The sequence below is a fragment of the Nannospalax galili genome, unplaced genomic scaffold (assembly GCF_000622305.1).
Source record: "Nannospalax galili isolate Female #2095 unplaced genomic scaffold, S.galili_v1.0 scaffold346, whole genome shotgun sequence".
NCBI lineage: Eukaryota > Metazoa > Chordata > Mammalia > Rodentia > Spalacidae > Nannospalax > Nannospalax galili.
Window position 1 is genome coordinate 4,570,114 of NW_008357637.1, and position 72,089 is coordinate 4,642,202.

General features: G+C 44.1%; 1 protein-coding gene across 1 annotated transcript; it reads right to left on the minus strand.

Moving 5' to 3' along the window:
- Window positions 1-26,324: 26,324 nt before the first annotated feature.
- Window positions 26,325-42,008, minus strand: Chrna1 (cholinergic receptor nicotinic alpha 1 subunit). Its single transcript, XM_008855297.2, has 9 exons — window positions 41,887-42,008; window positions 35,740-35,885; window positions 35,589-35,633; window positions 34,412-34,521; window positions 32,587-32,782; window positions 31,935-32,172; window positions 28,579-28,802; window positions 27,012-27,251; window positions 26,325-26,686 (listed from the first exon to the last, which is right to left on the minus strand). Exons 1-9 carry the CDS (start codon window positions 41,924-41,926, stop codon window positions 26,555-26,557), a joined length of 1,371 nt encoding a protein of 456 aa, XP_008853519.1. The 5' UTR covers window positions 41,927-42,008; the 3' UTR covers window positions 26,325-26,554.
- Window positions 42,009-72,089: the final 30,081 nt, after the last annotated feature.

Below are 72,089 nucleotides of genomic sequence, written 5' to 3' on the forward strand. Positions count from 1 at the left end.
TGTACATGGGGCCAAACACATATGGACTGGCAACTCTGAAATCATGAGTCAAAATCTTTCTTTCCTTAGGTTGTTTATGAGGGATATCATCCCTCAGCACTGAAAACTCTGACTGACATGCTAGCTGTATGTGTCTCCATCATCTGTCACATTATATGGCAACTCATTTCCCTCAGAGTCCGGGAGCAAGAAGAGTGAGAACCCAAGATGAAAGCCACAGTCTTTCTGCAACCTAATCTTTAGAATGCCATTATTGTGTGCCGTATTCTACTTCTTAAAACTCACTAAGCTAGGCATGGTGGCACATTTTTATAACTGCAGTTTCTTATGAGGCTGAGGCAGGAAGAGCATGAGTTTAAAGTCAGCCTGGACAGCATAGTGAGAATTTCTGTTTCAAATTAAAACGAAGAGCTCACTAAATGCAGATCACACTTAAGATGAGGGTGTATCACAGGGCTGTAAATACCAGTAGGTACCTGCCATTGGGATCATCTTTGAAGCTTTCCACCAGCTCCTCATGAAGATGTTGTAAGTTAAATCTTGTAAAATAATATGCATGGTGTCTTACTTTAGTAAGCATTCAAAAATTATTATTAGTTACTGTTGCCGCTAATTAGCAACACTACTGCCATCGTCATCATCTAGTTGTTGCACCCATTTTCTTCCTTGATGCAGTATCATATTAAGAATAAAATTATTTTTGTTCTTAATGCTTGCGAAAGTTCTGTGTCCTGTGCTTGGATGCTTTTCATTAAGAGTTGTCATTGTTAGGAATTCTTAAATAAAACTGATTTAAAATTTAAAAAGTAGACTGTGGAAAATATTTTAAAAAAAAAAAAGAATGACATTTACTATAAAACCGTTTGGAATGTGTAGCAGGCAATTTCTGCCAAGAAGCAGGCATGTGTGCACGCTGGGCCCAGGGTTTTTTGACAGTTTCATACATGTGCATAAGTATTGTGATCATATTTACCCCCATCACCCTCTCTTACCCCATTTCACTCCCATTGAACCCCTTCTTCCCAACAAGTCTTCTACTTTCATGTCCCCCCTGCCCCTATCCTCCCTCCCTCTTTCCTCCTTTCCTTCCTTCCTCTCATTTTTTTGTGACCTACTGAGTTAAATTAAGGCTGCTTGCATCCTACTGAGTTAAATTAAGGCTGCTTGCATGAGCATGGGTAAGGGTTATGTATGGGAGCAGCACGAACAGCTAGCCCCCACTGAAGAAAATGACTTTCCTCAACTCAGGGTTTATGAACAGTTGTTTCCAGGTTTTAAACTTGTAGAAGTACAGGACACTGCAAAGGTCAAAGAAGGTTGGATTTATTTAAATTATTTAATTTTTATGGCAATTGACGTTTTTTAAATGTGAGGATTGTTGTTAAAATACAAGCTTTCTGTGCTGGGCACTGTGACACACACCTTTAATCTCAGCTCTCAGGGGTAGAGGCAGGCAGATCTCTGTGAGATTGAGGACAGCTTGGTTTACATAGTGAGTTCCAGGTCATCTGGGGCTACTGGGAGACTCTGTGTCAAAAAACAAACCAACAACAACGAAAAAAAAAAAAAAAAAAAACACCAAACAAGTGTTCTGGAGAGTGCCTTTTAAAAGATGATAAGGGAGGGCACTTGTTAAAGTATCCTGAGAGCATTTTGAAGAGTTAGGGGTGATGGGAATTCAGGAGAATGTGAGGATAAAGAGACATCAAAGTAAGACTGTCAACTACTGCTTACTTAGATGAACCCAGAAAGGCCCATGACATAAATATTAACAGACCCCTTACTAGGGGCATATAAAAGATAACAAAATTTTAACCCATAAGTGAAGAAACATCAAGCAATGCTATTTTAAAATTTGGAGTTTCTAATGTGAGTGGGCACAGGCCTAGCACATACAGGAAACAAACATGCTTTCATCAGCCGTCTACAGTCCAGGGCAGGAGGCCCCTTGTCCTACTTTTCCTTGTGTTCATTTTCTTTCCCCATTTTCAGGGCTTATTACCTGCTCCATCAGCACAGGGAAAGTTCTAGAAGGAGATTGTTCTGTGTTCTTTCATGATACCTTAGTCACATGTGGCCTATGGAGAAACAGGAGAAGCACAGGATAGCAGATTTTACACTCACAGTTCCCAGAGAGGAGAGGAAACACCTGTCATGCGGGGCCACCTGGAAAAGTAGGGCACGGTCAGGATGCACAAGGCACGGGTCAGAGCTTCTGCAGGAAACGCAAGGCAGGGCAGGGAAAGCAGTTCAGAATTGGCTAGTCTGTGTTATTTTGGAGGACTTAAGCCATAGGAATGTTCCCTAGTTGCCTGAAATCTGGTTCTGGGAGTGCAAAGGTGGTGGATGTTTGCCTCTGGGGTATATACCAGAAAGCTCTAGGCCAGTCGGGATGTATTTCACAGGCCTGCTCCAGTCTGAGTCCTGGCTGTCTCTAGCAATTGGATCTTCCCCAACAAGGCAGTCAGTCAGTCCTTCCCTAGCCACAAAGGTTTTTAGGATGCCAAAACATAATAAACCATCATATATAAAGAAAGCAGAGATAGAATTACAAAAAGGAGCTTCTCCCCAGAAATAACTACAAAGGAAGAAAATATGCACTCTGGCCTCAAGCAGTCTCTGGAATCAGAATGAGGAGGTAGAAGAAATATTTGGGTACTATCTACCTTGCTCCTATAACTTTCCAAATGAAGAAACTGAGGCCTGTGGATATGGCAATGTGCCTGCTGTTTTAGGTGCTTGGGAGGCTGAGACAGAGTTGCCGGAGCCCAGAAGTGTGTGTGGGGGCCGGGGCAGAAGGAGAAGAGAGGGAAAGAGGAGAATTGAAACAGGCCCAAAGGGAGTGTACTAGTCACTCCTGAGGGGAGCTGTACTTTATTGGCTTAATAAATGAAGAAAGGAAAGGCAACTGGGGCTGGGTGCACAGCTTCTCTGATGTCATCAGCATTTGGTCACACTGCTCATTGGTTCCAGGTCTCCATTCTGCTTTTCTCTGAAAGGCCTCCAATGTCAGCCTATGCTTGCCTAGTACACAGCCCTGCATTTCAGGCTGACATTGTTCTGTTACAAACGGCCATGGCCGGTTGGTGTGGTGGCAAATGCCTTTAATCCCAGCGCTCAGGAGTCAGAGGCAGGCATATCTCTGAGAGATGGAGGCCAGCCTGGTCTACTTAGCAAGTTCCAGGCCAGCTGGAGCGACAGGAAAATCCTGCCTCAAAATAACAACAAAACTACAAATTTTGGGGGCCTGGGGAGATGGTTTAGTAAGCAAAATATTTGCCACAGAAGCATGAGGACCAGAGTTTGACTCTCCAGAACCTATTTTAAAATGCTGACTGTGGTGTATGACACCACAGTGTAATCTCAGCACTGGAGAGGCAGAAACAGCCGGCTCTCTAGAGCTCACTGACCAGCCAGCTTCATCTACTTAACAAGCTCCCAGCCAGCAAGAGAATCTATTTCAAAAAACAGAATGGATGGCTCCTGAGGAGCAGCACTCAAGATTGTCCTCTGGCCTCATGCATGCACATAAACATGTACATATACATACACAGCACACAAATTTTATATATTTTTAAAAATATGTAAATATAATATCAAAATATAAACAAAAAGTAATAGACAATAGAATCTATGAAGTGAGAATAGTTATTGTATCAGTTACTTTTCTGTTGCTGTGATAGAAATACCGACCAAAGCAACTTCTAGAAGGAAGAATTTATTTGAGCTTATGGTTCCAAGGGGCAAGAATCCATCATGGTGGGGAGGCATGCCGGCAGAGGTGGCTGCAGGAGAAGCAGAAGCTAAGTAGGAGACATCTTCAAGCATCACAGGAAGCAAGAAAGCGACCAGAGATCTGGCAAGGCTTAAGAACTCTCTGAGCCTGCCCCCATGACATGCTTCCTCCAGCATAGCCACACCTTTTAAGACCTCCCAAAACAGTACCACCAACTGGGGACAAAATGTCCAAATACTTGGAGCCTATGGGGGACATTCTCATTCAAACCATCACAGTTATTAAAACCTTTAATTTGCAAATAGTTTTATGATCTGTTAAAATACTTATGTTACTACACCTAAAATTTTATAAACGTAAAACATATTGATGCTTCCTTTTCAAGATGGCTAATGTTCTAAATTTGCTGCTTTTCTTTTTCTTTATTTTTTAAGAATATTTTTTTATTCCAAAGAGACAATTTTTAACACATTTTTCCAGAAACAGCTTGAATCAGGTTACATAAAAATATATATATAAAGAAGTTTAAGGGTGGAAAACTAGGGATAAGAAATCAAAGACTAAAGCTGGGTGTAGTGGCACACATCTTCAGACCCAGCACCTGGGAGGCAGAGCCCAGCAGATCTCTGTGAGTTCAAGGCCAGCCTGGTCCACTCAGTGAGCTCCAGGCCAGTTGGGGTCACAGGGAGACCCTGTTTCAAATAAAAAAAAAAAAAAGAAAAAGAAAAGAAAATCAAAGACCAAAGGATTTGCCAACATGGAGTCAACTTTGGTGGAATAATGATTTCCATTAGCTCTGTTCTTTTTTTTTTTTTTTTTTAATCCTAACTAGTTTATTGGGCTTGTTAACAGAAAGTCCACACTCAAATATAGATCCTGTGACTTTCTGACAGCCACACAAAATGGTGAGAAAGGTGCCTCATGGTGTTCTCTGCTTATATATCCTTAGTCCCTCCCCCACATGCAGCTAAGGTCTGATTGGGTGGGAGGGGAAACTGACCACCCCCCCTTGACTCCTTGATGAGCATGGGAAGGAGGTGTGACTATAGCTTGCCAGCATAGTGGTCAGAGTACACTTTCAGTTAACACTCCACCCCTTCCTCTGGCTCTTATATTCTTTCCACCAACCTCTTCTGAAAAAATCCCTGATTGTTGAAGGGGGTGGTAGGTGTGGGATGGTCTTCCTCCTATTGAGGCAAGGCACTGAACTTTCAGGTCTCTGCGTTGTCTGTTTTCCATGGGCTGTTGGCCCATTTCAGTGGGATTCCATCTACTATAAAAACACAAACAGCAAGAAGTAAGAACATCTAAATAGTGGTTGCTATAATAACTTACTTAACCTATAGGCGTAAACACAAATGCTTGGATGGTACTTTAGCAGGTGCATCACATTCATCTACAAAACAATTGCAGTGGCTTCCCACTGGGGCCTATATTCTCCCCTGCCACAGGGGATTGTTCTGGTCTACAGTACCAGATGCATGTTTCACACCTAGGAGGAGGCATTATATCCAATTGAAAATTTGCTGGTTGTACGTACACTAGATGCTCCACTATTGCACCAGCAGGAACATCTTGTTTGGTATGTTGATAGTGCAACACTTGGGGGTCCATTGTTGAATGGAATTATAAGGGACGATTCTCCCCCAGTCATTTGCATATCACTCTTTGGCACCATAAAAGCCACCCATTCAGTGGGAGGGAGTTTTCCAGCCTAGTCCAAGCTTGATTTCTCCCTCTCCTGCACTCACATCATGCAGTGTCTTCAGCAATAGGGTTTTCCCATCCACTTCTAGTGTACAACCAACATTATTGACAATGGTCCAACTACTTGGAGCCTGTGGGGGACATTCTTATTCAAACCATCACAGTTATTAAAACCTGTAATTTGCAAATAGTTTTATGATCTGTTAAAATACTCACAAATGGAGCTGGGTGTGGTGACACACACCTTTAATCCCAGCACTCGGGAGGCAGAGGCAGGGAGATCTCTGTGAGTTCAAGGCCAACCTGGTCTACGTAGTGAGTTCAGGCCAGCTGGGGCTACAGGGAGACCTTGTCTCAAAAAAAACAAAAAAAAAAAACCAAAAAAAAACCAAAAACTTACAAATGTTGCTAAACAAAATTTTTATAAACTTAAAACATATTGGTGCTTCCTTTCGAAGATAACTGATGTTCTAAATTTGCTGTTTTTCTTTTTCTTTTTAATTACATTTTTATTTAGTTATTTTGTGTGTATATGCACACACACACACACACACACATGCCATGTCTCACATACCATGGTGTGTGTGTGTGTGTGTGTGTGTGTGTGTGTGTGTAGGTCAAAGGACAACTTTTGGGAGTGGGTCTCACCTCTCACCCTGTGGGTCTTGGGGATCAAACTCAGGCCCTCAAGTTTGGTGGCAGGTACCTTTACACGTTGAGCCATCTCACTGGCCCTGTCCCTGCTCTTCTTTTCTATGAGGATAAACAGCTGTCACCAGTATGCTCTCTGGTGCTATCTAAAATATTTAATAGCTTGGAAAAGGAAAATTCCCTTAACCTGTCTCTTTAATGTAAAGTGACATTGTAACAATGAGAGAAAATTGGCTTTTGAAAATGAATTTGTACTTCAGAGGAGCATTTTTAAAAACAGGAACCTAAAAAAACATTTTTAAAAACAGGAACCTCCCATGTTTTTGTTAAAAAGAAAAGTTTACTATCTATAAAAATCCATTATGTCTCTATACTTCAAAAACTCCAAAGAATAGATCTGTTCAATAGTCTTCCAAAGTGTTCTAGAAGGGGGAGCTGTTTGAACCCATTGTTAAAAATGTAAAATGCAGGTTGGGTGTAGCTAGCTCAATGTAGAGCTCTTCCCTAGTATTTGTGAAGCCCTGGGTTTGACCCCCTAGCATAACCTATGCACACACGCAGGGGGTGGGGATGAATATATAATACATATATATATATAATATTATATATTGCACAGGGTTCTAATAAGCTTACAAGAACAAATGACTGACTTCACTGAAGAGAAGCAGTCAAATTTCAATATAGACCCTTTGGATCCTTGTGGGTGGGATTGAGTGCTTTCCCAAAGGTGGTGGGTGTGTCCTTCCCCACACGAAGCTCAGAACCTCTAGAGCTATGTTCCCTTCTGCTATGCCAGAAGCATGGTCCAAAATTAAACAGTAAGCTCATGTCAGAAACCAGGATGCCAGGCTCTAGGGTGAGATGAGCCCAAAACTTTTAAGTCCGGGTTGCATTCTCTGCTAAAGGGAGGGGCACTGAAAACAGCCCTGATAATCCCTGTCCTACATCACACTGGGAGACTGGCAGGAGAAAGTGGGCCAGGTCAAAAGTGCAGGCTCCTTGCTCTGTGGGAAAGTGTCTTGGTCAACAGCACACCTCTCTGTCCTGAACAAATAACTTATCAGCTTTCATTAGTTAAGAGATTAGGCCAGGTTAAAGGTTTACTCCTGAACTAAAAGCTAAAAGTTTACCATGCTTTTGGCCCTAAGAAAGAAAATATTGTGGCCAATAAATTTCCAGACAGGCATGGGTACTTTGAGTAAAAGTTTTAAGTATCCTCTGGCACCAACTAAAAGACTATCTGTCCTGTTTCTTTGTGCCCTACATCTTTGTATGTGACTGCCATATCCCACGTGACTGCCAGTTCCTTGTAATGTATTAAAAACCATCTGAATTTTGTAATAAACAGCTTGTGTGAAGGAAACCAAGTCCCAGAACTGTTACTCTGTCACCGATCCAGCCTCTCTGCCCCTGAATCCAGTAGGTCCCCCACAGAGCAAAGCAAACCTGAGTCCCGATAAGCTCGGAATCTGACTTTCAAATCCCTTTGCAAAAATAGTGGAGCAGTAAAAAGATCAGTGATTCCCACCGCCTGGCTGGGATTTTCAGGAAGGTGGAAGCATTCTATAAGATGATAGAATGGTTTATGCATGTTGCTGGACACTTGTCAAAGCCCACAAAATACTCAACACAAAGCATGAACCCTAATGTAAACCACAGAAGTTAGTTAGCAATAATGTGCCAGTATTGATTCATCAATTATAATAATTAGCAAATGAGGTAAGGAATGGTAGGCCATTGGGAAGGCCCTCAAAGCTTTAAAAGGGTGGATTTCCTCAGTTCCAGCTTCACACAGGGGACCTGCCCATCCCTACAGTCCCCAGCCTTGTATTAGGATCCCCAAAGTGATAAGCCTGGTAAGAGGCTGGAGAGGGTGGATTCAAAGGGGCTGGTGAGGAGGAAAGTGGGTCCTGCCTTCCCATTCTTCATAGAATATAAACAGGAAACTCTGTTGGGGAAACCTGCTGTTAAGGTTGCAGTTTCTCCATGTCCGGATAGGCCTGAGGGGCTCGGCGCCTGATGGAGAGACTCCCCTTTTTAGCAGGGGGCCTCCTGCTCTCTTTCTGGCTCATCTTGAAGTGCTGCCACAGATGCCTTATCTGAAACATGACCTCTGGCATAGAAACTACCAGGTTTTTTCTATATGATAATCAGGCACTGTCTGACAGCCTGAAAGATAGAAGCCCACTGCCACATGTAAATAAAGCATACTATGAGCACCTATCAACTGAGACTTTTGCTACTGTCTCCACACTATAAATCCTCTGGTTTTCCCCCTAATAAACGGAGCTGTATCGCTGAACTTGGCTGGAGCTGTATCACTGAACTTGGCTGAGCTGTTTTCACTGTTTCTGGAGGTGTGTTTCACTGCGCCTGGGACCAGCCTGTGATCAGTCTTCCCGGAAAAACTGTCTTCCGTCAGCACTCACTCGCCGCTTCTGCGTTCGCTGCTCCTGTTCTCCCCGCCCTCGTGGATCGGTGGCCAACGACCCACAAGCCGAGGGGGAGCCTCCCGCAGCTAGCCCGAGCCTCCCACAGCTTGGCATAGAGCCCGCCCGCAGCCGCCTGCAGAGCCCCCTGCACCCGCTGCCGTGGAGAGAGAGAGACCCGCCGCCCGGCAAAACTGGATGGTCACATCTTGGCCTGGGCTCCCCACAGCACCTACCCATATAGGGAAAACCTCCAAAGGCCCCTGAAATGCTCCTGACCTGAGATTGTGTCCTGTCAGATGTGGCAGTGCTTCACACACTATGCAGAGAGCACAAACATACAGCAGACAGACGAAGCTGAGTTGCCAGAAGACAGTGAGGGCTGGAGGCAGGAAGCTTAGGTGGTCCTCCTGCTTGGCCTTCTGAAATAGACCTGCAGGCATACTTTGACAACCACCATCTGGAGAAGCAAGTCAAAGCCTTATTTGACATCGCTCCAATTCTTCCTATGCTCTTATCTGTGGCCACTCCTGCTTTACATCTTAGGATCCAGAATGCAGAAGGACTTCCACACTATCTTCTGTCTTCTGCTCAGGTCATCTCTTCTGCTTGGATGCCATTTCCACTGGCCCCTCTGTGCTCCCTGGCACTCTTTATACTCCTACTTCTGAAAAGCGCCTCTCTACTGAAAGTCTTCCTAGATCTGTTACCCGCACTGAGCTATGTGTTCCCCAGGACAAGCATCTTCTTGATCTCTGAGTCCTCTGTTCTCATAACTGATGCTAGCTCAGGCATCTATCCAGTATTCGAGAAATCCTTTCTGGAAAGTAAGTTTGAGAAATAAAGAATGCACAAACTGTAAAGAAGAGGGGATAGGCATGGTGGCACATGGAGGAGTTTGAGGCTGGTCAGTTGGCAATTTGAGGCCAGTCTGAGCCTGTTTCAATAAAACCTAAGAAAGGAGTTGAGGAACAAGAGACTGGGGACAATAGATTTTGGTATAGAGCCGTCAAGGGTTCAAGTCAGGTCTTGGACTTGTCTCTGGTGTCCCTGCTGCTAAGCACAGCAGAGCTCTGTGACTGGGGAGATGCACTCTGGATGCTGTAGCTTCAGGCCTTCCAGAAGTGCTCCTGCAGGTCCTGGTTCTAACAATGTAACAGACTCTGAAAGGGGAGGCAGCTGTCCAGACAAGTCTGTCTGTGGGGATAATGGCTAATTGGTTACAGATTCCCTTAGATCTGACTGACACTACTGGCCTGTGGTTAAGAGGAAGAGATAGAATAGGTTTTGTCTGATGAGAGGGAATCCCAGGCCTTGTGTTACGGTTTGAATGAAAAACATTGGAGAGATGGCTCAGTGGCTAAGAACACTGGCTGCTCTTGCAGACAACCTGGGTTCTGTTCTCATCACACACATGGTGGCTCATAGTAGTTTATAACTGCAGTTTCAGTATATTTGACACCCTCTTCTGGCCTCCATGACATTGCACTCACATGGTGCACTTACATACATGCAGGCAAAACACTCATACACATAAAATTTTTAAATTAAAAAATAATATAAAAAAAAAATGTCCCCCAGTGATATATATATATATATATATATATATATATATATATATATATGGAGTGGTTGTTCCCAAGCTGGTGGGGAGAGGAGACTGTGGATCCTTGAGGGGGTGAGGATTGACTGGTGGATGTGAGTCAACAGTGGTGGGCCTCTGAAGGTTGTTAAGCTCCTAGCTCCTGCTGCTCTTTGCTTCCTAGTGGACTGCCATGCAACAGGCTCTCATGCTTTGCCCCACACTCCCTTCTCCCTCAGACTGGCCACATGGGCACCACATTGGAGCTTGTTAGAAACGCATAATCATGGACCCTGTTCCAGAGCCAGAGTCTGGGCCTGTAGTTTAATAAGATTCCCTGGGTAGTCATATAGACACTGAAGTTCAAGAAGCACTGACATCCCACTGTGGCCTCCACACTTAATAACAACAGACTGTAAGTAGTACTCGAAAATTGAGAGCAGAGATTAAGTGTTCTCAACACACACACACACACACACACAGAGCGAAAGAGAGGTATGTGAGATAATGTGTTAAATAGGTTGACAATTTACAATGATTATATATCTAAATCTTGCACATCAGATATATATATATATACACACACAATTTTTGTCAATTAAAAATAAACGTTAATGGACAAAAGAGATGTCTCAGCAGTTAAAAGCACTGGTTGCTCTTGCAGAGGACCCACCACCCACATTATGCTAACAGCCATCCATAATTCCAGTTTCAGGGGATCTGCCACCCTCTTCTGGCCTCTATGAGCATTGCATGACACGGGTACACTCACATACATGCAGGTGAAACACTCAGACACATAAAATTAAAATAAATAAATAGATAAATAAAGAATTTAAGGGTCTGGAGAGATGGCTCAGTGATTAAGAGCACTTGATACTCTTCCAGAAGACCTAGGTTCCGTTCCCAGCACCCACATGGCAGCTCACAAGTATCTGTAACTATAGTTCCAGGGGATCTGACATTCTTTTCTGGCCTATACAGGTATCAGGCATGCATGTGATACACATACATATATGCAGGCAAATAGTCATTAAAAAATAAATCTAAAGTCAAATTTAGAAATCAAATTTTTAAAAAAGAAACGCTGACAAAGAAGCACAGAGGTGTACACGACTTACTAATTGTGTCACTTTGGGCAAGTTACCACTGACTGCTCTTGCAGAGGACCTGGGTTCAATTCCCAGCGCCCACATGGTAGCTAAGAACCATCCTTAACTCTAGTTCCAGGGGATCAAACACCCTCTTCTGACCTTGGCAGCATTGCACGGTACAGGCACACTCACATACATGCAGGCAATACACTCATACACATAAAATAAAAATAATAAGTAAAATATTTTAAAACCTTACCTCAGAGCATTATAGATGACAATAACGCAAAATGCCCCAGGGCCCTGACTCAACACCTGGAGTAAGGTTTGGCTCAGCTGCCTAACTGTTCTGAGTATCAGTTTCCTTCCTGTTAAAGTCAGAGCACTGGCTGTCCTACTTCACAGGGATGCTGAGCATGGAGAGAGGTGTGCAGCCCAGGGCCCAGACAACCTTGGTGCTCAGAACTCACTTTATCTTTATCAACAGGCATGTCTTGACCTGAGGTCACGCTGTGAGTGTTCCCCTGTGCTGTAGGGAGTACATACTTCTTATTACGTGGCCAGCAGGTCCAGGACCTTCCTGAGCTAGAATGTGAGTGTCAGAGGAGCAGTACCCAAACAAAGGGAAAAGGGAAGAGAGGCTAGGCCTGGGAGGCCAAACACCTAACCAGTTTGTTAGCCTGGATTCTGCACTAGATCCCACGCTGTCTGAAGGCAGGGCTTCTTTCTCTAAACCATGAAGTTCGTTGAGTCTAGAAATTTTGTCTGGTTGATAATGGGTACATAATCTTGGTATACTGTGTAAACAAATACAGAATAGAAGAAAAATGCAGTTATAAACACAGTTCCCAAGCGGGAGACTCTTCCCCATCCTCTACCTTTCCTGGGCTGTGTTTTGTTTGTTTTGGTGATAGTGGAATGCAAACTCAGGGTCTTGTACCTGCTAGGCAACTGTTCTACCACTGAGCTGCAGTCCCAGACTTTCCTGGGCTTTCTGCCTCCTAAACTGCACTGTTGGGATAGGGGGAAAGACACATACCATTGTTGTCACTAACAACCTATTCTCACAGCACCTCCTTGTAAGCCCAAGGTCACCACCATCTCCCCAAAACTCAACTAGGTTCTGTCTGTAGGGCTAGTGGAGAACCTCCCCTCTCAGCTAAACTAAGAGGAGGGGGTGTTCCCCATTGTGTGGAGAAGAATCTTGTGCACTGAAAATAAGCAGTTTTGTTTATTTACTTATTTATTTCGTTTGTTTTTTGAAACAGGGTATCCCTGTAGCCTCAGATGGTCTGGAAGTTGCTATGTAGACCAGACTGGCCTTGATCTCATAGAGATCCACCTGCCTCTGCCTCCCAAGTGCTGGAATTGAAGGCATGTACCACCATTCCTGTTATTTACATATATATTTGTTTATGTGTATGAGTGCTATGCCTGCATGTGCGTAAGTACACCTGTGTCGTGCAGTGCCCGGGGAGGACAGAAGAGGGGGTTGGATCCCCCGGAACTGGAGTTTACAGACAGTTGTTAGCCACCATGTGGGTGCTGGGATTCAAACCTGGGTCTTCTGCAAGAACAGCCTGTCCTCTTAATCGCTGAGCCATCTCTCCAGCCCCTATTAATTTATATTTTAGATAAGGTCTCACTGTGTAGCCCTTGCTGTCCTGGAACTCACTATATAGATTAGGCTAACCTCAAAATCACAGATATCTGCCTGCCTCTGCCTCCTGAGGGTTGGGGTTAAAGGCATACACCATCATGCTTGGAGAAAAGCACAGTTTTGACTCCAAATCCAGAAGAGACCATTATTAGCCAATGGGAGCCACTGCAGAGGTTGGGGTATCACTTCATCATCTCCCTCTTCCCAGTGTCTTCAGTGAGAATGACTTCTGACTTGGGTAGACCAGTTTCTCAAATCCAGCACTGTTGTTTCTTGCTTCCTATGTGACATTAGGCTAATTATTTCTCCTAAAAACTGATTTCCCTGTTTACAAAATGAAGATAATAGAAACATCCTTGTGCAACATTGTTGTAGGAATTAAAAAAGAACATGCTTTAGTGTATTCAAGAGAGACACTTGAGAGAGTTCGCAGGCACTGTGAAATTATGCTGGGACCACAGGTAAGACTAAACCTGCCTTGATAAACTTGATAGTCCTCTGATACAAATCTAACAGGACATGATGTGTTGTTTTTTAAAAAATTTTATTTATTTTTGTTTTATGTGTATGCATGTATTTCCTGCATGTACGTAAATGCCCCGGTGTTGTGCAATGCCCGTGGAGGTCAGAAGAGGCTGTCAGACCCCCTGGGACTGGAGTTACGGACAGTTGTTAGCTGCCGTGTGGGTGCTGGGATTCGAACCTGGATCTTCTGCAAGAACAACCAGTGTTCTTAACCACTGAGCCATCTCTCCAGCCCCATAATGTGTTTTATCTACCAACTCCTCTAAGGGGCACTGGTCCTAAGAAATTGGGTTACAGAAGCAAAACTCAGGGAGAGGTGGTATGTGCTTATAGTCCCAGCACACAAGATGAGGCAGGAGATCTCTAGAGCCCAGAAATTCAAGACCAGTGTGAATAACATATCAAGACCCCATGTGAAAAGAAAAAATGTAGAAGTGTTTTATGACCAATGTCACGAAAGAGATTGCCTTCAAGAAACAAACTTGCTTTGCTTTCCTCCTTAGTAGTATTTTTACAGCTGGCCTTAGTAAAAAAGGGGAAGGATCAGGTGCGGTGAGGAAGGCTGGGGAAAGGTCGGGATTGCAGACTGAGATCTGCTGAGGACAAAGTGGACATTTACCTAAGGGATTCAGGACAGAAAGATTCCTTTGGGGAAGGATGGGTAGAGACTGGGAAGCTTGGGGCCGGTGATGAGCCGTCAAGGCTCTGAATATGGGAGGAATTACTGGCTGCTAGTATTGAGGCGTGGGCATTGCCTGGCTCAAACCTGCTTGCAGCCAGGTAGAAGTTTAACAGGAAGACTAGCAGGCTTTTTTTTTTTTTTCATCGGTTCTTTTTTCAGGATCCAAAGTAATGAAGCACTTTCTCCTGTTGATGTGAGGAAAAATGGTAAGAAGAGGAGGGAGATGAAGCCTGGCCTCCTATACCTGATGCCCTGTGTGCCAGAGGAAAACCCTAGGACTGTGCCCCAGAAGGAGTGGCAGTGGGGAGGACCCCCTCAAGCCCCTGAGAGGGCCTGCTGCTTCAAGGCTGAGGTACTATGTCATTTCTAGAGCAGAGAGACTGGCCGTTACTGGGGAGGCGAGGATTCTGTAGTACCTGGACTAGTGGGAATACAGAGGCTACCTCAACCATGGGACAACCAGCCTCTCAGGCAGGCCTTGGGTCTCCATGGGGTCATCCACTCCTCTGAAACCCTCACAGAGGGCTCCTTCCTTTAAGGCAATTTAAAAACTGAACTGAGGAATGCTAACATTTTAGGGCCTTTGGCTCTTCTCATTGGGCCTCTTTCCAGTATCAGCTGCAGACATTATAGGGCCTTTAAACTCCTGTAAACAGCACCCCCCTCATCTTTTCATATAGATTCCTGGAGTGGGAAGAGGGAGTTCAAAGCTCAGCACCTTCCTGATATCAGATGACCAGGTTCAATAGCTGATTTGGAAACCTTTGTAAAAGTAAAGCAGGAGACAAGTGTCAGCTCTCGCTAGGGAGACAGAAGAGGGGGGTGGAGTCCCTGGGGCTTTCTTCTTCCTCCCTCTCACACAGTCACCACCACAAACTCCTTACAGCCTCCCCGGCAGATCATACTGTGGCATCCCAAAACTGGAAGAAGAAAGTGAAGGGTGGACTGGGGCAGGCAGTTCTCTATCTTCTGCCCACTTTCTCCCTCTGCTGGATGCAAGCATTGTGCCCCATCTGATAATTCCCTTATTCAGGTTGGGGCACCAGGTGGCTTCCACTCTAGCCCCTGTCTGTGGGGAAATCTGATTTCTTGATGGTTCTCACATATTACAAGGCAACAGGGAGATGACTTGTTTTACAGCATTCTTGGTGTTTAGGGCAGGACCATTCTCGGTTGTGGGCCCATCTGTCCTGGGTTTTACAGGATATTTTGTAACATCCCCAACCTCAGTCCTCAATAGATGTTACTAGGATCCCCAGCCCACCAGGATGTGACACTAAATCATCCCATCGAGTTCCTCTGGTCTAGGGTATAAAAAGAAATTCAGTGGCACACAGTGATGGCCCCAGGAGGCCCCAACATCTCCTAGTTGGTCTTTCAGCAGCTTTGTTTCCTGGCATCTTGCTCATTAACCTAATCAAGGTCAGTGTCTATCAGCTTTGTAGAGAGCAGGGAAACCAGCCACTTTTCATTCTGCCTAAGGGAAGAGGGTGTGTTTCCCTGACCAAGCTCAAGAGAAGATCCTCCACACAGTCATGAGAGGACTGTCTCAGTGTTGGGGAGACAGAGTATACCCCTGACGAGGGCCAGCACTGTGAGGAAAGGTGGCATTAGATGAACCAGAACACATAAGCAATCTGAGGACAGCAGATTGCCCTAATATACTGAGTCCTGGTAAATAATTAACAAATATTCGCAAATTAAGTAACAAAGATTAAAGGCAGTGGATGTGCCAGTTAAAATGAAGAATTCCCCAGCACTGTGCTTTTATTTCACTTTAAAGCTGGTATGTCCAATCTGCAACCCCTAAGCCCCATATGTCCCAGAACAGCTATGAATGTGGTTTAACCCATTTGTAGAGACAACATCAAGAGGTTGGACACCCCTGACTTCAGGCTATTTGAGAAAAGCTCTTCATTTAAGCAAGTTTTATGAGATACACTGGATGCATTTCTGATTTTAATTCATTGTCTGTAATACTTAAATTTTAGCACAAGAGGGCGCTGATGCCTAGTTTATTTAAATGGTATTTCTCTAGGTTTGCCCCATTTAATTTTTTTCTTTTAGTATACTGGGTTACATAATGTCTTTTCTTTAAAGCATGTGGTGAACTTTGGGCATATTCCCCCACACCCAGCACCCTGCCCTTCCTCACCACCCCCCTCTAATTAGACCCCTCTGCTCCCCTAGGTAGTTCAGCTCCTACCTTCGTCCTCAGAACACATGATTTTATGTATATACACAAAATCTAGGACCCCAAAGTGAGAGAAAACACATGCTATTTGCCATTCTGAGACTGGCTTTATTTATTTAATATGCTTATCTCCAGGTGTATCCATTTCCTCCAAATGCTGTCCCTACTTCACTCTTCTGTATAGGTCTGCACCAATTAAAATACTACTGTATACTGAGTGGGTTGTGTACTGTCTAGCCCCTTCCCAAAGCATTGCCCTCAAGTACCCTATCATATTCAATAATATTTTATACACAGTGCATTAATTCCTAAAGGAAATATTTCCAAAGTCACAGGATTAGTAGAAAGGTAATATTTTCAATTTTTTAAATTTATTTTTGTTATATGTGCATGAGTGTATTGCCTGCAATGTGTGTAAGTGCACCCATGTCATGCAATGCCCATAAAGGACAGAAGAGGGCATTGGATCCTCTGGAACTGGAGTTAAGGATGGTTATTAGCCACCAAGTGGGTGCTGGGATTCAAACCCAGGTCTTCCATGAGAACTGGCAGTGCTCTTAACTGCTGAGCCATCTCTCCAGCCCCATATTTTCAATTTTTTATAAACAGGTACCACCAGGCAAGGCTGGAGAGTTTTTCAGTCTTGGGTTTCATGTTAATGAAAGCTATGTTATCAAGATACCTCAGAGTGTTGTGTGAGGGCAGCAAGGCTGAGTGAGATAAGAGCCATTCTAAATGTTCAGCTTTTCATGAGGGTCAAAGTCTTGCTGAGCTGTTGGCTGAGTTCAGGCCTAAAACTTAGAGTGGGCAATTTCTTTTGCACAGTTATAAAGGGTAGATAATGAATTAGCCAAGTTCAGGCGAACCTTGACTCAAACTCATCTGATTAGAACTTAGGGGGATTAGTAAGTAATTGTATGATTTCTTTTTCCTGTGGTCCCAACTGGCCTGGAACTCACTACATAGACCAGGCTGGCCTCGAACTCACAGAGATCCACCTGCCTCTGCCTCCCAAGTGAAAGATTTCTTTTTTACTAACGAATGTTCTAAAGATATTTTCCCATAGCAAACTCTCTAATACTGTATATTAAAACAAGGCAAAACCTGGTGCTGGGGGTGTGGCACAGTGGTAAAGTATTAGTCTAGTATGCCAGCATGACAGTTTGGAATCTATCACCATAAAAGTAAAACAACAACAATAACAAAATCTGAACTACGAAAGTCAAATCTATACACTATTTTCATGGACACCATTTCAAGCAAAAATTATGAGTGTATTATTACTTAAAAATTGCCCCCATATAAATAAATGACAGTGCACAGCTCATTTAAAGGGGGAGGTAGCCTTACTAAGGTGACCAGAGAGCCGCATAATTTTACACACCTAAAAATAAAATACAGATAGAGCACTTAATGTGAAAGAACATTTTTTTCGATTCACGATTAATTTTAATCTTTGTGAAGAAATTGCATTCCTTCTTAAGTTGAAAACCAATTCTTTTTGGTCTCCCTAGAATCATTATTTGAGATTTTTCTATGAACAAGTCACAGATTTGTGCTCTGCCCAGTGGCCAGACTCTCCTGTGTCTGAATGCTGACGTCATGGACACATCTTCTATCTGGTATTGTTGTCTCCTGCAGTTCATTCCCTGAGGACAAGGGCTAAGCTTTCTAGATTGCTCTGTTAGTGCATAGGCCTGGCCCTGGGCCAACATTTTCATAGCCCAGGGTGACTGATAGATGAGATAGAAGAAAATGGGATCTTCCATGCTTAAAGGTTGTGTGCTGCTTGCTTTTTTGTACTTTGGTTTTTAGCTCTTAATGCTCTGGTCAAGAGGGAGCAGAGTGGTAAAGAACACAGATTCAGACATTGGGGGTTCAAATCCCAGCTCTATCGTTCCTCGTTCTGTGGTCTTGGCAAGATTCTTGTTTTTTTAATGTCTTAGCTTCTTTTTTTATTTAAAATTTAAAATTTTTATGTATATTTTTATTGAATTTTTGTGCATTTCATATAATGCATCTTAATCATATTTAGATCCCCATCCTCTATCTGCACCGCCCCCATAGCCTTCCCACTGGGTTTCATGCATTCTGTCATATGTGTTAAGGCCTATCAAGTCAAGTTTTTGTCCCCAGATGTCCCTTGGTGTGAGTTAATTCACTGGTCTGCATATCTAGCCTCACTCCCTTAAAGACCAACTCCCTCGCCCAGCAGTGATCAGCTGTTAATAGGTCCTTGGCTAAGGTTGGGACTTGCTGCCAGTTTCCCCAGTTAAAACTGGGTTTTGTCTAATAGAGTTTTTGTGGGTCTTGTGCATGCTGACACTGTTGCTATAAGGTCATATGAGCAAGTTTCCAGAGGCCCAGGAAACTCCGTTTCCTTATTGTCATGCACCACTCCTGGCTCTTATCAGCTTCTTTATCAGAATGTGAGGAGGAGGAGGAGGAGGAGGAGGAGGAGCAGGAGGAGGAGGAGGAGGAGGATGATAAGACTCACCACATAGGGTTTGTTGGATAGAGGGTACTCAGAAAGTGCTTGACACATGTCAGTACTGTTGGTAGCTATAGAAGAAAGTCATTGCAGTTAGTGAGAGGTAGAGAAAATATGCTTTGAGTTATTAATAGCCAAATAAAGCTTTAAGCCAGATATGGTGGCAAATACCTGTAATCCCAGTACACAGAGGGTAGGGGTGGGGGGACAGAGGCAGGAGGATCATGAGTTAGAGCCTAGCCTTGTCTACATGACAAGCTCCAGGCCAACCAAGATCATCTAGCAAAATCCTGTCTCAAAGAAAAAAAAGTATAATGAAGATGGGGTAATGAAAATATTCTGAAATTATATTGTGGTGATAGCTATACAGATTATTAATATACAAAACCCACTGAATTGTATGCTTTTAAATGGTGAATTTTGTGGCATGTGAATTATATCTCAATTTTAAAAAAAGTAATGGAGAAAAATTCAATTAGACAAATACTCGTGAGCATATAACAGGCTATTCAACCCCATCCTGACTTTGGTGGAGGATGTAAAAGAAGTTTAGAATGTGGTCCAGGCCTGGAGGCCCTTGTTTAGGGAGCACCTACAGAGGGGGAGAAAAGAGCCACTTTTCCCTCCAATCTTATGCCCAGATTCAGAACCCTTAGGTGAGTTTCCCAAAATCCCTCGGGAAGTATGGGCTAAGAAACCAGCTGACTGGCTCCACCAAACTGCCTTCTTGGGGTAGAGACAATCAGGTTGTGAACTGAGCCATTACAGGGTAAATTAGCCAAGCAAAAGCCTTGGGACGTTGGGTGCAATGTATGCGGTAAAGAAAATAAAAAAGGAGCTGTGAGCAGCCAGTAGTGAGGACGTTTTGCTGGGGCTAAGGCCTTTGAGAAGGGCTTTGCAGATGGATAGAGTTCCCACTGAAGGTCACTTGCAATGAGCGAAGGCGTTTAGATATGTGTAAGAAGGTTCATGAGACTGCTTTTTCTAGAATGACGCATATCCTCAGGTTGAAAAGCTTCCAGGGTGATCATTAACAAACTGGGACAAATGTGAATTTCATCCTCATATCAGAATTCACACTGACACAGCTGAAACCATAGGTGCTGGTTTTGATGGATTATATGAAAATGGGATGGCTGCAAGAGAGCCAGAAAAACGTAAGGACAAGTTGGGCTGCTCAACCTTGCGTCCACTCCACTTCACTCACTGTTATTTGTAGTACCTACTTGACTACTACCCGAGAACAGAAGTAGAAGGAAAATACAGACTTTCTCCTTCAAGAAGCCAAAAACTACAATCAGATGCACAGCAAAGTACTATAATGTGATAAGTTCTAGGAAGCAAAGAAAAAGGAAAACAGAAACACAGACCTAAGAACACAGTGTTAGCCGGGTGTGCTACTCACACCTGTAACTTAGCACTTGGGAGGATCAACATGAGTCTGAAGCCAGCCTGAGCTATATGGGGAGTTCCAGGCCAACCAGGGCTACAGAATGAGACCCTGCCTCAAAATAAAACAAACGAACTACTGTGCTATGTTGGAGTTCAAAATATATTTTTTTCAGAACTTTTCTTTTTTCTGGATCATCAGAAATACTCCTAAAAAATATTGTAGACTCCCTCAGCATAGCCTTCACTGACTGACAGAAGAAGCAGGGAAGCAACCTGAGGGCAGAGACTGGGGAGGTAGGACCCAACGTGGTGAGTGAGCCTCTTGCCTAAAAGTAGGTATAAAGGCTAGAGAGCAGGCTCAGGGGCTAAGAGCACTGTCTGCTCTTGCAAAGGATAGGGGTTCAGTTCCCAGCACCCAGGTGGCTCACAGCTGCCTGTAACTCAAGTTCTAAGGGATCTGATGCCCTCTTCTGGCCTCTGTGGACACTTACATGACATGTAGACAAAACATGCATACACATAAAATAAAAAATAATAAACAAGGGGCTGGAGAGAGGCCTCAGCAGTAAGAGCACTGACTGCTCTTACAGAGGACAGCCTCTGCCTCTCGAGTGCTGGGATTAAAGACATGATCCACCACACCTGGCAACTTTTGTACCCTCAAATCGTGCATATTTTCACTTAGCATAATATTTTTAAAGCTCATCCAGGTTGGAGCATGTGTCAAAATTTCATTCCTTATCAAGACTAGCATTCCATTTTATGTACATAAAATCCTTTTACCCACCCACATACTGTTGGACACTGGACTATTTCATTCTTTTGACTATATGAATAGCATTGCTTTGAATGTAGCATACCAGTATCTGCTCAAAGTCTTGTATTTTAGTCCTTTGGGTGCTTTTTTTTTGGACAGGGTCTCACTATATAGCTCTGACTGGTCTGGGATTCACTATGTAGACCAGGCTGGCCTTGAACTCACAGAGACCCACTTGTCACTGCTTCCTGCGTGCTGGGATGAAAGGTATGTGCTACCACTCAGGTTGGGTACATCCTTAAAAGTGGAATGGCTGGGTCGTATGGTAATTCTATGTGTAACTTTTTAGGAAACCACCACACTGTTTTTGCACAACAGTGGAGCCATTTTACATACCCTGCAGCAACATCCAGGAGTTATAATTTCTCTGCCTTCTGGCCAACAACTGCATAAGAGTGTAGAAAGAGTCCTAAACTTTGAGGTGAAAGGAGTGCTGACATGAAGGGGAGATGGCTCAGTGGTTAAAGCGCTGGCTATGCAGGCATGTAGAATTGAGTTCCATCCCCAGAACTCATGTGAAAATGCTGGGTGTGGTGGCACATGCTTGTGATTCCAGTCCTGGAGAGGCAAGATGGGAATTCCTGAGGCTTGACCCTGGTGAGCTTTGGGCCAATGAGAAAGCCTGTCCCAAAGAAGGTGGATACCATTTCTGAGGAAGGACACCCAAGGTTGTCCTCTGACCTCCGCACCTCATGCACACACATGAATGCACACATGTATGCACACATACATTTTTTAAAGTATCATTTCTGCTTTTTTTCTTCTTCTTCTTCTTGAGTCCAAGTTATGTTGTTAGGGTTTTCCTGAGGAACAGAACCAATAGAAGATAAAAGGGGATTCATTGGACTGGTTTACATGATTAGAGACTGGATAGTCCAACAATGGCTGTCTGCTTGCTAGAGGGCCAGAGAACCCAGTAGCTCAGCCCAGGAAGTTGGAATCTGATGATGCAACCCAGTCTGAGGCCTGAAAGTTCCCTGAAGAGTCAGTGTTAGTCTGCATTGAAAGGCTGAAGAAGCTTGTGTCTGATGTGTGTGAAAGGTTGAAGAAGCTTGTGTCCGAAGCTTGTGTGTTTGACTACCTCGTCCTCAGCTGGTGGTGCTCTTTGGGAAAGTTGTAGAACCTCTAAGACATGTAGCCTTGCTAAAGGAAGTGGATCACTGAGATTTCAAAAAACCTGCCCCATTTCCTGTTCATCACATTCTGTTTCTTGACCACTGTACCATCCCTGCCCGTAAAACTGTGCCAAGATAATCGTTTCCTTCCTTATGTTGCTTTGTCGGGTGTTTTGTCTCAGCAAGGCAAGTCACTAATACACAGGAGCTGACTGGTTTGCTCGTTTTTCACTTTGATTCCATTTGATTCACCAACCTAGATGATGAACCTATTAGATGATGCTGTCCACTTTCAGGGTGACTTTCCACCTTAATTGACCCTGTCTGGAAAAATCCTCACTGACACACTCAAAAGTGTGTTTTACTAACCTCTCTCAGTCTTGTCGAGTTGACCTTCAAACAAGATCTGTCTTTTAAAAAGTTTTGTTTTGTTTGTTTTGTTTTGTTAGACCAGGTTGGTCTGGAGATCACAGATCCAGAATCATATTTGCCTCTCCCTCCTGAGCGTCGGGATTAAAGGTGTGTGCCACTATGTGCACCCCAATTTTTTGTTGTTTCAATTTGTTGTTGTCGTTGTTTTCAGACAGGGTTTCCTTGTAGCCTCAATTAGCCTAGAACTTGCTATGTAGACCAGGCTGTCCTCAATTTCACAAAGATCCACAAGCCTCTGCGTGGATCCACAAGCCTCTGGCGTGTTAGATTCCTTGGAAAAGCTTCATAGAGTACAGATGATTCCCATGTGCTCTGCACCCACTTCCACTTCCATGTTGGCAGAGCTGTGGTGTATTTGTAAAGATAAAGCATTCAAGATTAACCCAGTACTAACTAGTAACTAAATGGTAGACTTGGTCCAGATTTTGTCAGGTCCTTTCTCTGCCCCATAGCCAGGACACCATGATGCATTACAGCTTAGCTTCTTATCGACCTGAGGAGTGACATCTGAGGTTGTCCTCTGGTCTCTCTACCTACACTTACACACATACAAACACACACACACAAACACACACACACACACACACACACACACACACAATAGCATGAGAATAGGAGTAATCAGAGCTGGTTGCCACTAACCATCTTTGTGACCTGAGGTCTTAATTTCCTTGCCTATAAAGCAGGATGAGTAGACAGAGCAGGTCTTTAGTCTGGTCTCTGAATCTATAGTCAGTGCCCAGTACTGAGGTCTTTGACTTACTCTTCTGTTAAAAATTGTGGTAGACTACATAGAACACGGAATTCACCACTTTAGATATTTTTAGGTGTACACCTCTGTGGTATCAAATAGATCCATGATACTGCATAGACATCACGACAGTCCATCTCCAGAACTTTTTCATCTTGCCAAAGTAAAAGTCTGTCCCCACTAACACTAATTCCACATTCTCCCTTTCCCTAGCTTCCAATAACCTACATTCTGTTTCTGCCTATACATAATTCCATTCACTTTCCATGTATACGTGGAATTTTACATTTGTCCATTGGATTTGGTTTATTTCACTTAGCATAATGTTTTTAAGCCATGTGATAGCATTGAGCACAATTTCATTCAAGGCTGAATAATGTTCCGTTGTAAACTATACATTATGACCCCATGGCTGTATGACCGAATGTGGGGTTGTGAAAAATTTGGCAACAGTAAAAAGTCTCGATGTACAACTACCAGGAGTTAATTTAAAATTAACACACCATGAATCTGAGGGCAGCATTTGCACATGCTGTCCTGCAGGACTTCTCAGCAGCCTTGGTTCTGAGCACACGAGCACTTTGAACGGTACGTGCCGTCACTATGCTGCCCAAAATGCCTCTGCTCGGATTCGAGACAATTGTATGTTAGGAACTGTAATGCTTTTACTGTATGTACAAAGTCTTCTGCTCTTATAGAGACACAGTGGTTTAATTACAGAAAACAAAACAAAACAAAATTTCCTGCCATCGTTCTTAGCACTCAGGTATCAAATTAGCATATATTTGGATTAGATTGTGAGACAAACAGGCACATCCATCTCAAGCAAGTCTGTTTTGATCTATAATAGGTGGTAAAATTATGTGTATATCAAAGAAATTTAAAAAATAAATTTGATTTATTTTCAACAAATATTTTCTTTTATACCTTTTGTATATTCCTATATGAAATTTCTCAAGCAAAAAGTGATCATGAGCAGAAAAAGTTTAAGAAGCCCTGGACCAGAGTCTGGGAAGTAGATCAGTCAGGAAAGTGCTTGCCTTGGAACCACAAGGACCTGAATTGGATCCTTAAAACTTAATGTAAAAAAGTTGAGTGTAGAGGCACAAGCCAGAACTGGAGAGGTGGAGACAGGTTCCTGGGACTCGCTGGCCAGCCAGCCTCACCCACTTGGCAAGTTCCATTCCAGTGAGAGACCCTGACTCAAAAAATGAAAGGTAGATGGTACCTGAGGAACGACACTGAAGTCTGTCCTTTGGACTACACACAGACACAGACACAGACACACACAGACACGCAAACACACACACAGATACACAGACACACAGACACACACACACACACACACACACACACACGAGGCCCTGATCTCAATACATTTTGCTCATCCATTCATCCACTGATGGGAACCTGGATTGCTTCCTTCTCTTGGCTCTTTCATTCTATGAACACTTTTACCTAAATATGTGTCAGTCCCTGTTTTTAATCCTTTGGATCTGTACCTATGAGTGGAATTGTTGGATCATATGATAACCCTGGATGTAACTTTTTGAGGAGCTGCCAATAGTTTTTCCTTTAAAATGAAAACTGTTTTACTCTTAGATGAAAGAGCCCAGATCTGCTACAGGGTGACAGGGAGCCCCAACATAGGAGATTGAAACCACCTGGATTCAGCCAGGCCTCCTAGCTGCATAGTTTATGGCTCTTCCTGGAGTTGACACAGATCAGATGTGTTCTGGTGATTCAAAAGTCTTTTTTGAGCTCAGAGCCACACAGTTTCTTGATCTGAGGTAAACTGTATTAAGCTTAGAGTATACCATGGAGAAAAGAAATGATTCTTCAGAATTTTAGAAATGGCAATGATATATGCATACATTTCTGATTCCATTCATAGAATGTAAACTCCAAACATGACTAATAGAAAAAAGCCAGGAAGTTTAATTGGAGTGCAGAAAGATAGATGTCACTGAAACTCAAGCTCTCAACAACACCGACCAGAGCTACAGAATGGCTTAGATCAGGTTAGAGGTGCCAGGACAGCAAGTGAGCAAATGACTGGTCCAAGTGAGGAGTTGCTTTAGAGTCTTGAGGTCTGGGCGCAGATCTCAATTCTTCTATTCCCAGTTGGGAGCAGAACTTAACTTCCCCATTCATTTCATTTCTATAATACAGGAATTATGGACATTATATGAAAATTATTGTGATGAAATAAAACCATATAGTTGAGATGATTTTCATAGTGTCAGAGGCTCATACTCAATAATCATGACTTGTTTCCCTCAAATCCTGAGAATAAAACACAAGGGCCCTGTTAAATTGGGAAAGTTGGGGCTCAGGTACAGCTCAGTAGTGTGCAGTACATACTTAGATGTACAAAAAGGACTCAAGATAAAAGACATCTGAAAGGCCTTTCCCCATCTCCTGGTTCCAGAAATCTACTTTAAAACTTGTGGGATTTTTTAAAATGCTATTTGTATGTTAATTGTCTTAAAAGTTGAATTTGGGCCAGTGACATGCTTTGGAGATAAAAGCAATTTATCATCAAGCACAAACTTGATGACCTAAATTCAATCCCAGAACCCATGTTAAAAGCTGCATGGCTGCATACATCTATCATCCCAACATTCCTTTGGTAAAATGGGAGGTGGATACAGGAGAAGCTTCTGGAAGCTTGTCTGGAGTATGCAACACAGCAGCAGAAACAATAGAGACCTGCCTCAAAAGAGGTAGAAGACGAGAACTGACTCTCAGAAGTTGTCTTCTGACCTCCATATGCTTGCCATGGCACATGTATATCACACACACACACACACACACACACACACACAATTAAATTTTTAAGATGTAAAAGTTACCTTACTTCTGTTTCCCCTCTGTCCACACCAAATTTTTTGTCTCTTGGAGGTCTGGTAGACAGGACTTTCCCAGTAAGCACAACACTGTAAATCTTAAAAGCAAAAGACTCTGTGCTTTAACTATAATACTTAGCAAATGACAACACAACAGAAAACCTTGAGAAGCCAAGCTATACCCTTCCAGGTGCCTCTTGGAAATGAATAATTCTTTTAAAGATCCATTTTTATTTACTGGAAAGGGTTCACTCAAGAGAGAAACAAAGAAAAAAACACTTCAAGGTCATAACTGGTATAAACATAAATCATTAGCATTAATAGGAAGTGTAGAAAATTGCATATTTGATAAGTAAGAAGGTATTAAAGTAGACAGATCCTCCTCTTTCTGGCCTCCTCCTGCTCTGGCTGGTCCTGGAGCAGAGGTAGGCGCAACTCAGTTTTCCTTCATCCTTGTTGATGTAGCTCAATAAGCCGGCCTGCAAACACAGCCAGGGTCCCGATGAGACAGACCAGCATGAAGACTCCAAGGAGAATGTGGTCCATCACCATCGCAACATACTTCCACTCCTCAGCCGCCTGAGAGAGAAGAGCACATTAGACAGTATCTCACTAAGGTGGTTCACAGACTCACAGCATCATGTTGCACATCTTCTACCAGCCCTTCAATATGTGAATCTCAAAGCCTCAACATCTGTGGGCTGCTGTTATGATCTGTAGTTTTTACATAATTATTTTACAGCACATGAGTTACTAAGGTAGCCTAGAAAGGTCACCATAGTACACCTTAGGTCATGAACAGTGGCTTAAAGTCAACATACTGGTCAAGTCAAGCCCATCCATCCACACTCATGCATTTGATTGTTTAAACCCAGAAGTGTGGACTTCAGGCCACAAAGCTTACGTTATTGGACTCCTGGTCTGACTTCATGGTCTCTGCGATATACTTGACACCCTCAATGGCACTTTTCACCTCAGGGTGCTTGATCAAGGGAGAGTGGAAGCCCATGGGTGGAGGCCCTGGCTTCCCCGAAATGTCAGAAATATCGATGTCTTCTGTAAAAATCTTTTTCTCTTGTTTATCTCTGGATGGTCTTTTCATTGTGGAAAAAAACATGATATTTGGGATAGTGTCGATGAAAACCTAACACAATAAAGAAATTCATGGTGTGAGACTTATCATCAATTCGGGCAACCATCACTGTCTTTAAATTAGCAATGTGATCTTGGTTAAAGCATTTGGCCTCTCTAGACCTCGACCTCCTTGTCCTTAAAACAAAAGGGCTATACTAGATGTTCTCAAAGACTCCTCTATATACTCTTACAGTACATTTGGATTACGGTGGTCAACCGAGGTGAGTTAATGGAGCAGTTCACCACCAGAGGGAGCCTGAGTGCAGCCATCAACCTTTGGAGGACATCAAACTTGACAACTCCCTGCAGTCGACAGAAAGGATCTGGCAGTGTTTGCAGGACCAGATGCTTAAAGATGGGTTTCTGCTGCCTCAAATATATAAGCATTCAGCCCCTCAAAACAACTTTTCTTCTGGCTTTTGTTCCTGAAGTAACTGTGCAGAGGGTCACTGCCAGGAGTCCTCTAACAGGGATGGCTCAACCCCAAAAGCATAAATTTCTAGCCAATTGCAAGTTCCTTTGTTAATTCCCAATGCGAAGGTACTACACTTTAAGATCTCTATGAACTGTTATCCTTATGGACATATTTGGATTGGGGATGTAACTCAGTGGTACAGTGCTTGTTAAGGATGTTTAAAGCCCTGAGTTTAATCCTAGCATAAACATACAATCAATTAATTGGTTAATTAATTAATTAAAGTTACAAGACATATTTGAAATGTTAACACATTTCAAGTCCAATAATATAAATATCTGAGAGCATGCTCTTTCCTCTTGGCACTCTTTCCTCAAGGCCCTCCCCTCTCTCTGGTCCTTACTTTTTTCTCAACTGATGCTTCTTACCAGCAAAAATAAGCATAAACCAGAAGACATGCAAGCAGGAACCTTAAGAATATCCCAGCACCAGGCATGGTGGCAAACACCTTTAATCCCAGCACTTGAGGCAGATCTCTGTGAGATAACAAAGAGGCCAGCCTGGTCTACATAGCAAGTTCCAGGTGGGCTGGGACTAAGGAGACCCTATCAAAAACCAAAATAACAAACAAACAAAAAAATATCCCAGCATAAGAAGCACAGAGCTATTCATTGCTAATAAGCAGTTTGCTAAGCTCGAATTTGGAGTGGGCTTTGTTCATTTTATTTTTCCTCTGTCTCTGGGAAAGCTACATGAGCTGTCCCTATAAAGAAGCCAAGGACAGTTCCTTCCACAGGTCCTCTAAAGGCCAGAAAGGACTTTCAGTCCTAATTACTCACAGGGGTTAGCTAAGACTCCACTGGCTCCACTGAAGGGGAGCCCTGTGGGTATCCTATCCTCCCTGTGTGGAGCAGGCCCTCACCTTCCGGACCCACTCAGGCATGACGTGGGTGCTGGGAGAGCGGTGGTGCGTGTTGATGACGATGACAGTGATGATGATGGACGCGATGACAAACACCATGGTAAACAACATGTATTTCCCAATCAAGGGCACGGCACTGGACGTGGAGGGGATCAGCTCCACAATGACCAGAAGAAACACAGTCAAGGACAGTAAGACAGAGATGCTCAGTGTCATCTTCTCCCCTGGAAAGACAAAGGCAAAAAATATAACAACCCACCTATCATGGGCTGAATCTCACATCCCTGGATCCCCAGAACCTCAGAATGTGACTGTATTTGGAGATGAAGCTTTTAAAAAGACTATTATGGTTAAATGGGGGGATGGAGCCTCAATCTAAATGATTGATGTCATTGTAAGGGGAGATTTGGACAGGAACACGCTCAGGGAAGGACATGTGAGGACAGAAGGAGAAGGTGATCTTCTGCAAGCCTGGGAGAGTGGCCTCAGAAGAGACCAACCCTGCTAGCCCCTCAATCTCATGTCTAGCCTCTGGAACTGAGAGGAAAACTGTTGCTTAAAGCACTCCATCAAGACAGTGCTTGCAAACTCATTTGCCACCAAAACCCAAGCATGAAGAAATATGACCAGCATGTTCTCAAAGGATAATTCTGGGGATTTCTTTCCTGCAGGATTTCCTGTGTAACTTCAGCGCCTCAACCCTACTGACAGCGGAAACTGGCCAGTGTTTCCATAAGAGGTTGCCAAACAGTGAATGGAAACTTCATCCCATGCCCCACACTCTTCCTTCTAGTTGGAACCCAGGAAACTGAGAGGGATTTGGGGTTAGCAAGCTAGACCCAGGGTGCCAGTTTCTCCTTCAGCAGCACAATGTATTTAAACCTTGTAAATCTCAGCTGCAGCCTGGTCTGTTATCCAGCAGGTGGATGGGCAGCCTAGAAGTATATTCCTTTCACTATGGAAGCAAGCTCCAAGTGCAAAGCTGAGAAAAGGGCAAAGTCTGCCAGCCAAGTGCTGTCCTAACACCCTGAGGATCTCCTGACCTTCCTGCCCTCTTTCACTTTCATCTACAAAGGTCATCTTCTCACTGACTCCTTGCTTTGCTTTGTTTTTCATAAGGGAATAGAGGTATCCCTGACCCCTGCCTTTGGCCTTCAGGTTCTGAGTCTCAAGATCCTCGCTGGGCAGGTAGCAGGTCAAGTTAGTTGAGTGGCACTGGGCTGTCTTTGTGGACTGCAGGAGAGAACCGTAGGCTCTTGCTGGTGTCCCTGGGGAACCCTTGTGTTGCCCTGTTTGCTGCTGTAGACCCATTCTAATGTTTGAAATACTGTCAGTCCTCTGTATCTGCAAGTTCTGTATCCAAGAATTCAACCAATCTCAGACTGAAAATATTTAGAAAAATAAAATTGTAGCTATGGTGAACATATACAGACTTTTTTGTCACTATTCCCCCAAACAATACAGGATGATAATAGTTTATGTCACCTTTAAGGTATGTTAGGTATTATAAGTAATCGAGAATAATTTTAAATATATGGGGTATGTGAAGGGGGGCCATGTAACTATAACACCTTTATATAAGGGATGAGCGTCCTTGGGTTTTGGTATCTGCGGGTTTCCAAGAACCAGACCCCTGTGAATACTAAGTATGGCTATAAACAGAGCAGACAGAGCAAATAAAACAAGACATCCTCAATTCTACCTGTCAAAACTGAAAGAGAAGTCGGGTTTATAAATATAAAATAGTTATCAAGTTACATATCATTTCTTGATTAATAATACTGATAATAATAGCTAATGTTTACCACACAGTGTAGTCATGGTTCTGTTTTTCAAGCATAAACTGTTCAATATTTATAGATGCTAATTAGTTTCCATAATGGCCTGGCAGTGTTTTCTCTATTCAATTCCAAAAGCTTCATTTGATTAGGAAGCTAAAAAATATTTATTTTACTTATTTGTTTAAAAAGGAGTATGGGGTAGCAGGCCAGAGTGATGGCTCAGGGGTTAAGAGTGCTTGCTGCTCTTACAGAGGACCCAAGTTTGGTTCCCAACACCCACATCAAGTAGCTCACAATCACTTGTAACTCCAGGTCTAGGGGGATCTGATGCCCTCTTCTGGCCTCTAAAGGAAATTGTACATACCTGGCATACACTCATATAGACACATAGATATAAATATAAATTTTAAAAAAATCTTTAAAAGATTGATAAAATAAAAAATATTAGAAAGGAGTACAGGACCACTGAGATGGTTTAGTGAGTAAAGGCGCTTGCCACCAAACCTGACAGCCTGAGTTTCATTCCCAGGATTCATAACTCATATAGTTGAAGGACAGAACCAACTCAAGCAAGTTGTCCTTCAACCTCTACTGGCACATTGTCACACACACACACACACACACACACACACACACACACACAAATGAATAGATAAATGTAATGAAAAATCTAAAGGAGTACAGGCTGAGATGGGAGCCTTGTAAGTTTGAGGCCAGTCTAGGCAACAGAGTGAGACTCCTCAAATAAAAGGACAAAGAAAAGGTAAACTGAGTACTATGATCACACACATTCTGTGGGTGAGGTATTGCTGTCTCTTTGGGATACTGCTTGTATATCCAATCACATAACAGTCATTCAACAAGCATTTGCTGCAAAGCTGTATTTCACCTTTTGTAGTTTTCGTCATTTTAGTAAAATTGCTGCTTATCATAAGTTTGAAGGCTGTCTGCACCATTTTTCCTTTTTCCTACTTACCTGCCACAAATTGCTTGTGAGAAGGAACATGTAAGAATCTGGGTAACCTATCTCCTCATTAGATCACTGATGTTTGATGATATGATCACTCAGTAGGAGGTAAGTAAGTTGTCCAGGCTGCTATGTGAGGAAAAACAGCCACTTGGGAAGTAAAATCTGGTGTGCAAACATACTGCCATCTGCAAATCCACATGGGAGAGCTACTTTGATGTGGTGAGTTTTAAGTCAAGGAAGCCCCAGACTGTCAGTGTGTAGGGAGTGACTTCACAAGAACAGTGGCACGAGGAGCTGCTGTGAGCACATGCCTCCATGTCTCTGGGCACACTGTTGATACAGAGCAAACAGGTACTGACAGTTAATCCACTCTAACTGAACTGAGTTGGAGATGTGCACCCTCAGGGTCATGTTCAACTCTGCCCAACTCTGATCTCCACCCACAATCACTTTCCACTATACAGGGCCACCAGGTAACTGCATCCCCTCCCCCAGCAATGATGACTTGGGCCCCCGTGCCTCTGTTAGCACACAGTTATTCCTGGCTGTCCCTAAAATAGCAGCATGAGATCCACAGCAGCTGTAGTCGTGGCAACGGCACCCACCTGAGTCTGTGGGCAGGTAGAACACCAAACTGGTTAAGAAGGAGAAGAGCAGGCAGGGAATGATGACATTGACGATGAAGTAGAGGGGCAGGCGCTGCATGACGAAGTGGTAGGTAATGTCCAGATAGGGGGTGTTGGGGCAGCAGGAATAGAACACCCAGTGCTTCCAGCCCCGGGCCTCCTTGATCACCCATTCCCCACTCTCCATGAAGTTGCTCAGGTCTGGCTGGTCACTTTCCTGAGAAGTAAAATGAGGTTTGCAAACCCCAGGCACATTACCCTAAAGAAGGGTCATGACAAGGGAACTGTTTCCTGTTCTGAGGGTCACCTTCCCAGAAGGGATACTGGGCCATCTCTGCTTTGGGGTCTTAAGTTCCTTGCCTGTAGCATAAGTGGATTTGGACTATTAGGGTTATTCATTTTGGCTCTACACTAATCTCCAGGAAACTGAAACATTTGCACCCCAGCCCTCCCGAAGACACACTAATCAGAATTCTTGAGACAGCAGATTCATTTAAGCCCACTTAGTTCTCTTGGGCAGCACATCAAAAACCTTCACAAATGAGAGTCATCTAACCAGATGACTCTAGTTCTTGTCCAGAGGCAGACTGGGAGACCTGGATGGAGACTCATCCCAGGAAGCATCACCTACCGGGTTGATGGCTACCACAGAGCCATCATAGGTCCAGGTGCCCAGCTTCATGCTGCAGTTCTGCTCATCAAAGGGGAAGTGGGTGACGATGATCTCACAGTAGCTTTTAAAGATGGCTGGAGGTGTCCATGTGATGTGGCCCGTGTAGTCCAGGAGCACTTTGGTGAACTTGACGATGGCAAAGTCTCCATCTGCACTACAGTTATAGAAGAGGAAAATGACTCCAAGTGGCAGATGAGCCACAGGTTCTGCTAGGAGATGGTAACAGGAGACAGCTAATTATTCAGGTGCTAATTATAGGAAGCTTTCTTTCAGTAACATTGCTTTCTAATCTATGGCAATGTTTCCCAAATTGATCTGATGATAAGATTCACCCAGGTGCATGTTAAAAACAGATTCCTAAGCACTAGCTGAGTGTGGGCCCTCCTGTAGCTGTGGTTGAGGCAGAGGGATTGAGAATCCAAGGCCAGTCTGGGCTACATAGCAAGACCCAAGCAATCAATTAAAGGAAGATGCAGATTCTTGAGCTCTAAGCAAGCCCCTGAGTCAGAGTATCTGGGAAAGAATTTGGGCATGCACAGGTGTCAAGAAGCAGCAGGGAACATGGCCCACAGCACCTCAGCTTTCCTTTCCAGTCTGCACAGACTTCTGTAATGCTAGCCTCCATCTGTTTCTCTCCAAGTACTTTGAGAGTTAACTGAGAAAACTGTGACCAGGGGAGGGACTGGTGCTTTTTCTAAGAACTATTTAGAACTCAGTGAGGCAGGTCACAAGCTCCAAGCCTCTAGGGCCAGCAAGGAGGGACTACAGCTGAAAGTGAAGGACTGAGAGCCCCTCACTCCAGATGGTTGGCCTTCAGTACAGTTCTGCCCACTGAGGCTGGGTGGGTCTGACGCCCAGTGCTGCCATATAGTTGGGTTCTTCCTCAGAAGCTAGAAACCTGGGCTTTCCAAAAGTCAAAACTTCTGTTTGCCCATCCCCTGAGTCCTGGAGATGAATCTAGGGCTTCACATATGGTAGACACACTGAGATGTTCCTGGACCAGAGGCATCCCCACATCTGTCCAGAAAGGTTCCACCAGTGACAGGGAGTTGGGCTCAAGCTCAGTTCCCAGGTATAGCTGGGCAGGGTGTGGTAGAACCTGGAAGGAGCTGCCAGAGGGCATCATTTTCATCCACTGGCCCTGCAACCCCCTGGAACATCTGCTGGGACACACGGCCTGCTTCCAGATGCATGTGTGGTATCATTCTGTAAATCCTCTAGCTAACTGCGCAAGCTCCTGCCTCAGAAGGGTGTTCTTTGAAATGAACATTCCCTGACAAATGAAGGGTGTATGATAATGAACATGTCATTAAACCAAGTGTCTTGAATCACATTATAATTTCACAACATGCAGTCTGTCACGGGCCCGGTGGACAGCAGGTGCAAGCATCCGGGCGTTAGTGCCAGGACGGCATGCGGGATGAGATGAATAACAACCCCAGGAGTTGAGACCCATTTGGCAGGGAAGATATATGATTCCAAAGAACTCAGAGATGGGAAGTTCAGATGCCTTGGGTGGTTACTACATATCCCACAAGGCCTCTCGGAGTTTAGTGCCTCCCCGCCTCCCCCAGCCCTGATTCAATTTGGCTCCAATAATTGCTTCTATTCATAACATGAGACTCCATATGGCACCCTAGCCTGTCACTGAGGCCCTGGTTTTGAGGGCGATTTAACATGAACAGTGAGTGGTAAGGGGTATGTGGCAGTCCCTCCAAGGACACTTGGCTCCCCCTGAGATGGATGCAGTCCTTCCCCCCCTCACCCCTCAGGCTTTGCTCACTTATTATAGAGAACAAGGTCTGGCCGCCAGATCTTTTCCGAAGGAATGTGGATTTTCTTCACACCACCATAGTCATCTGGATTCCATTTCAAGTTGTAATCCACCCATTGCTAGAAATGGAGACATTTACCCAATTAAACAGCAAAAAGCAGTGTTCTAATCTAGCGTGACTGAGAGTCGCAAAGGGCCAACAAGCTTGCATAACAGTGTTCCTGATGAATTATGCTCCCCTCAAATCCATCCATGCAAGTGCTAGCTAGATACTTCAGAATGGGACCTTAGTGGGGTCTTTTCAGAGGAATTAAATTAAAATGAGGTCATTAGGGTAATCCTTAGTCCCGTGTGTTGTGTTCTTATAAAAAGAGGAAATTTAAACATACACATACATATACACACATACATACATACATACATGTACACCTACACACAAACACATACACGGATGCACACACATACAAACACATATATACATGCACATACATACAAACATGTACACATACATATACAAATACACATATGCACAAATACATATACACATACACACACGCACACACACAAACATACACACATGCACACACAGACATGTACACATGCATACACACATGCACACACATATGAACACACAAGCACATACATATACATGTGCACACACATACATACACCCAAACACATATATACACACAAAACACACATGAACACACATGCACACATAAACGCACACATGCACACAAACATGCATACACAAACACAAACACATAAATGCACATATACACACATACACATACACATATCATCATAAATACACAGGGAGAATGTTTTGTGAACATGACAACAGCCATCTAAAAGCTAAACAGAAAGTTGGAATAAACGTCCCCCAGCCCTGGGAAGGAACCAGCTCCAATGGCGTGTTCATTACACTTCTGGCCCCCACAGGTGATATGAAATGCTCCTGTTGTTGAAGCCTCTAGTTCACATTACTTGGTTACAGCAGCCTTGGCAAACAAATCCACACAGAAAATGCTCAACATAAAAAAAAGGCCCCAATCAAACTGTATAGATGCTCCCACCAGCCCAAAGTAGCTACTTTCAACATTTAGGTATAAGATCCATTTCCTCTGGGCCCAGGTTTGATTTCAGATGAATAAAAACAGCATAAGCAATTTCCCTGCAGGGCTACCTGTTTCAGACGAACGTTGGTTGTCACAATCTGGTTTACTTCATCCTGGAAGAGGAGAACACCCATCTTTAGGGTGTGAAGAGGAAAGCTGAAGGGAGAGGGCCCCGTGCGAGGGGTGGGCACAAATGGGAGTCTCCAGCATGGGTCTTACCACATTGATGAGCTGGATCAGCTGCAGGCCCACGGTGACCTGCACGACCTCACGGTGGTCCTCCACTGGCCGAATCACACTGCTGTAGTCTTTAAATAGCTTTGCCACCAGACGGGTCTCATGTTCGGAGCCCAGAACAAGGCCAGCTGGACATCAAAAGATACATACCCTATCAGACACTGTTCCCCACCCTGCACACACTAACATGGAGATCTGAGCACAGCCAGCTGATGAAAGGCCCACAGCGCCCCTGTTGAATGTAGCCCTAAGTCTCTTGCCAGTGACAGTTGCTGTTGTGGTTCCCTTACCCAGCAACAGTGGGGTGGGGCATGCTGAATTGTTACCACACTTGCACCCTTGACAGGTGACATCCCTTAATGGAGCCCCTGGCTGTACCAAATTTGCCAGAAACACAAGGAGAAAGATCCAGTATGAGTGTTTTAGAGTCTGGCCATGATGTAATACCATCTTGGACAGGCTGGCTTCAGATCTCATGATGCCATGAACAGTCAAAAATAGATGCTGGTTCACAACCCCTAGGATGGCCATAGTTAACAAAATGACAGTGGGGTTGGAAAAACTGAAATTGCAAATGTTGCTGGGAAGAATATAAAACAGCAGTTCTTCGGCAAGTTAAACACAGAATTGCCATATGACCTAGCAAGGCCACTCCTAGGTGCACTCCTAAAATAATAACAGCATTATTTACAATTATTACAATGCTCAGGTGGAAACAATTGGAGTGCCCCCCAACAGATAAATGAATGAATTGTGGTATATCCAAACAATGGAATATTATTCACCCATAAAAAGAAATGAAGCCCTGATCCCATGGCAATGTGGATAAACTTCATAACATTATGCTAAGCAAAAGAAGACAAACATAAAGGGGCACATGGTATGTGAGACATCTGGAACAGGTGCATCCACAGAAGTAGAAAGACTGATGGTTCCTAGTGACTAGGAGAACAGGACTCCTAAATGGGCATAGGGTTTCCTTTTGAGATAATTCCAGAAAGAATTCTGGAACTAGATAATGGTGCTAGTACCACTGAACTGTAACCTTAAATGGTTAAAATGGTAAGTTTCATGTAATGTGTGTTTAACCACAATTTAAAAAAAAAAAAATCACTGCTGTAGATCCATGTACCAAATAAAATAGAGTGAAAACCCTATGTTTTATTTGGAACACCATTTCTTCCCATCTCTACCAGGTACCACTCTGAGGCTACTGAGGTCTGACATTCAGAAGGCTGGTGACTTATCCAAGATCATTTGGCTGAGAAAGCAAAACTCCTAATCTCCCTCCCATTCCATGTGGTGTTCTTGTGTGGCATGCACTGGCTGGAACCTCATAGCTGCATATACCCTCATTCCATTCCTAGGAGAAGGCCTATTCTAGATATCTCCTGAAGGCTCTCTATAACACCCGCCTGACAAGGACTGAGGGCGGCCTGCCTAAAGCAGCAGACACATGATCCATTTGCTCTGATTTATGTAACCAGATCTTTCCACAGGCTGTTGCTAAGGTCACCAAAACTTCTCCATGGGCCAAGACAACTTTAAATGTTGGATGAATGACTCTTTGCCCAGTAGTGTTAATTCTTACCTAAAGCTGGATCTGTGTGAAATAATCGATGCTTTGTAATGAACTGTTAGATTAAGTCCCCTGAATTTCTACTATCTTCTTGAGTCCTTGTAGTGATGTAGCGAGGTGACTGTTTTTTACCCCAGTTTCACAGGTGAGGTCACTGAGGTTCAGAGAGTTGATCCTTTACAGGTTCCCTGTTAGTTAAAAGTTGGATTACAATAAGCAATTTATCTCCTCCCCACAGGGAAGTATAATTTCCATTAGACTTCTGAACCTTTCGGTGAAAACATCTTCATTGTTACCCTTATGGACTCTTACCTAGCCCACACCTTCACTTCTAGCTTCCTAAGATTTCTGAACCTCAAAACTTCTAAGGACACCAAAGGGGCCCAACTACGCAGAACTTTCTCATGGGCTACTCCAAACCTCCGGCAACCTGATGACCCTTCAAGAGAAGATGTTGTGCTAAGACCCAGTTTTTACATAGAAGACTATACTAGAAAATAGAGCAGATGGTCAGCAGTTGGTCAGCATTATGTAGCAGGAAAGGGATCAGATCAGCCTGGTGGTCTACTATGAAGGGAAGACTGGACAAACAGGCATGCCAGTCATATTTGCCTCCACCCCTCCCACTGTAGCCAGTGACAAGGGGCCTTGTTCCCTCCAGAAGAAATTTCCACATAGGTCTCTAGGTCTCAGATTAGTTTCAATGAGGAACAATGAAGAGACAGAAAATTTTTTCACAGTGTTTATAGAAATTTTACTATAATCTATTATCAGGAAACAGCCTATCAGATGGTCAGTGATTGAATGATTAAGCAAATTGTTGGATAGAATTTTATAAGACTCCAAGGAAGAATTCCATGATTTCCTCCCAAACTCCAATATTGCTGCCTTTTTAATTTAAAAAAGGCAGACTATAAGGCTGGTACATACCTTTAATCCCAGCACTTGGGAGGCAGAAGGTAGGTGGATCTCTGTGAGTTCAAGGCCAGCCTGGTCTACATAGCAAGTTCTAAGCCAGCTGGGGCTACAGAGAGACCCAGTTTCAAAAAAACCAAAAAAACCCAAAAAAATACACAGAAAAAAACCCCAGAGGGAATTGTATTAGTGTAAACACCGACTGAAAAGTAACACATACAGTATCCCTATGTGAGCCCATGTGAATTGTTGAAGGCCACATAAGAAGAAACAGTGCCAGACAGGAGAACCCTTCCTTTGAGCTGTTGGCTACGGTAGTTATCGCCAGAGTTCTCTCTGGGTGACAAATCGTATCACATCTCCTTTTCCACCAAAATCACATTGATAATCTTTGTTCTGATTATTCATTCACCAACTCTTTGTTGATTATCTACTATATACAGACATTGTTTTAGGAATGCTAACAATTCTAGCATGAATCCTCTCTTCTTCCCACATGGTGATTGACATTTATCATTTACATAAATAGCTGTGAACTCCTTGGAAGAGAATGTGTCCTAAGAAAGGTGGCAGTGAAGTGCTTGAGATTCTGGGGGTGGAAGAGAGATGAGAGGAAAAGGTTGAAATGAAAGGTGAAGTATAAATAGAATTGTGATTGTTATGTGTTAAGCCAGCATGGAGAAAGTAGCCCTGACAGGAATAAATCAGAATTTAGCCCACAAATGAACAAGAATTTTGACCACCAATGACTGATGTGATATAGGAGAATTCAGCCATAAGTGTGCTTTTTTATATGATACTGGTCTAATCTACATTGTGTGCGTGTGTGTGTGTATGTTTGTATGTGCATATGTGTACGTTTGTATGTTCAAATGCATATATGCATGTGAAGGCCAGAGGACAACCACAGGCATCATTCCTCGGGGTTCTATCCACCTTCTTTTGGAGACACAGTATCTCCTTGCCCCCAAACTCTCTGTGTAGGCTAGCCTGCATGCATCTTCCAGTGAGCTCCAGGGATCCACCTGTCTTTACCTCTCCAGCACTGGGATCACAAACATGTACCATCATGCCTGGCTTTTTTAATAGGAATTATAGGGACTGAGATAAGGTCTTTGTGTTTGCAAAGCAATCCCTTACTAAGTTATCTCTCCAGTCCAATTTGTATTTGTATGTAGAGAACTGACTCTTGGTTTGGGCAAAAGGAATTTTTGAGCTGCTACTAGTCAGCTTGGGTAAGTCTTAATTTCAGGTTGTTTTATGACTGTGAATGGAATAAACAAGTCTTTAACTGATCATATTCCAAAATTTATGTTATGTGACCCCGAGTAGATCAGTTCTTATCTTTCAACTTTACTTCCTTTTTTATTTATGTATTTTTAAATTTTTACATGTATGAGTGTATTGCCAGCATGTATATAAATGAACCCATGTCATACAGTACAAGCAAAGGACAGAAGAGGGTGTTAGATCCCCTGGAACTGGAGTTACAGAGAGTTGTTAGCCACAATGAAGGTGCTGGGATTTGAATCTGGGTCCTCTGTACAAGAGCAGCCAGTGCTCTTAACTGCTGAGCTACCTCTCCAGTCCCACAACTTTACTTTCTTTACAATTGGGCTGCCTGAATTTCTATGGACTACTCATGGGAATTCATACTAGGAAACTCCATGTTTGATAAAAATACATGACACATACTTCTTTTTTTTCATTATCTTTTTTGGTTTTTTTGAGACAGGGTAGACCCAGTTGGCCTGGGGCTCGGTATATAGACCAGGCTGGCCTTGAACTCACAGAGACCTGCCTGTCTCTGCCACACAAATGCACATACTTCTTTTAATAGCTGGGCATGAATTTGTTATTCCAAGAGGTTTCATAGGTATTTTGTAAAAAATATTTTATTTATTATTTTTATTTTATGTGTATGAGTGTTTGCCTGCATGTAGGTAGGTGTGCCTGTGTCATGCAATACCCTTGGAGGTCAGAAGAGGCCGTTAGATCTCCTGGAACTGGAGTTACCAATGGTTGTTATCTACCATTCAGCTGCTGGGAATCGAACCCAGGTCCTCTGTAAGAGCAGCCAGTGCTCCTAACTGCTGAGCCATCTCTCCAGCCCCTTATAGGCATTTTTTTTTTGATAGAAGCCTGTCACGAATTTTCACTGAGCATGGTGTTCGTGCACACACACAAACACACACACACACACACACACACACACACACACACACACTGAGCCAACTTTAGTTGGATCAAGTTCAAACTCTGCAAGATATAATCGATCTGAGTTTAGCATACTAATATCCCACAATTTCACTGCTGCAAAAAAAAAAAAAAAAAATTAATACACTCCTTGCCTCTTGCCCAGAAGATCTGTGTTTGTCAGAGCAATGTTAGAGAAGAAGAATTGTGGGCCATCAGCCACCTTGTTTCTCAGTCAGGATACCACCAGTAACTGTCCATCGGAAGCAATCAGAACATATCTCCTGTTTCCCTCTGCCGGAAGTCTGGGATCCCGGACAGCATTTCAGCTGCTGTGTTGTGACACATTCCAGAGTAGAAAGCAGGTCAAGGGCTGTCCAAGCTTCTTTAAATTCAATTCAAACTAAAGCCCAAATATAGTAAGATCCTTTTTTTTTAAATGGTGAGTGAAGGCATTCATAAGGATTTTTTTTTAATCTCAGAAGTTGAAAAAATAATCAGAGAATATTTTATTTGTATGGAGATGATTTAGTTAGAATTATTAACAGGTTTCCCTTTCTGGCACCTGTGGCTGTCAATCAATTCTTTTCATTATCAGACTCCTCCTAGAGCAACAAAGGCCTGAATTCCATTATTTGTGATTATAAATTGCTGGTCTACATTCCAGCCTTTTAACATTGCAGCTCAGCTTTGTTATCTACAAAGTTTACATTCCAGAACCATGCAATCAAGTTACAAAAAGATCTCATAATGTTTTAAGTAAGCTGATGATTTTGTTTTGGGCCACATTCATAGGCATCTTTGGCCACATACAGCCAATGGGCTGGGGTTAGACATGCCTCTTAGAGGTTTGAACATGAAGGCATCTCTGGATGCTCCCATGGTCTACCAGTGACCCATCTGTACAAGTGGTCCTAAGGTATTCGTGTGGCTGAGTCCCAGACCAGGCAGTAACAGAGCCACAGGATGTGTTCCTTGTAGCCTTTGACTAAGCAACTCCCACTTTAACTGGATAATACAAACTAAGAATCTATGGTCAAGAATAAAAAAAAATAGGGGCTGGAGAGATTGCTCAGCAGTTAAGAACACTGGTTGTTCTTGCAGAAGACCCAGGTTCAAATCCCAGCACCCACATGGCAGCTAACAACTGTAACTCCAGTCCCAGGGGATCCGACGGCCTCTTCTGACCTCCGAGGGCACTGCACAACACGGGTGCACTTACCTATATGCAGGCAATACATACATATACATAACAAATGAAAATGCAAAAAAGAATAAAAAAATATAATCTATTGGAGCCAGCCTCAAGAAATGACTGACAGAGAAGCTTCTGACTGGTGTGCCCTGCATCCCATGTTCCCATCAAAGAAGCAAGACTGGATTTTGGGGGCAGCCAGTGCTTTAGCCTCAGAGGAAAACCTCCCACCCCTAGCACTTACCAGAGCAGAGGCCCAACAGGAGGAGAGCCCCAGACTCCATGGGCTGATGGCTAGTGTGTCTGGGAGCAGTGGCTGCCTGTGCCACTCGCTGGCACTGAGTGGAGCTCGGCTGCTGGTGTTGGAAAGCTAGCCAACTCTGCAGCTCTTGTCTCACACCACCTGTTTGCATGCCTGACAGCTGAACAGCCCACAGTCCTGGAGCCCAGAGAGCTAGCTACTCAGAGCCTTCTGCAGCCACAGTTGTGCCTTACTTTACACAACTGCCACACTCATGTTGAGTGTGAGCTGCTGCATGGTATTTTACATATATCACAAGGTGGGGCTTTTTGTTTTCTTTTGTGCTGGAGATCAAATCCTGACAGACCACATGCTAAGTAAGTGCTCTACCACTGGATCACATCCCAGCCCTATGATCAGGGTTTTTTGTTTCTTTTCCTTTTTCTTTTTGTTGTTTGTTTTTTGAGACAAGGTCTTCCTGTAGGCCCAGCTGGCCTGGAACTTGTTATGTAGATCAAGCTGGCCTCAAATTCACAGGGATCTACCTGCCTCCACCTCCGGAATGCTGGGATTAAAGGTGTGCACCACCACCTCCGGCATGACTCAAATTTTAAAATTATCTATTTATTTTGTGGGGGGGGGCGGTGCACACACCCATGTGGATCAGAGAACAGCTTGCAGAAGTCTGTTCTCTTCTACTGTGTAAGTCGTAGAGATGGAATTCAGATCATCAGGGTTGGTGGCAAGCACCTTTACCCAATGAGCCATCCCTCTGGCCCAGGAGTCAGTTCTTATTGAAAGACCGTGTGCATTCAATTCAAAGAGAGTCACCCGATTTGAGTAGTCATCAGGTACTTGTGTAACTGTCCTAAATCACAGAGGTCCACATTCTCTAAACATGGGATGAACTTCCCCTATGTCAGCATCAGGCAGAGCATGCTGGTAACTTCTGACCCTACATGAGTTTGGGAAGTGTGGTTGGTGTTGAATCTTATGCTGCAGAATTTCATATATGATCAGACTTGGCTTTTAACAAAGTCAACTTCTTCCAGCAACTGGTCTTCCTGGGCCTCAAGTGGCTATTCCCACCCCCATCTCTGTGTCAGGCAGTACCTAGCCCACGGGAGCCATTAGCTGGGTACACTGCCACCACCTGTGTTATTTCAGTAGAGTACTTACTCAAAGGTATCCCGCCCCTGTGGCAGTTGTTCCAGATTCCTGCTTCCTGCCGCCTCTTCTCTGTCTACTCCCCCTCAGGGAAACAGGGAGCAGAGTGGTTGGGCTTTTTCAAGACTTTTGTTTGAAAAAAAAAAAAAAAAATTAGCAGTTAGCAGCTAGCACTTGCTCAGTCTCAGAAGCATTTTCACCAAACTCAACTTCTTCACAGGGTTGGAATGGGTTCCTAGCAGAAAGCAGTCATTTGAAGATTTCCTGTTTGCTTCCTGCACCCTCTCATTCCTTCCCAGACTTGAATCTTTAGCAAAGTCTCTAATCTTGAGCCCGAGAACAGCATCCCATCAGATCATCCCATTCCACAGGTCCAAATGAACAGAGAAGGGACTTGCTCAGAGGATAGAAGAGAGAGCTGCAAGCCCACTTCATATTTAAATCGCAGGATATCAGTGAACTGTTCAAATAATGAATTCTCTCTCCTCTGCAACCCTCCTGACTGCCCATCCAGAAATACATCTCTCCTCACTCCCACCAGCCACCCCCATCCACACAGGGCCATGTGACTGAGTTTTGATGAGTGAGTTGTCAGAAGAGAGTCTGTTGGACCCACAGACTTCCTACCAGAGACCACCTGACCCTTCTAGCCTCTGACTGGCTGGACTGGACAACACACACTGGGCAGCTTTGCCTGGGACATCCTGGATCCTTGAGTTACTCTGTGGAGGAGGGCATTCCACTGTCCAGCTCACCACTCAGGATTTCATGAGTGAGAACAAACTGATCATGTGCAGCTATAGAAATTCTGGGGTTTATTTGTGTAGCAGTTTGGGGATTAAAGCACAATTTGGTCTTTTACACTGGGGCCTTGTGGTTAAAAATAAACTATATAGCACTGTAGAGAAAGGCAAGACAAAAAGATGGACAAAAAGATGATGACTCATGTTATACTGTAGACAATTATTTAACAAAACTGTGGTCCTGAATGATTACTGGGTGAGCAAAGTGTTAAGGTTCAGATAGCCTCACCCCCTCACCAACAGGGTCTCACGGACTTCTCAAACTCCTGAGAAAAGGGAACTGAGTTGATAAGCACCTTGGTCTTTGAAGTCAAGAGAAGCAGACTTTTCTCCACTGTTTGGCCAACACAGCAGGCTTCCCCTTTGACCTCTAAAGAGTACAGGTTTTAACAGTCCCGCTCTCCCACCCCACCCCCACTCCCTCCCAACTTAAAAAAAAATACATCTTCCCACCTTCTGCAGGAAGCAGAAGCCTTGCCCTTTAAAAGACCCCAGCTCATGACCCGGGGCAGACATTTTCCCTGCCCGGAAAGGAATCTGTCCCATATGTTCCTTTGCTAATAAACTCTGTTCCAGTGGAATTTTATCTGTGTCCTGGTGCTTTTCTCCTGATCAACCAGATTCATCCATAGGCTACTTTATCTATCACAAAGTGTCTACTGAGCCGGCATCTATTGAGAGGTGGGTGGTAGACAGGGTGATGCTGGGTCTTCCTGGCTTTGCTTAGCAAGTCAGTGTAAGAAAGAGGTGAGCACAGGCAAGAACTGGTTGGTTCCAAATCTAGAAATTTGGAGCTTTCTGCTTTGAATTCCTGTGAATAAGGGATAACATGGAAAAAGGCTTTGAGTTACAACCACCCGTTTAAACTTTTCATTAAAGAGGGCGGGGGGTAGGTGGCACATGGTAGAGAGTTTGCCTAGCACGTGTGAGGCACTGGACTTAATCTACAGCCCAAAGGAAAGACGAATAGATAAATCAATAGGGCCAGTGATCAGCATTCACTGATGGCTCAGTGAACAAAGGCACTTCCTGCCAAGCCTAATAACCTAAGTTCAAGTCCTGGGGCCCACATAGTGGAAAGGGTGCCAATTTCTACATACTGTCCTCTGATGTCTACACATGCACCAATACACACACACACACACACACACACACACACACACACACACACAATAAACTTTTAAAGGAAAAAAGAGTTTAGAGGGCTGGAGAGATAGCTCAGTGGATAAGAACACTGACTGTTTTTGCAGAAGATCCGGGTTCGAATCCTGTACCCACATGGCAGCTAACAACTCCAATTCCAGGGGATCTGACAGCCTCTTCTGTCCTCTGTAGGCATTGTATGACATGCAGGTAATATATGTGTACACATAAAATAATATATATATATAGGCTTGAGAGATGGCTCAGCAGTTAAGAACACTGGTTGTTCTTGCAGAAGACCCAGGTTCAAATCCCAGCACCCACATGGCAGCTAACAACTGTCTGTAACTCCAGTTCCAGGGGATCTGACAGCCTCTTCTGTCCTCCGAGGGCATTGCATGACATGGGTGCACTTACCTACATGCAGGCAATACACACATACACATAAAATTAAAAAAATAAAAAATAAATATATATATGAAAAAAAGAGTTATAAAAAAATAAACCAATGCCAAGCATGGCGGTGCACACCTTTAATCCCAGCATTAGGGAGGCAGAGGCAGGCAGATCTCTGTGAGATTGAGGTGATTGAACACAGTGAATTCCAGGTGGGCTGTGTCTAGGGGGACCCTGTCAGAAAGAAAAAAAGGAAAAAAAAAAAAGCAAACAAATTAAATAAAGTTATGAGTTGACAAGGTCAAAGGAACGTGTGGTGGCAGAGAAGAAAGGTTAGGAAGAAGGAAGAGAGCATGCCACAAAGAAAACTGAGACGGAGAAAGCCAGAGGCAGGAGGAGAGCAAGAGCATGGGCTGTTCTCGGGGCCTGGAGAAGGGCCAGTGCAGGGGAAGGGTGTGGTCTGCTGTGTCAGATGCTGCTGATGGAGACCAGGGGACATGAGTATGGAGCTCAGCAGCACAACCACTGATGACTCTGGCATGTACAAAATCTGACCAGAGCATGTTTAAGAGGGATGGAATTACAGGTGCATCTCTGCAAAGGGTGACAAAGAAATGAGGTGGTGGCCAGCAGGGGAAGTAGGGGAAAAATGAGGGGGGGTTCCCTTTTATTGCAGGGGAGAAATAACAGCATATTTGTACAATGATCCAACAACAGTGACTATGTAGTCAAGAGTGGGAAGAAAACACTATAAAAACGTTTTCAGAAGTGAGATTTACTATGTACTTTCCTATAACTTGAAAAATATATAATAAAATATATTCCTGATCAAATAATGTAGCTCTACCTTTTTTAATATTTTATTTTCATTTTATGTGTACGCATGTATCGCCTGCATGTAGGTAGTGCACCTGTGTTGCGCAATGCCCGAGGAGGACAGAAGAGGCTGCCGGATCCCCTGGAACTGGAGTTAAGGACAGTTGTTAGCTGCCATGTGGGTGCTGGGATTCGAACCCCGGTCTTCTGCAAGAACAGGCAGTGTTCTTAACCACTGAGCCATCTCTCCAGCCCCCAGCTCTACTTTTTAATTTGTTTTTTTTTAATTTATTTTTATTTTATGTACATGAGTGTTTTGCCTATATGTATGTAAGTGCACTGGTGTCCTGCAATGACCATGGAGGCCAAAAGAGGGTACAGATCCCCTAGAACTGGAGTTATGGATGGCTGTTAGCTGCCATGTGGGTGCTGGGAACCAAACCTGGATCCTCTGCAAAAGCAACAGTATTCTTAACCACTGAGCTATCTCTTCAGCCTACCTTTTCATTTTTAATAACATCAGGATTTTCTGTTCTGAGTACACTATTTAAGTAACTCCCTATCCCTGTTGCTGATGGAGCCCAGGGGACATGAGTATGTGGCTCAGCAACACAAAAGCCACTGATGACTCCAGCATGTACAAAACCTGACCAGGGCAGGATACTTGAGTAATTTTCCTTTCTAAAAATATATTTTGGTTTTTATAAGCAGTCATGCAGTGAGCATCCATGTACATATATATGGATATATGTATCAGCCCACCTCTCCAATTGTAACCTTAGGATATGCTTCTCAAAGCAGATATACTTAAATCACTTTAATGTGTACTTTAATGTGTACTAACTAACCCAAATCTCTAATTAAAATCAACCAATCACTGCTCTTGTTACAACTCTTCCTCTGGTTCTAGCACTTTGGGTGCTATTATATTTATTTGTGTGATTAATCAACATCTGTTTCTCCTACTAGACTGCAAACCAAGGAGTGTGTTGACTGGGACTTTCTGCTCTCTGATGTATCTTTAATCTATCACAGATGAGATGGGCAGTCAATAAGTCACTTGCTGAGGAATTGAAAGGAGGTAAAACTTAATTCAAGAACAGAGTGGCAGTGTGTTTAGCACAGCCTGTAATTCCTGCTGAGACTGAGGTAGGATGATCACCAGTTCCAGGCCAGCCTGAGCAGTAAGAGCAGTCTTAAAATAATGATGATGATGATAAGCAGGGTAGATTATACTGAATAATATCATTTTGGGATACACTGAGAATGCAACTATCGGACTATCAATAACCCTAAAGAGCTATTCAGGGCCCCTTGGAAATGTTTTTAACTGGTAACTGAATGACTGAATGAATGGTATCACTTTTATAGGAAGTATACCATTTTGTGTGGTTTGATGAATGGATTATATATTTGCTTATGTATTCTTTAGTAATTTCTATGTGTATACAATGTATTTAGAGCATATCCATCCCCAACTCTCCACCTTCAACTCCTCCTGGACTCTCCCATCTCCCTCCCAACCTCATGCCTCTTCTTTTTAAAATTATAACCGAGTTCAACAAGTGCTGCTCGTACCCCACCCACCACCTATTTTGTGTGTGTGTCTTTTTGAGACAGGGTTTTCCTGTAACCCCAGCTGGCCTCGACTGGCTATGGAGACCAGACTGGCCTCGATCTCACAGAGATCCACTGCCTCTGCCTCCCGAACGCTGGGATTAAAGGCGAAAACGTGGACCACCACGCCCCACCCACATTTTGTTGGAGCTCCGGAGTCATGCTGTTCCTCGCCCTGCATCACCTTTGCCGAGTGGAGCGCTGTGGCCCAGTGGCCAGCAGGTGGCAGCAACCCGTCATTAACAAGGTAGGGGACGGCCTGAGCGACTGGGCTGGACCTGCTGTCCCTAGACCCCTCCTCGAAGAGCCTGGCCAGCCAGCTTATTTGCCCTGTCCTGAGAGGCAGGCTGCTCTGTGCATTCCAATGAAGCAGCCTCCGCTTACAGATTTTATCCAGGTGACCTGCCTCAGTTACAGCCTCCGCATGTCTGAAATGTTTAGGCTTTTAAATTCTGCTTTTTGTTGTTCTGGTTTTGTTTTGCTTTGGTTTTAGTTTTCTTATGAGCCAAGATCCCTCCATGTAGCCCAGGCTGACTCCAAACTTTTGATTCTCCTGACTCATCCTCCCAAGTGCTGGTATTTACTGGAGTGTGCCATCAGATCCCCCCCACGCCACCCCTACCCCTACACTCTCCTACCAGTCAAGCTCTGAACCATGAAGTTCAGGCTGATAGTTTCCTGGTAAAATTGAATCATGCAATGCTTCCTATGAGACACAAAGCAGGCTTTCCCAGTCATCAGGGGTCCCCTAACCTTGGTTTACAGTAGTAGGGGTGTCCACCCATCCAGCTGTTCTCCCTCCTTCTTGGAGACGAATGGGAGGGAGGAGATCATAGCTCAGCCCTGGAGAATCCTGTTGTCCCCCATTTCTTTCACACTGAAGCTCACAGGGTGATGTTGCCTGCAGTGTGTCCAAGATCACTTGAGGCACAGTAGCAGACAGACTCTGGTGTGTGTGTGGGAGGGGGGGTTGCACATCAGTGTGCGTGTGTTCATGTGTGTGAGGATACCAGAGGTCAACTTCAGGTGTCTTCCTCAGCTGTTCTTTACCTGATTTCTTGAGACAGGGTCGCTTCCTGAACTCTTACTGAACCTGGAGCTCTCTGATCCAACTAAATTTACTGGCCACTGGACTCAAGGGATCTACCTGATCTACTCATCTCCGGGATTACTGTGAATGAAAGTTCCCAGGAAAACTGCCACTTAAAACCAAACATTCCACAAAGGCTGATCAACTGCTTAGAACTTAAGTGATTGTGGAGAGTTTGGAATATTGCAGGTCCAGAGCCCAATTACCACTTATCCTAGGCCGTCTTTTAGACCCCCAAGTAGCCACTCCTTGCCCGCCTTTGTTTCTGACCTAACATTTTGTGACTAACAGATAAAAACCTTTTGGAATATATCAACTTAGCAGACCACCAACTTCCACCAACTAAAAGACTGAATGCCATCAGAAAGAATCTGAGGCTCAGAGCTGAGATTTCTCCTTTGCTGTAACCGCATACTTAATATTTCCATCAATGTATTTGGAAAAGTGAAAAAGATTTATGACTTTTCCTTGTTCTGTTACTATAAAAAAAACCTCATGAAACTGTTACAACGTTGGAGTATGGAATTTGGGGTAACCTGAATCTGTGTTCCCGGGCCGTGTTTGGCTCCAGAATAAACTCTTATCCCCTTCGAGGTGAGAGTTATGCTTTTCCGTTGACATTACAAACACATGCCACTACCTCCAGCTCTTTATGTAGGTGGTAAGGTTCTGAACTCAGGTCCTCATGCTTGTGTGACAAGCACTTTACACCTGAGCAATCTCCCCAGCCCAGAATCTGCTGTTTCTGATGCCTATCATGGCTCTCCACCCACTACACTCAGGGTCAAGCTGCATTCCAACCAGCCCCTTCAGAGGTAGCCCCAAAACATGAGAATAAACCCTGTGTCCTTTCCACCCTTGCCTCATGTATAAACATAAAATTTCACTTTAATTTTTCATTTAGAAGGAGAGAATAGTGCACCGTTAACCAGAACTAGAGCTGAGCCTCAGCCCCTGCTGCACCAGGGCCTAAGCCCTTGGTTAATACAGGAAATGCTTTGATAGCTAAGTACTTTTCTGGCTGGCTCCTCGTTTCCCTGGATCAGGCACAAATTAAGAAAAGTGAGGCTTGTATAAAAATCCATTCTAGATTTTGAACTTTTCTTTGTTATGCAGAGTCTCAGTAACAGTGATCTGAAGGGAAATGAAGACCTGGGAGGCCAAGTTGAATGATGAATGAAAGAGGCAGGGGGAGGTATGCTGGGCAAGAGGAGGACTGGTCATCTGGAGAGGCTGAGGGTTAGGAAGAGGAGAGGGAACTGGTCAGGGTGAGAGAGAAGGCTGGGTGTTATTTTTAAAAGAGTTTTGTTGGATATTTAAAATACACTCCTACCTTTGGCATCTTCTCAAGAGCCAGTAAGATCTGTTTGGTTTTCTACTTGATTTTTCTGGAGGACTGGACCAGTACCAAGCCTGGACTATGTATGATCTTGGGCTTGTATCGGTTATGTAAGCAACCTTCAGTCTTGCTGTGATTTAGAAGAGCCAAAATCATGAATATTTTCACCCTCCATGTTGTCAGCTGCCTGAGTTTCTATTCTGAGAGGTGTGAAATGTTAAACATTGTTATTCACTTGTGTTCCCCAAATAACTTTTAATTAGTTTCAATTTAGGCTAAGAATATTCTACTGTTGACACTATGACAAGAATTATCAAAAAAGAAAATTAATGAGGAATTCACTTTGAAAACCCTTACATTAATATTATAGTATATCTATTGCAACAGAGACATAATTTTTATTTAATTTAATTTACCAGGTAGCCTGGGAACTCAATTATGTAGAGCAAGTTGTACTCAGTCTCAAGGACATCTGCCTACCTCTGTCTCCCAAGTGCTGGGATAAAAGGTGTGTGCCACTATGCCTGGCTATAATTTTTAAATTTTTAAATTTTGTTTTTAAAAGATTTTTCTCACATTAAATTTGCACTGGTGGGCTGGAGAGGTGATTTGCTCTTATAGAGGATCTGGGTTCAGATCCCAGCACCCACATGGCAGCTAACAATCATCCATAACTCCAGTTCCAGGGGAGCCAATGCCCTCTTCTTGTCTCCATGGGCATTACATGCAAGTGGTGCACTTACATATATGCAGGCAAAATACACACATAAAATAAAAACAAATTTTAAAAACGAATTGAATTCATTAAGAAATCTCTTAATTGTTATTCTTCACCTTTGAATTCATTTTTTTCACAATGGGATTTTCCTATAATCTTCTAATGGAATTTATTATAATGGTGCAAAGAACATGATCAAATCAGTGCCTATACTTAACCACTGAAAACTTGTGTCTAGCCAGGACTACTGTATTCATTATTCATTGCAGAGGGATGAGCAATGTCCTTTACCTAAAATATCACCAAAGATGAAAGCTTGCTGTACTCCCAGAATATATAAAACAGACCGTGCAAGCATTTAAAATTAGTGCTCGAATTTTTTAATGGAATTCCCCTTTCTCCTCCTTTTGTCTTTTAAGTCAACAGAGCTGGCTGTCCACTCACCCTCAAAGCAGAGTTCTAAGAATACCTGCAAACCCTTTTGGCTAAGAGATGGTCAAATATCAAAGAGCTCATAATGTGGGAGACAGCCCAAGGCAAGCATCCCTTGGAGCAGCAATCTGGAAGAAATCAAAGAGGATTCTCTAAGGGCTTCTGATACACAGGGGAGCATGTTCATGAGGACTCTGCAGATCCAGATGATCTGGGCTTGCTCCAAATGGCAGAATAATAAATGCATGTGCAGGTCCCTCAGAGAAAGTACACTTGACAAGTGCCGGGGTCAACTGTGATATTGCAGGTGTCCTCCTTTTCATAGTTTTCTAAAGTCTTGTGTAACTTGGCCTTGGGATTGCTGAACTGATTGTTACCAGAGAAGATGGGCTTGGTGTGTGATTATTCAGGGCTCTTCGGTCTGGGAGAAGAGTGTACAGTGTGTATTGATGGCCTTGTACTTTCTCTTCTTTTTGTAAAAAAAATTTATTATTTTTATTTTATGTATATTAGTATTTTGCCTGCATGTATGTAAAGCGCACCCATGTCGTGCAATGTCTGCAGAGATCAGAAGAGGGTGTTGGATCCCCTGGAATTGGAGTTATGGACAGTTGTTAGCCGCCATGTGGATGCTGGGAATTGAACCCAGGTCCTCTGCAAGAGCAGCCAATGCCCTTAACTACTGAGCCATCCCTCCAACCCCGGTATCTTTTCTTTTTACAGATACCTGGCAACAGATTAGAACCTAGGTGGCAGATTCACAATTATCTAGCTAGACTTTTCAAGACTGAGTTTTATCCAAGCACTATTTTCATTTGTCATACTAATTTTAAGTACCTTAGCCTTGTTCACCTAATACATGGCCATATTCAGTACTATTTGCACTGCCACCCTCTATGAGTCTCTTCTGTGTGCCCTGACTCAGTGCATTAGAGGCCCTAGCTTAGCTCTGTCAGAAGCCTGGGCACAGTGGCAGTTCCTAGCAGGGTAGGGTAAGGTGTCTGGAGCCTCTGGATAAACGCAGTACATTTTCTGGGAGCTTTGCTTATTGTTGAAGACTGAAGAAAAAAATTAATTTAACCATTTGTTTAATATGCTGCCAATTCTTTAATTCTCTGTGAAGCAAACAAAATTATGCATTAGCTATGTTATGACTAAAACCCAAATGTTGATTAATACTTACAGTGATAGAATAACAACTTGTAAACCAAGAACTGTGTCTGCTGAGCTGTCAGGCTTCCAACCAGAGACCAACTGGTGACTCAGAGAAAACCATATGAGGATGAGGATGCTCTTCCTGTGGGAAGGAGGGGACACAGCCCCATCTGGCCTCTAGGTTCAGACAGCCCAAAACTCACCCCTCCCCCTCAGGCTTGAATTTAGGGCCTTGCACAAAAGGACTCTACCTCTGAGCTATTAACACATACCCAAACCTTTAAAAACTTCCATCTTTTTTTTTTTTTTGAGAAAGGATCTCATGCTGCCCTCAGTGGCCTTGAACTCGGTAAGTAAATTGAGGCTACCCTTGAACTTCTGATTCTCCTGCCTCTACATCCTGAGTCCTGGGATTACAGGCACCATCATGACCAGTTTATGTTGTACTGTACCCAATCCAGCACTTTGTGCACACTAGGCAAGCACTCTACCAACTGAGCTACATCCCTAGCCCCCCTTTAGAATTTTGTGTTGAGACAAGGTTTCTCTAAGTTGCCTAGGCTGACATTGAACATCCTTTGTAGCTCAGGCAGTCCTTGAACTTGTGATCCTCCTTGCTTCAGCCTTCCAAGTAGTTGGGATTATGAGCCTGGAATGAATGAATGAATGAATGAATGAATGAATGAATGAATAAATAAATAAATAAATAAATAAATAAATGTTGGGGATACAACCTTGTGTTAGAATGCTTACCTAGCATAGGTGAAACCCTGAGTTCAATTCATAGTACCAGGAGGAGGTGGAGATGGAGTAAAATGAGATGTTTTCCTGCAGAATGGAGGAAATGGGATTACAGGCACCACCATGACCAGTTTACGTTGGGCTTGGAGGAAATACCATGTAGTTCCAGATATTAAGTCTCCTAACCAAACCCAGTGCCATGTCTTATCCCCTCCTCTCCACCTGCAAAATGTCAGAGTGAAACAGGAGTTCATTTGAAACTGTCCCTTGTTCCTCCTCCCTTATCCAAGAGAAGCCTTTGCTCAGGTTCTGGATAATCAGCTGCTGCAAAGCAAAGTCCATTGTGAGGTTCCCTTCCAGAGCTGAGGAAAGAAGAGCCACCCTGCATGTGGACTTCCTGCCCACCAGCTGTCTGGACTTCCCTTTACTCCCCCCATTAAAAACTCTCTGCATTCTAAACAATGGATTTGAGTCAGAGGGTCTCTCTCCATTGCTCCCTTCCACCAACCTCCTTCTCCCAGGTTGTGGCCAGAAGAGCAAGCAGTTCAGACCTCAGATTCTGGTAACAGAGTGATGATTGTGTTGATTGGGGGCGGGTTAGCCCTTTTCTCATTTTTTGTCTAAAATTGCTTTCAAAAGTAGTTAATGTTGTTGTGATGAAATTTACCTTCAAATTGCTTGCTTTACCTTTCAAGAAAAATAAAGGCAGCCTTGGCTGGTGGTGGGAGCCCTGCTCTCAGAGAGCAAGTGGACAGATTCCAGGGACCTTCTTAGCTTCATGACAGGGTCTCCTGCAGTCTCAGATGGCTTCCAGCTTGCTATGTACCTGAGAATGTTCTTGAACTCCTGATACTCCTGCCTTTATCTCCCCAGTGTTGGATTACAAACCTGTGTCACCACACCAAGCTTCATGGACATGACTCTTAAAACTGCACACAAGGTGTTGGTGAGATAATTCAGCAAGTAAAGGTGTTTACCACCAAACCTAGTGATCTGAGTTTGATCCCTGTGATTCACATAGTGGAAGGAGAGAACAGCTCCCACAAGTTGTCCTCTGACTGTTCACACACACATTAAATAAATAAATAAATAAATAATAAATAAAAATAAATAAATAAAAATTTAGACTTTTTTTTTTTTTTTTTGGGCTTTTTGAAACAGGGTCTTTCTATAGCCCCAGCTGGCCTGGAACTCACTATGTAGACCAGGCTGTCCTTGAACTCACAGAGATCCATCTGCCTCTGCCTCCCAAGCGCTGGGACTACAGGTGTGAGCCCACCATGCTCATCTAAAAATTTAGACTTTTAAAAAATTTTATTTGTACAGATGTTTTGCCTGCATGTATGTAAGTGCATGCAATTCCTGCAGAGGTCAGAATAGAGCATTGAATCTCCTGGTACTGGAGTTACCGATGGTTGTTAGCCACCCTGTGGGTGCTGTGAATTGAACCAGGGTCCTCTGGAAGAGCAGCCAGTGCTCTTAATTGCCGAACCATCCATCGCTCCACTACAGCCCTGTAAATAACTTTTTTAGAAAAAGCACACAGGACCTCTGCCCTAGCCTCTTCTCTGCTCACTCTTTCACAGGATGTGGGGAGTCCAGGCAGATGTGAGGAACCATTGGTGCATGAGCCTGTCACTGGCTGGAGGGGACGCCTTATCCTGGACAAACACACATGATCTTTTCCCCTCCTTTCCAGGCCCTCAGATTTTTCAGGAGGCTTTTGAATGGGTAGCAAAGTGCTGAAGTGGTCACAAATGTGAGATTTTGGTTGTGATCATCTCTGCTTCCAATCAGGCTGGTTCTAGACCTAATGGAATTAGTTCTGTAAGATGGTTGATGCACCTGTCCTGCCCAGGGGGCCTTCAAGCCCTTCCTCTTAAAAATGCAATTGATCTTCCTAAAACAAGAGAGTCTATATAGGCTAACTAGACCTCGGTGGTCAAATTAGCACTGGGGAATGTCTGGGTTCACTGCCTTGACACAGTGGGCCTTAACGGGAATGACAGAGTATATGGGCTCTGGGGGTGGGGCGCTATAGGAGGGTGCCAATGGGTACAGGGGTATAAAGATGATTAAGATTGATTGAGATGTTCTTTTTTTTAATATTCTATTTATTATTGTTTCATATGTATGAGTGTATTGCCTGCATGTAAGTGAGTGCTCCCATGTTGTGCAATGCCACGGAGGTAAGAAGAGGGTTTCGGATTCCCCTGGAACTGGAGTTAAGGATGATTGTTAGCTGCCATGTGCGTGCTGGGAATCGAACCTATGTCCTCTGCAAGAGCAGTCAGTGTTCTTAACCGCTGAGCCATGAGATGTTCTTCTTATGAAAAACACAAAAATTCAATAAAGACAAACTTTAAAAAATGTCTGAGAAAATAGAAGGGATCAAGCAACTAGATAAAATTTTAGATCAGGGTAAAAGTAATAAATAAATGATCTATACAATAAAAAATGTAATTGGCTGGATACTAAGCTAAGGCTTGTGTTTCCTAGAGAAAAACACAAGGCAGATTTGGAGGACTGCCTTCAGGGTTAATTTCCCTTCTGAAGGCTACCCACATGTTACTGAAGGAAGAGGATTTTGTCATTTCTTAAAACAGTCACATTAAGGATGTATGGCCAGCACCTAGCTCTGTGATGAGCATCCTGCCCCACCAGTTGTTCCATATCCATGTGTCATCCCTTTTTGTCCTACACTAGAGTGCTCTTGGCTGGTATGTATGAAGAAAGGCTTTGTAGACTCCCTTCTTGGGAGGAAGGTCATCAGCCTCTTCCTCTACAATTTAGGAATGGCAAAGAAAGCCTCAGAGGAGCCAAGCTAAGAAAGTCAGAACAAGGAAATCTGTGGGTGGAGCGAATCAGAAGGAGACCTGGGAACCAGGTTGGAGGAAGGAGAGGTTGTTGTCAGAGTCCGAGGTGCTTCCTGGGGGTCAGGGTGGTCTGAATCCTTGCCGCACCTTAGAGATTAGAGGCCAAAGGAGAAATCTCCAGTTGGCAAGGCCTGGGGGGGGGGGGGGGGGGGGCGGCGCAGGCAGGACACTGTAGGGAAATAGAAAGGAAAGACAAAGTGGATTAAGGGGAAGTCAGCAAAGGCAGGCAATGCCCAGTCCTACAAAGACCCGACCATCTCCAAATTTAGTTTCTGAAATTCTCACACTTGTCATTCTTCTCTCTGAATTAGACTGGGATAAGTGCAGACAGACCTTCCTCTGTCCCTGCCACCTCCAAGGAGATCGCACATAATACCCTATTTGGGGGCATACATTCTGACATGTTTGATTTGTTACAAAATCAATTTCATCACCTAGAAGTTCTGCTTGGTGTGTTCATGGTCTGCATTTATACTCTCAATTTGCCTTTTCAAAGTTGGGCTTATTTCCAAAACTTCACTCTGGCAGCAGTCAAGGGTGGGCCTGATGCTCTCCAGCTAATGATAAAATTCCACAGTGAAGCTTTCCCAGAATGTTGGGGGAAGAAGCCAGGATTAGCAATCTGGTTTTGACAACAGCAGTGTGTCCCCACACAGGCTGTGTACCTTGTCTGAGCAACAGGTCAGTCCCTGGCCTGCAGAAGCGTCTCCTGGACTGGGGTGGGCATACAGTGCCTGGTATATCACTCCCTTAGACTTCTCTCCCATCTGCACAGGTTGCTTGCACAGCTGTTTTGGAGCACTTTCTGTGCCCCAGAGCCATTGCCCTGGCTCCTGTCCCAGGGGTGGTGCTGTGGCCTGCTTATTTGACATATTTATTCCCAACACCGAGAAGATAAAAGGCAGGAAATGTGCCGTTCCCTTTCCCATCTCGGGAGTGGCTGAACCACATGGGATCATGTTCACAGGAAGGTCATGGGATCCTGCAGGCAAACATAGGGTAGGATGCCCTCAGGCTTAGGGGATGAGCTGGCACAGCACATGCTGAACACTGCCCACCCCAAGATGGACCCTCCTCCACCACAGACTGACCACAGGCCAGTTCACTTCCACTGCTGCCACTTCCACTGCTGCCCATGACAGAAGCTCTCTCTTCAGATCATCACTCCCCCAGTGGCTCCCCATTGCCCAGAGGACCTCCTTCAGAAAGAGATCACTTCCTCCAGGGCAAACAGCCTGACATGACCACTGCCAAGCAAAGAGTATGAAACTGGGTGCAGGAAACACCTCCAGGGCCTTTGGTCAGAGGTTTGGAAAACCCTAGTATTTTAAAAAATGGCAGATGTTGACCCATCAAAATGAAAGGAAGAAAGGAAGAAAGGAAGAAAGAAAAAGAAGAAAGGAAGGAAGGAAGGAAGGAAGGAAGGAAGGAAGGAAGGAAGGAAGGAAGGAGAGAAGAAAGAAAAGGAAAAAAGAACGAGGGCTAGAGAGATGGCTCAGTGGTTAAGTGCACTTGCTGCAGAGGACCCAAGTTCAGTGCCCACCACCCACATGGTGACTAACAACCATCTTTAACTCCATTTCTAGGGGATCTGACACCCTCTTCTGACTTCTGAGGGCACTACATGCATGTAGTACTCTTACATACATGCAAGCAAAACATTCATATACATAAAATAAAAATAATTTAAAAAAAAAGAAAAGAAAGAAAACCAAGGCCTCTTGGGTTCTCTGAGTGGTTCCGAGCCCTTCCCTGAGTCAGCCATGTAACTAGAAGATTCTTCATCAACACATTGCCTTTTCCATAAGGCACAAGTAGGTTTCACTTCCACCCACACTCAGGATGTTAAAACATTTGAAGAATAATTTGTTCTGGTCCAGAAAATACACCCATGTGCAAGCATTCCATTTCTCTTTCTCCAGGTGTGTGCCATATGGTGGGTTATGGAGGTAGTGGGGGCTGTAACCTGCTCTGTAAGTGGCCATTTCCCGGCTTTGGCAGAGATAAAGGGAGTGCTGTGTCCTTAGGCTGCAGGAACAGGATTTGCAAATTTCATTTCCTTGGGGCTGACTTTATAAAGGGGCCCTTAATGCATCTCATCACATTTGAATGTGCTCCCTGGGGGCAGGCCGTCTCAGAGTGCAGGAGAGCCAGCCCCAGGGCACCCAGATTGAGCTCTGCTTCTTGTTGAACAGAAGCCACTAAAGACAGGTACTCAGGGACAATAATGTCCTTTTGTGCCTTTGTCTAGGGCAGCTCATTAAGGTAGAGACCGCCTCAGCACTGACAGGACAACCTCTTCCTGTGTATTCCAGAACATAATTGACTACAAAACCTTTTTTTGATGTCACTACTGCCAGATACAAACCCAATTAGCAGCAGCCGCTAACTCAGCTGCATCCTGGGAACAAGGAAATACCACGTTCTACAGCTAATCAGACCATGGAAGGATGACACATCTGGATGTCATCAGAAAAGAGATTCTGGGGACATAGGGACTGGTGCTCTCAGAGCCTCCCACTGTTGGGGGGAATTACAAGGACCTAAAGGATTAATAATCAGAAACTGACTTCTGTCTGCTCAAGGCCTCTGGGTCTAGAAATGTCACAGCTTTATTCAAAGGCCAGAGATATTCAAAAGAAGTTGCTCAGGCCTTAGTTCCAGTTGAGTTCCTTGGTCCCTTCATAACTCCCTCCCATAGGTCAGCCTGAGTTATACAATGGCTCTGGTAGCTTATGTAACTGCTTTCCCAAGGACTAAAGGATTCTGCCTTGTAACTCTTCTGGGGCGAACAAGTCATTTCAAGGTTCAGAGGGGTTCTGATCCACCCTGCCATGGTTTAAATAACATTGCCAGGCAGGTACTAACAGGCAGGGCAGTGGGGGAAATGTCACCACAGAAGGGCAAGTGCAAAAGGAAATAGTGCCTGGTTTTGACTTACTGTAAAGAGTTGTGATTGTCAGTCATGGTGAAGTAGAGTGCACCGCTGCAAGGAGACTGCTGGTTCTGGGCACCTGGCTCATAGCTATAAAAGCCCCACCTAGAAGTAGCTAAACACTTGAGCTTGAATCGAATTGGCCAGCGGTCATGCAGGAAGCTGGTAGAGGGCTTCTCATGGCATCAGGCTTTATTCTGATTGGGGGCCTGGTTTCAGCTCACTCTTTTGATAGAAAAAGTCCCACTGGTAGATGAAGCCATGTTCATCTAGTGGAGTAGCAGGTGACAGGGGCTCATTCAGGACTTGGAGGCTCATATCCTCCCTCACACCACCAAACCAGGGCCTTACACATTACACCCCTTTAATTCGGCAGCTCATGTGCTTAGGTGATCTAAGAGCAGTGACTGTGCCCTGGCTTTGGGCAGGCAGAGATCATCTGGAAAGAAGTAGGGTAGACCTGGATGTGATGAGACCATACTGTAATCACAGCACTTGGGAGACTGAGGCAGGAGGATCACAAGTTCAAGGCCAGCCTGGACTACGTAGTAAGACCCTATTAAAAAAAAGAAAGAAAGAGAGAGAGAGAGAGAGAGAGAGAGAGAGAGAGAGAGAGAGAGAAAAGAGAGAAAGAGAGAGAGAGAGAGAGAGAGAGAGAGAGAGAGAGAGAGAGAGAAAAGAAAGAAAGGAAGGATTGGGTGGGAGTCATCAGAACCCAGTGGTTTTGAAAGTCGGTGGTAAGCAGTAGAAACCAATTTGGGCTGATTTAAGCAGAAAAGGGGTGGGTTGAGAGCTATGATGGGACTCAGAATCATAGGGAAGCCTGGAGAGGGAGCCACAGGTTTCTGTCACAGCTAGGCCTGTGGCACAGTCAAGAAGTCCATTTCCATGAGACCCACACACACCTGCTGTGCATTGCTGGAACTTGCCATCCTTACCCCACCATGGTACTGCTAGTGGAGACAGAGTCACCCTGCCCCCTGCCCACTTGCTGCAATGGCCCCTCCTGGCCCCTGCCATGCCACACCTGTGGCTCCTCCCTTAAGACTAGGTGTCTCTGACTGGACAAAGTATAGCACTGACCTGTGCCCTACAGCAAGGTGGTAAACATCCACTAGGCCTGAATTCTGATGTGGATTCTCTCACCTTCCAGTGGGGAACATCTGACAGCTCTTTCTCATCAAGGGCTATAAATGGAGGTTGAATGCCGTGGCATCCTGACCCTGTAAGGTTTTCCTCTCTAGCCCACATCCTGTCTTCTGGTCCAAGCCTGGCATTCTACTTGGTGGACATCCAGGCTCTTCACTCCTCTTGCTTCCTCATGTTGGTGCATGTGTATAGCTCTCCTTTAAACATCCAGAGGGAAAGGAAAATACTAGGCAAAATCAGACATGCCAAGGCTCTAGAGAAATCTCATGAACAGGCTGGAGGGAGCTAGCGCTCCATTAGCCAGCTAACTGATGTTGAAGGCCAAAGTGAGAAGTGTTAGAAAAATGTCAGGCACCTGTCACAGTTCTCAGTCCCCACAGGTGAAATGAAATCTTAGGCTCTGAGGCTGTTTGGGAGCAGGTGGGCAGCCTTGAACTGTGAGCTATGAGCCTCTTGGATGCACTTTAAAGTGGCAGCCAGCCCCCAGCAAGGTAGGAAGAAAATGAGGGGGCGAAGGCATACTAGGAGAGTTTTGAAAAATTCTAACAAAACTTCTTTGTTTATCTCCAGGCTTCCGCAGCCCGTCTGCATGCACTTGGGATAAATTCAGCCCAGGAGGAAAAGGCAGTGCTTCCTCCCCCTCTCTCCTCCCATTTTAGGTGAGAGGAGGAGGTGGCATGGGGGTAGAGAAAGATCTAGAAAGCTCACCAGCTGGTACTGCTGCTGGGTTGAGCCTGAGCCAGCTTGCTCTGTGCCCCTACAAAATAGGTCCAGGGCAGGAGAGCAGGGGCACCCCCTCTTCCTCACCTCTGCCCCCCACACCAGGTTGGCTTCGGGTATAGAGAGACCAGGTAGCCCCTGATACCACATGATACAAGGGTACCATAGCCAACATGCCCCTAGCACAGCCCTGCCAATCAGGCTCAAGCAGGCAGCTTCTAGGTTTCTAAGTGCAGAGATGCTTTAGAAGGACGCAGTGGATTACAGTCCTACGGTATGGGAAGGGTAAAATATGAACAGCTCCATTCCTTACACAGAGTTTGGCACTGGATCATGGAGGGATTGATCTGGGGCAGCTCTAAGGATGGGAAATGGAAATTGACGGATGTCAGAGTGTGTGTGTGTGTGTGTGTGTGTGTGTGCGCACGCGCGCGTGCCTGGGCATGTGAATCATATCATGGTCTTGTGTAAAAAAGAAGAATGCAGAAAATCTAGGATGAGTGAAGGCCTAGGACCTGGGGAGATGCAAGCCCTCTCAGCATCTCTCAGATGTGCCTTGCCTCTGTGGCATTGGGAAGAAGCTAGAGAAGCTAGGAAACTTTGGCCCCAGCTTTGCAAAGGCATGTTAAAGACCTTTCATCATGCCTGGGGTGAACCACATGCTTCCTGTCCTCCTAGGATCTGGGTTGGTTTAGATGGAGTGAGAGCTGAGGCCAACTGTAAGGGAAGAAGGAACTCTTTGAGCTGGCCCTGAGTCAGACTCAAGCAGCGCATTTTGTTTAGTGGTGCTGGTTTGGAAGCCAGGCCGTTGCACATGCTAGGCAAGCACTCTGCTACTGAGCCACACTCCCAGCAGTAAGCAGGTTTTTGTTTATGTATTGTCTAAATATATACAGTAAATGGGAAATAAATGATTTGCTTCAGAACAATATAGCTATGGAGATGAGGCGCTTGTTCTCAGTTTTTGCCTCTTTTGCTGTTTTTAGGTACCACACCAGAGGGTATCCTATCTGATCTGGGTGGCTAGTCACAGAATCTTGCCCAAGAGTCTCATTTTTACTTTGAGCCACAGGCTGAACCCAGAGAGATGCACAGGGTGATGAGCTTTTGACTGCCAGTTAAAAGTAGTAGACTTCTTTTCAGGGCATCAATCCCAGCCCCTGGATGCACCTAAGGATACCTTTGCTTTCTTTACCAAAGAGTTTGCCCAGTGTCCTGAAGAGGTGTCCTCTCAAGAACCCCATGCTTCCTGGTTTCTCTATTCTCTTTAATATCACTAAGTGCTGTTAAGTCCCCTGGTACCCTTTAGTATCTGCAGGGGGCTGGTTCCAAGACACCTCCCTCCCTTGAATACCAAAATCCTAGAGTGTTCAAAATGGCATGGTGTTTGGGTATAAGTGTGCACAAACTCTTATGTTTAAATTTTTTCTAACTTCCTTACAGCTGGTGGGACCCAAATCCTAAGACCCTGGCCCTGGGCATACTTAGGCCACAAACAGAGCTGAGTGTGCAGCTCAGCAGGGAGCAGGGGGGTAGTTTGCAGCAAACACCTGGGCACCATTTAAACTCCCAGTCAGTGGCATCTTGAGCCTTTGATGTGCATTTTATGGCCAGCTGGCCAGGTTTGTAAATAGAGCTCACAGTTCCAGGGTGACAGCAATGTGCCCTAGTTGCCTCCTGCTTAGCTACCTCGAAACTGGACAGATCTCCAAGGATCTGGAGGTCAGCAAGGTCAAGGTTGTTGAGTGTTTACTGCTCCAATAGAACAAACAGATTTGCAGTGTTGTCCAAGTGCTGGAGAGCAAGGGAGCAGCAGGCACTCTCTCACCAGGGATTGGGGCAAGAATCCCAGAGTGCTCTGGAAAGGCTGGCACCCATTAATAGTAGGGCAGTCCCCCTCCAGAGCATGCGCTGCTACTTGGAGACCTGTGAAGGTGGTCATGGGAGGGTTTTTTTTTTAAATAGTCTCCAACCGTACCAACCTAACACTTAACAGTCATAGCATATATACCCTAAACTGTAAATATTTGCACAATGGCACACTATCCATCTGTGAAGACCAACTAATTCTAGATAAGTACAATAGCGTGGATATGACCCCCATACAGCTGAGTGAACAAAGCAAATCCAAAAAGAAGATAGCATTGTTTTTTTCATGTGACGTTCAAAACAAACAAAGCCATATTTTAAGGCATGCATATTTTAGAGTAAAAATATAGGGGAAATGATACAATTCAGAATAGGACAACACCAGTAAGGAGGTGAGTCAGAGCTGATCATGTTTTCCTAGGGTGGATGAGGAATTCTACAGTGCTAGACAGTGTTTTGCTTCTTAAGCTGGTGATGACAATAAGGATGTATGCATTATGATTATTCATTATTCAATTACATGTATTATGTATTTATTTGTGGTGCTGAGCATCAAACCCAGGGCCTAGGCTATGCTAGGCAAGAGCTCCCATCTGGAGACTTGTGAAGGCCATTTCAAGCCCCTGTGTATTTCTTTTTTTTAAAATATATTTTATTATTTTTATTTTATGTGTATAAGTGTATTGCCTGCATGTATGTGAGTGCACGCATGTCATGCAATGCCGCGGAGGTCAGAAGAGGGCTTCAGATTCCCCTGGAACTGGAGTTAAGGACGGTTTGTAGCCACCATGTGGGTGCTGGGAATTGAACCTGGGTCCTCTGCAAGAGTGCTCTTAACTGCTGAGCCACCTCTCCAGCCCCAACCCCTGTGTATTTCTTTGAATATATGTTAGATTAATGATGAGCGTATTAGTGAGGGGGGCAGGGAGCAAATCATAGCCAAGAGTCTCAGTCTCCATGCTTAGAATGGTCCCTTCTTTTACCTGTAGGCTTCACTTTAGGGATCTCAAGCAGCAATTGTCCAAGTCCATGGCAAGTCATATCAATGTGTTTTTACTTACCAATTCTATAACTTCATCTTGTTCCAGATTCTGGAGTGTGTGCATGTGTGTGCACAGAGCGATAGACTGCCTCTGAAGGGATAGCATTAGAAATAACAGTGAAGATACAAGACCGGGTGATGGAGGCGGCCAGTGTCACTGCAGTCCTGAGAAACTCAGTGAGGGCCTGCAGGGTCTGGGTAAGCTCCTCCTGGGGCTGAGGGTGCACTGGGTGGAGACTGGTTGGGGAAAAGAGGATGATGAACATCTCCACAAATGAACAGTTGAAGCCAATTTTTTGCTGGATTCACAGCATGGCTCAGGCATGTTTGGAAAACAGGAGGATGAATTTGCCCTTCCCCAACCTTGTTGCTAGTCTAGGTCAATCAATTAATAGGTTATCAACTCAGAATGGTCCTCAGGAATAGTATTCTTAAAGAGAGAATAGGAGAAAATGTTACTAAAAGGACCTATAGAAAGAAACACTTAGAGAGAAAAAAAAAAAAACAGGTGAGTAAATATGAGAGAATTAAAAATAGATACAATTACACTTATTGCCAATTTCCATTATAAAAAACCATCTTCACCAGCTCCAGCAAACACATTAATCAAAAGTCCACAGGGGCTGGCTTGGAAGATTCTTTGGCAACTCCTCAACAAGTTAAGCATAGAATTACCATATGATCTAGTAACATTGTTTCTGGGTATATGGCCAGTAAACAGAGAGTGGTCTTATACAGATACTAGTACATGGGTGCTCATAGTTGCAACAAAATTCATAATATTCCAAAGGTGAAAATAATGCAATTGTCAATCAAGAGATGATAGGTAGGGCTGGAGAGATAGCTCAGTGGGTAAGAGTATTTGCTATGCAGGCATTAGGATCTGAGTTCAAATCTCCAGAACTCACCTAAAAAGCTTGGTATGGTTGTGTATGTGCCTGTTACCCCCCAGTGCTGGGGGGTAGAAGTGTCAGAAGGATCATCAGCGCTTACTGGCCAACAGAAAATTATCACTGTAAGTATAAAGGTATTATAACTCACAGACTTCTCAAAGAATATTGGGAATATATCTGCATATGGGCACATTAAAATTCCATTAGAAAAGCCAGGCCCCCAAACATATTGAACACACCAGACCAACATCCTCAACCTGAACTCCATAAAAAGGACACCCACCTGGGTGTGGTGGTACATACATATAATCCAAGTACTTGGGAGGTGGAGGTAGGAGGATTAGGACTTCAAGGCTGACCTGAGACTACTTGAGACCCTGTCCCTAAATAAGTAAATAAACATACATACACACACACACACACACACACACACACACACACACACGACACTTAACACTTTGATCTGAGATGGCTCCACTAACCTGTCATCTAACCACCCAGTGCATGAAGGGACCCATAGGCAAAGAATTTCCAACTGTTCTCAGGGCTTTGGCTCAACATGGTCCTCACTGCTTGATGCAGCCCACTTGGTCACCAAATCATTCTTCATCCATCCAGACCTCATTCTGTGCCTCTTATAGCCCAGCTTGATCCTGTTGCTAGGTCTGTCTGTCCAGCTGGATTCTGTGATGACTTATCTACACTTGCACTGGCTCTTTGTATCTGTAGCAGCTCTCTGTCCCTGGCTCCAGTCAGGCCATTTTGAACTCTGTGGCATCTAGAACCTTTTGTAGTCATTTTTACACACACACACACACACACACACACACACACACACACGCACACGCACACACACACACACACACACACACACACACACAATTTTACTTTTTGAGACAGAGTTTCATTAAATTGCTTGGCTAGCCTTGAACTCAGTCTGAATTCAGGATGACCTTGAACCTTTGATCCTCCTGCCTCAGCTTACTGAGTAGCTAGGATTACAAGTCTGTGCTACTGGGTCTAGTTAATTTTTCTTTTAATGTTGAAGACATCCTGGATACTTCTTGAAAATGAAAAAGATGTTTAAAAAAATGAAAGATATTGCAGTGTATTTACACATACTCAATGGAAAATTTGCTTCTCAAACAGCTTGAGCAGAAAACCTCTCATCCCCATGGCAACCAGCTTCCACTGCAACCAACCATGCATCTCTGCCAGGTCACCCACCCGTTGGCAAGCCTCGCTCTTCAGCCCCTCCCAGCAGCACATGGATGGCAACACCCACACAGTGGGCAGCCTCCCAGGCTGTGTTCTAGTCTCTAGGCGTTGTGCATGGAGGGCCACCTAGCATGGAGCAGGGGGACAGCTCATCCTGGAAGTCAGTGAGACTTAGGCAAGTCACTGCCCTTTGGACATGCAGTGGGGCTCAGGGATTGCAGCTCATGGGGCTCAGAGATCTGGGACAGGTGTCTGCTGTGATTCTATGCCAAAGCCTTGGTGAAATAGGAAATATTTCAGAGAAACGCTTGTGCCTCTCCCTTTTGCTATCAAACTTTCACCTTCTTTTCCTTCTTTTTTTCCTTCAAAATTAATGTTTGATAGGAATGGACTTAAACCAAAAGACTTATAGACAAAGAAGTCTGCCAAGTCCTGAATGGATGGTATATCCCACAAGACCCAAGATTCTTTTCTGTTCAAAAAAGAAGGATATTTAAGATCCCATTTTCCTAATTGAACCTGAATTTAAAAAACTGTCTTTGTAACAGACAACCTGGGGCTCAGGTCTCCTTTTCCTGGGAAGATCCATTAGCCTATCCATAGTTAAATTGACATGCACTCTGGTTTTTGACACAAGGTTTTTTTGTAAATTATAAGATGGGCATAGGCACAGAGGGAGGAAGGTAGACTTCTTTCTTTCTCCACTTTGATCAAGCTGTAAATAAACCCATTTTCCTTTTCCAATTTCTGGTACCTAATTTCTTTTAAAATTAAGGGAAGGTAGGCATTGGGTTCATGCACCTAAGTGTTCAGTTACAAGTGAGCAGGATTCAAAGCTTCTAGCTGCTGCTGATCAGAATACCAGCCTCTTGGTAGTCAAAAGAACTTTGAGTTCTGCATTTGGTTAAGAACCCAGTACAAGCCGGGTGTGGTGGCACATCCTTTAATCCCAGCACTCGGGAGGCACAAGCAGGGGGATGTCTGTGAGTTCAAGGCCAGCCTGGTCTATATAGCTAGTTCTAGGCCAGCTGGGGCTACAGGGAAACCCTGTCTCTAAAAGACCAAAAAACCACCCCCAAAACCCGAAAAGAACCCAGTACCAGCCAGGCCCAGTGGTACAGACCACAGTGCTCCAAGGAGGCCGAAGCAGGGGGACCTCAGTGCAAGGCTTACCGGGGCTACAGTTTATACTTAAGGCCAGCCTGACAATTTCTCAAAAATCAAAAAGGAGGGTTTGTAGTTTAATGGTAAAGAGCTAGTAAGTCCACAGTGGCTGGAGTTTCCATCTCTGATTCTGCCAAGCAAACAAGCCCAATGCTTCTGTAAACATCCTGGTAGGAATGAACACATTCTAGAGGCACTGTACTCCTCTTTTTGGCTATCGGACAGTGTACCCCAACATTGGAATTTTCCCAGGAATCTCATGGTGGAAAAGGGCAAGGCTGAAGTTTGGTATCAGCCAGAGGGGGAATTGTCTCTTAGAAAGAGATTTCAACAGTTTTGACAACTTGTCTAACCACCTCGCAGGAGAGAATAGAGGCTAGATGATGGTCAGGATCGTATCTTGACCTGGACCACTCAGTCATGAATACCTCTTGCCCTCTATTTACACCTGAACTTTAAGAACTCAAGATGGACTTGGGAGGGTCTGGACCTCTTTCTTCCTCTTTCCAGTGTAGCCCTATTGAATAAAATTCCTAAACACATGTACACACAAGCACCAGTAAATGGACTCAGTGCATTATATGTGTATATTTATAAATTTATGTATGTTAATATAACAATAATAATCAAAAAGGATGAAAAATCGAGAGGGAGTGTAGAAGGGTCATGGGAGGAGTTGGGAGGGGGAGTGAGGGGTGGAAATGATGCAAATGCAATACCCATGTATGAAATTCTCAAAAAATAAAAAAATCAAAGAGCAATTGTCTTTAATTGGCCTATAGAGGATGGGTGGCTGAGCATAGCTTGTTAAGGCTGCCAAGGCCCAGGCTCCGAAGACCCTGGCAACTCTGGTGACACCAACTTATCCTAATGCTGTGCTCCTTTGAACAGACCTTCTGACCTCTTTCAGAGTTTGCATCTTCCCCTTTGATCTTTCAGAACGAGTCATTTTTTCCCAAGGATGCTGACAGCACCAGTTCCAGACAACATGTGAGAGCGGCTAGCTTAGGACCGGGCCCCTCAACCTCCCTGATGAGCTTCCAGAAGCTTCTCTCTCCTATGGGAGTGGCTGGAGACCCAGCCACCATCCCCGCAGCTGCCCTTCCCTACTGACCGCAGGAAAGCTTTGTTGGGCTGTGGGTATGAAAGAAAGCCCTCAATTTTGGTGTTCCTGACTGATTAACAGTGTTCTCCTTTCTCCCACAATGCAGTGTTTATAATCAGAAAGCTTGACTTTCAATCCTGAGCTTGCATCCTTTTCCTGTAATATCACAGAAAACCTCAGGTGCTCCAAGAGCTGAGCATGTGTGATTTGGGGTTTATCTTTGATTGGTCCCAGATTTCAGTACGAGGAAAACATACCAGGAAAAGACTACAACATTGTTGATGGGTCCTGTGGAATTTCTCTATCATCTACACTACCTTATTTGTTCAGGTCTATAGAGGGAAGAGGAAGAGTTTGGCAGCAGATTAATCTCTCTATATCTCAGGCTAACGCCCAGCTGGATCAGTCTCTTCCTAGCCTATTGCTAGGCTCCTTGCCACCCAACTATGGAGTGACTGTTACAAGGACACTTGTAAAAACTTCAGAATGATGCTCCACCAACCCTTTGCTTCTTCCTATTCTAAATGGAATGAGAAGAAAAATGGTGGTTCAGGAGGTATAAATAGGGAAAGTTTTTTTTTCTATCATGCATATTCAGTTTCAGCAGACATGAAACAGCATGAGTTGTAATGTGAAAAGCTCTGGCTTCCTTTGTAGATGAGTAACTTTGCAATCTGAGAAGTTAGTTGGCAAGTCAGAGGGATAAGACAACAGAGGGGTTGGGGAGAAGGGAGAGAGAAGTCTGTGTCTCCAGCAACCAGATCATTGTCAGATAATGCCTATTTTTCCCTTCCCTCCCTTCCTTCCTTCCTTCCTTCCTTCCTTCCTTCCTTCCTTCCTTCCTTCCTTCCTTCCTTCCTTCATTATAGATTAAAAAAGAAAAAAGAAGAGGTGGATTTAGGGAAAGAAGCTGACATGAGATCACCCTTCGGAAGAGCTTTATTAGGAGAGAGAGTCTCATGACCAGGGCAGAAGGAGGGCATGATCGAGCTTTGCATGGGAGAGCAGAAGAGAGAACATCATGCCATAGGCAGCATGAAAACCCTTCCCTTCAAATCCCCAGAACAAAGAGGGTTTTCCAACTCATAAGATTTTAGAAGGTGGCAGGAAGTTCCATAGCACATGATTTCATCTGGCCTAGCCTATGTATCAAGGGTCCTAGGGGTTGGTACTAGGTAAGAGCATAAACTTATCTTACAACTTTGTCCTAAGGGACAGATTGCAAGGAGGCATGGCCTGATTTCTGAGAGAAAGAGAAGGACAGCTAGAGAGTCCATGATCTAACCATTCCCTTCCCTCCCATCTCCTTCCTTCCCCTCCCCTCCCTTCCTTTTCCCATGATGAATCTGGCTCCCCTAGTTCTACCTTGCTACAACCAGCCAAAGCTATAAAGGTTCAAGCTATCATCACAGATGATTCCCTTTAATCACTATAATTAATATTAATGGTGATTCTTAATAAGAATATACCAAGGAACACACTGCAAAATGTTCATTAGTAATTTGAACAACCTTGACTTTGTGAGGCCAAGTCATTTCTCTTTGCTTAGATACTTGTGTCACTGGAAATGATTCTAGAATTTTATGATACTTTTTTTAGTACCTTCTCCCAGGCTTGGGGGAAAACCAGGGGATGTCCTGAGTAGAAAATGTTTTAAATAATATTCTTTCAGGTTCCATAGAGATGTATGGAGGTTTCAGGTTTCAGGTGGAATAGACTTTAGTAACACTGGCCACCCATAGGCAAAAAACTGGGCTAGGATTTCAACAACAACCCAGTGAACAAAGGAAATTCCATGTTTATATACTTTTAAAAGGGAGAGGTCTCTGACTAGAGATTAAAGCCTTAGTACAATGTGAATGTGCCTAGGGGCTGCTATGTGCTGGGATCTTGGGCACTAGATTGGATATAAGACCATAAATTAGGTTGCCTAGGGCCTGGGCAGCAGGAAGGTGATCCTGCTGTGTTGCCCTAGTGAGGATCAGCTAGTTCTAACAGTCTCAGAGGAGAGCCTGTCTTGCTGTACCTGGGATGGGAGAGAAGCTGCAGAGGGGCGTGGCTAATCCCTCTTACAGCTGCAGCATCTGTGATCTAACAGAAACAATTGCACAGGCTGTGAAGGCTCTGGGATGGTTATCCTGTCCAATCTCCTAGCATCCATCTTAGGGCTAGGAATAGTCTGGCGGGCATCATGGAGAGCTCATTCTATGCAAAGCCCATGGCAGGCAGGCAGTTTAAGTGGCTTTGGAAGTTCAGGATGAGAGATCCTTCTGGCTGTTCCATGTTGACATAGGTGATAAAGGCCTTATTTGATGATCTGGTATAGACCAGTATACCCTCCCTCATTAAGAATGTGGAAACTCCCCTGCCCAGGGAGCTGGCCCAGCTCAGAAGCCCTGCTGGTGGTGCTGGAGGGACAAGGAACCTTCCAGTGTGGCAAGCCTCAGGGCCTTCTTACATTAGCTATAGGATGCCAGTGTCCCTAAGTTCTAATGAATGACTAATGAGCTGACCTAAATGTTTTCAAAACTGACATTAATGGCTGGTGTACAGCACTATCTTCCAAGCAGAACAAGCACCATCGTCCTAAAACCAGCTGTGTCTACTTGCAAAAGATTGTTACAGCTGGGCTTGTTGACTGCTGACATGCTCTCGTAGAAGGAAGATGCCCAGAGGATCACTGAACTTTATTCCAGCCACTCCTCCCATCCATCTGCATGTGAATTCTGCCTTGGGAAGGAGCTTGGGTATGTAGGCTGAGGAGGACCTGGGGACTGGGCTCCATCTGTGCAGTCATGGGGAATCATCATCCATGCTGGGTGTAAACCTCCTAGTATGGCTACTTTTGAGTGAAACCCAACTGTGCACAGAACCCCATGACAAAAGGCAAAAGACCTATTGATTCAAAAGTCAAAGCAGCAATCTTTGGGGTACTAGTTTTTGAGCTCTGCCTTGGTAGTTTCTAGAGCAATTCATAGTCTCACATCCCATAGAATTTTGTCTCATCAGGTGTAGACTAGGAAATAAATTCTGGAAGTTGTTGGTTGCCTCTAACATGAGCCACGTTTTGCAGTATCTGATCCTTGAGTTTAATGCCCATTGCATAAAAATGTCCTTCAGTGGTTTCTAGAGAACTCCCTATTTCCTATAAGGTTTTAGTTATATAGTAGGTGTTTATGTGATTCATTCTGAACTACATGATTAGAAGCATTTCATTATAGCATTAACATATTCAATAACTATTTCCAGAGCAAAGATGCATCTCTTTCAAAAGTGGCTGTAATTTTTAGATTCACATGTGAATTAATACAGTTTTACAATATTGAACTCAGTATAAACCCTATAAGAAATAAAATTGAATGTGATTTTAACTTTTAAAAAAATCTCCATTTCATTTTAAAATATACTGTTTCATATAGAAAAACTTTTTTTTTTTTTTGTCTTTTTGAAGCAGGGTCTCCCTGTATACCCAGCTGTCCTGGAACTCACTATGTAGACCAGGCTGGCCTTGAACTCACAGAGATCCGCCTGCTTCTGCCTCCCAAGTGCTGGGACTACAGGCATGTGTCACCATACCCAGCTAAAAACTCATTTTTAATGCTACTAACACTTAGATGTTTGCACATGTGTCTCTAATCTCTATGTATCTGACTATTACTAGTCATAATCAGTTAGTTTCTGAGATCCTTGACACCTGACCGTGTATATAAAATCATCAGGTAGATTTCAGTGGTAAATGTGTTTCACCTCTACTAATTAACATGAAGCAAATTTTTAAGCTTCTTCCTCAAATATAAATCATTTTTTTATTTGTTGAT

Excerpts from the sequence above, each read along its gene's own strand:
- Chrna1 (XM_008855297.2), bottom strand. The coding sequence starts at position 41,926 with ATGGAGTCTGGGGCTCTCCTCCTGTTGGGCCTCTGCTCTG. Across the intron at positions 32,783-34,411 it reads GACCTTGTTCTCTATAATAA|TGCAGATGGAGACTTTGCCA; the intron begins GTGAGCAAAGCC and ends CTATAACTGTAG. Across the intron at positions 26,687-27,011 it reads CAGACCAGGAGTCCAATAAC|GCGGCTGAGGAGTGGAAGTA; the intron begins GTAAGCTTTGTG and ends CTTCTCTCTCAG.